Here is a 60,990-nt window from a genome sequence, read left to right as displayed (position 1 = left end):
ATATTTTTTTTTTTTTTCAGAAAAGAGTGTTAACTGACACATCTTTAAATAGTCAAAAGTTACAGCTACTGATTTATTAAAATGATCATATTTAGTTATTAACTCTACTTCTCTTTCTTTTAATTTTTCTAGTGACATCTTTTAATTAACATCATTTTAGTTTAAAATTATTTTCCTATAAGTTGTAGATGCAGATTACCATGTAAAAATCTATGCGCGTACTTAAACCTAGTAGCTTTTATTTAGATGATATATGTATATTAAACAAATTTACTAAATATCTCTAAATATTTGACCGTAGATCTAATTATTTAACTTGATATCATTATAAGAGCTCAAATTTTTTAAATCTTTAGTTCACTTATGATGATTTGTACTAGTAAAATTTACAAAACTTAACATGATAGCCACAAAAAATCCTTTTTAGGAAGATTTGAGCATGAGACTCAGATTTCAATTAGATAATGTTATTATTAGAAGATAAGCTCAATGGCCAAAATAATACACTTGGGCACAAAAATTTAGATAAAGTATTAAACTCCTAATTTTTAAATGAAATCACAGATTAAAAGTGATTTGACCTATTTGACTTCTGAAAAAATAACATATTTTATACAACAAAACTGAGGTCCACTTCACGTTACTCAATCTAAAAGGTAAAATAGAATAATTATTGTTTAAATAGTTAGTCCATTCATATGCCTTTCTTGATGTTATAAACATTAGAAATGATTAAAGAGAAGAATTAATTTCAAGTGGCAAAGAACTTGCTCTACGTTAATAGTGTAATTTTTTTATATATATATTATTAGATCAACTAAAAGACAATTACAAGCAATGCTTATAATAAGTAAATCAGTTACTTAGAAAATAAATGGAAGACAAATTAAACAAAAAGTTTAACTTCTGTCTACTAACACTTTTTAACTTTTTTACATCTTTAAATTAATTATATCGATTTATCTCTAACAATAGATAACTTTATGTAACCTAATTTGATATATTATATAAAAAATAATGTAAATGAACTACTTTAGCGGAGTATGCACTGATAACATAGAAATAAATTACTACAATATCAGTATAAACACGGTAAAAGCTTATTGAAATTTGATGTTTACACCAAATTAATCATACTAATTTACATGGTTATGTCACAAAATTAAGAACATGATCCTTAATAGGAGAAGGTGAAGGTCGAGAATTATGATAGAAGGTAATAAGTAGTCGAGTGTATCTCTTTTTTATTCATGTAGTATTAGTATTATTCTCGTATTTTCGTATAGTTAGATCTTTATAACTACCCAAGTTGTTTCTTTTGCTTCGATGTCTTTATCATTCTTATCTTGTTGCTGTCACAGCTTGTTGGTACTACTTCCTTTTACATATTTTCTTGAGCCGAGGGTCTTTTAGAAATAGTCTCTCCATTTTCACAAGTAGGTGTAAGGTATGCGTACACACTACTCTCCTCAGTGGCGTATGCATGATTTGTTAAGCAGTATCAACATTTGAAGAAATAATGAACGAATAAATAAATTACTATAATAATAAGTGGTGCCATCTATTATATTTATATTTAATATTTATTTTGTATACTATTTATATATACATATCTAATAAAAATTTAGACGAAGCGGTGTCATGTTACACCGCTTGCCGAAGGTGTATCCGCCCCTGTCTATCCCATACTCCACTTATAGGTTTACACTGGATTTGTTTGTTGTTGTTGTTCTTGTTGAGTCATAAATTAAGGTGAAAATATATACTATTAATTAACTATAATTTAGTAATAAGAATATGTGTGAAGATATATGTCGTGTATTTATTGAATTGGTGTAAAGCCATAAAATTTTAGTGTATAAACACAAAACAAAGTGCACATGCAACTATAACATATATATAAACACACACTAAGAAACTAGGGATATGAGACATTCTTTTTCTTCCTTAAAAGACAAATCTTCTTTCTTAACTAAATAATTTATATATCCTTAATGTCTTCTTCTTCAGAAATGAATTTCACAGTCCAAGATTGTCAAAGGACAATAATGGCTGCACCATTCTTGACAAAAACATACCAATTAGTAGATGATCAAAGTAGTAATCACATTGTTTCATGGGGTGAAAATGACACTACTTTTGTTGTTTGGAAACCACTTGAGTTTGCTAAAGAACATCTTCCCAACTATTTTAAACACAATAATTTCTCCAGCTTTGTTAGGCAGCTCAATACGTATGTGAGTACCACCTTCTCCCTCTCTTTTTCTTAAATGAAGCAATGAAGATTCATATAGTCGATCCCGACATGTTTGTGTTTGAGGCGTAGTTATTGTCGTTGTTGTATGTTTCAAAACTTATCAAGAAATGGGGCTTCTTCCCTGGATTTCTTCTGCATTATATTCCACTTTGCTACATTTCTTTTATTGAAAAATCTTTAAGATTTTAGTATTTTCTTTTCTTTTTTCATCTCTTTTATACTATTTAGTGATCACTTGGTGTAAAAATAGTGTTGTTTTTTGAAGCAGATAGATAGGAATTTTTGAGGGTGTATATTAGTTTATAGTGAGACTGTAAAGAGTGAAATCAAAGAATTAAAAAAATTATCCTTTGCTTTGTGTTGCTTGACTTTTAGACTAGCATTACTAATTTGTCCAAAGAATACGTAAAATTTAGAGCATATTAAAAAAATGTAGCTAAGGACCTAAATAAATAAATAAATAAAAGATAAAAAGTACAGCCACAATCAAGTCCATTATCCAAGATTTGATATCTCATCCACATTATATATCTTGTTTTTCTAGTTTTCCATTATTATGGGGCATATTTTCTAACAACATAATCATTTCTTGGGGTTATGGAAACTTTATGGTTTAAAATCAAATGATTTTCTCTTTTTGATGAGAAATTAAGTTATGTACATTAATAGTGGAACCATTTTTTTTTTTACTATCTATGTAATTTAACATCTGATAGCATATTAATTACCATTTTCATTTATGTTACCAATTAATATTTATCACCAAAATTTATTTGTAATTTTTTATATAATGATATGATTATATAGTTTTTATATCACTAATGTATAGAATTTATACTTAGTTGAATGGAGGAGAATCAAAGGTTTCGGGTATAAGTTTTGGGAAAGAAACTAATCCTGATCAAGAGCGCTTTCTCCTTTAATTAAAGAGTTATATACGGCGCGAACCTAAATTAGTCGAGACTCAAAAGCGGATATTAAATACCGGGTGAAAAACTAAAATTAAATCATAATTTTACAAAATGTTTTTTATATCTAAAAATGTTGTATCAGATTTCTAAGATTCATTTCTTGTTTTTGTTTTTAGGGATTTAAGAAGATAGTTCCAGACAAATGGGAGTTTTCCAATGAAAATTTCAAGAAAGGGCAAAAACACTTACTTTGTGAGATTCAAAGAAGAAAGAGTACACCTCAACAACTACACCATTTGAAACCCTACCATGAAAATATCACAAAAAACATATTCTATCAGCCAAAAACACAAAATAACCCTAGTACTGATGATTTCCTTTTATTAACACTCACACAAGACAATCAAAGGCTGAGGAAAAGAAACAATTTACTATTATCTGAACTCGCTCACATGAAAAATCTATACAACGACATTATTTATTTTATTCAGAATCACGCTAAACCCATTGACCAGAAATTCGGTTTGTTTTCACTTAATGAAGATCTGAATTTAAGAATCAACGATCATCGTCGTGATCGTCAAATAAATATTGAAGATGAAGAACCAAAGAGTAGTAGTGTAAAGTTGTTTGGAGTGAGTTTATGTGGGAAGAAGAGATTGCACCATCAAATGATTGATCAAGAAGTATTAGAATGTTGATTAGTGAACATTTCTTTATGGAGCAATAGTGTAGATAGAACTTAGCTTTTTAGATCAAATTAGCTGGTCGGTGCACAAAGTTTTCTGTGTTCATGTAGGATTTGGGGAACGACCGCACTCCAAAGGTGTGATATGGACAGCCTACCTAATGGCGACTTCCACAGGTCAAACCTATATGTAACACAAAAACAATTTATCGTTGCTCCAAGGCTCCGCTTCATCAAATCTTTTCAACTGTATGTTGATTTTCCTTTAATTAACTTATTAGTTAGTTTCTTTGATTTACTTCCACATCAACTGCTTAATACTCCTAATTATCTTGTCCCTTGCTTTATTGTTCTGTACTTCAAATTAAGTTCTAATTAATAATGCTGAATCTTCAACCGATAACTGATGTTTACACAAAATCATATTAGTTCACCACAGTTAAGTGATAAAGGGTATATTTAGCTCCCGCTATGTGCGAGGTCCGAGAAACAGTTAAGTGATAAATTGAGTAAAAATGTGCATTAATTAATCTTGGTTAAGTAATAAAAGTGCATATAAAAGACACGTGTCATGTGTTTGTCAGTTTTTTCCAAACACCAGATGTAACTAAGTTTTTTTATGTACACCAGATCATATTAGTTCATGATTAAGTGATATATGAATGGTAGTACAATTTTAAGTGTAGTTAAGACAGGGGCGTATCTGGGGGAGTTCCATGGGGCATGTGAACACATGCTCCCCTCCGTAAATTATGTATAGTAATGTTATATTTTTTCAAAAATATTTAAATATATGTATTTGCACCCATGCTCAAAGTATTATATGATATTATGGTTATTAGGTATACCTCTCTAGGTGAGGTTGTGAGTTCAAATCTTATGTCAATCTTGTTGTATTTTTCTTTTTCTTTTCTAGAATTAGACGCCCACGGGGAATGGGCGTGTCTGGTGCCCCTTTTTGGATACTCCCTCCGGTCCAAAATAAGTGATTTTTTAGCTGTTTTCACACTGATTAAGAAATTCACCTTTTAGCATTAATTAGCAATGAAATTGACCATATTAACATTTACTATCTCTTCACATAAACACTCCTAACACATACTCCAACACTATTTACTCCAAGGGCAATGTAGGGAAAAAATAATTAATTCATTTTTGAAATTTGGAAAAATTACTTATTTTGGACCACAAAAAAAACCCAAAAAATCACTTATTTTAGACCGGAGGGAGTAGTAATTGAGTACTTTTTCTTTTTATTTCTTTAATTGTTTGGTTTATTCTTTCAAAATTTTCACACATTAAAATTCCTATTCTTCTTTTGTCGTTGTAAAATCTTATATGATTAAACAAAATGTGTAATATAAAGTTAGTAACAATATATGATGTAGCACATGGTCAATGGGTTCAACTGATCCCAATATTCTCGACGTGGAAATAGACGTAGATGTAAGAAAATTACTCTTTTTAAAGAAAAAATTAATTTTAAACTTATATTCCAAAAGTGTAATGGGTGCGCAATAGTAAGAACTAAAGGTTGAACCCGTAAAATTTATATTTTGGTCCATTTCTTCTTAATAGTGTACCCATCCTATCAAAATCTTGGATCCGCCTCCGAGTTAAGATCGTGTACTTACAATATGTATTTTATCATTTGCACTACTTGCTATACTTCTATTGATTTACTCACAAAATATTCAACTGATCAATTTGTAGTACCAATAAGTGAAGTAGAATGTGTGTAGTACAACATAATATATAATTTGTACTTTATTATTTGACAAAGACATCACTAGTAAACAAATTTATTGTCCTAGAAGTACTAGTACAATTGTAGTACTGTGTTATACAATTCTACACCTTTAAAATCTCCCCCTTTATATGTTTTCAAGATCAACATAATTTGCCACAAAAGTTCAAGTGTTTTATATAAATAGGTGGAATTGTTCAATAGGAGTAACCTGAGATCATATGTACGATATTTTTTGTTTTTATAATTTAATGTGATACATATGTTCTCAGGTCGCCCCTGTAGAACTATTTTTCATCATTCGATTGGATAAGATTGTTGGTGTTGGCGATGTTGGATTTGAAGGATTGATCAAGGTGAGCTTAAGGATGAATGATTTCTCTCTATTAACCCCAGATTTCATGTTAGAAAAAATTGTTTCCTTATCAACAATTTGACGAGATTCGTATCAAAAATTATTCTTTGGGAAAACTACATAGTATAGTCGCTCTAAAAAATAATAGCATGTAAAAGTATATTTTTATATATATATATAATTTGCGAAGTAATTATTTTTAGCTGACTGGCCAAATGTATAATTTGCCGCTTTTTCTTTTATATCTTCTGGTTTCCCTTGGTAAATTTTCCTCCCAATATTGGGCTAATTGGGTGAAAGCAAGGGAGAAATTCAAAAATAGCCAGATTTACCACTGGTCGTTGAAAAATAGTCAAGTTTCAAAAGTCATCGAAATTTAGTCACTTTAAATCTGAGCGAAAACACTGTTCAAAATCCGGAAAAATACGCCCGCAAATTTTACGGGAGTTCCAGGATAACTATGCTGGAACTCCCGCAAATTTTACGGGAGTTCCAGCAAGTATAATTGTCCAGTATAATATACTGGAGTTTGGAGCACTGGTGCTCCATTCTCCGCAAATTTACAGGAGTTAGCAAAGTATACCGGTCCAGCATAATATGCTGGAGTTCGTACACAAATGCACCAGAACTCCCGTATATTATACTGGACCGGTCCCTCTTGCAGCAAAATAGTGGCTATTTTTTATTGATTTGATAAACGCTGGCTATTTTTCATTAACCAGTGTGAAAACTGACTATACCATGATATTTTAACCGAAAGTAAGTTTATGGCCCAATATAGGCTTATATTTGGGCTTAAGCCCAATTATTACCAGAGGCATGATAAAAAATTGATTACAGACTTGTTACTTTCTTCATTTTCCCTTTTAAAAATTAGAAAAGTAATCAAAACTTAAGCTGATTAGTTCATAAATCAGTTACACTGGGATTATAGTGCATAATTATATATGCAAGATTAATAATACTCAGTACGGCTAACATTAATATTAGATAGGGGTGTTCATGGTTCGGTTTGGATCGGTTTTTCCCTAAAAAGAAACCAAACCAAGTAAGTCGGTTTTTCAAATATTAGAACCAAACCAAACCAATTAAGTCGGTTTTTCTCGATTCGGTTTATGTCGGGTTTTGTCGGTTTTTCGGTTTTTTCGGTTATTTGTCGGTTTTTTCTTAAATATAAGACATACACTACCAAACACATATTCCGGCAACCACATTTTCAACGTAACACTATCAAATCAATTGCCCTTCGAGAAATCTATTATTTACTAAAATATATTGATGATAATTGAATCAAATAGTGATGAATAATTTAAGGACTCAATTAAACATATATTTTTTTAAACATGAAATGGATTCTTACACTTAACAAAAAAAAAAAAACTACCAATCAAGCTAGAATATAAAGGTAAAAAACTGTACTAAAAGTGCAAACGATTAACATTCACCATAAAATTTTTGAAACTTCGTATAAAAATATACATATATATAGGTGTAATAATAAATTTGAAATAGCTACTTCTATAGTCGGTTTGGTTCAGGTTTTTTTTCGGTTATTTTTTTTGATTAAAACGAAACCAAACCAAATTTGATCGGTTTTTTAAGTTCAAAACCAAAACCAAACCAAACCAAAAAGTATTGATTTTTTTGGTCGGTTTGGTTTGGTTTTCGGTTTGGAATTGTATGAAGTGTAAGATAATATTTAAATTGAATTATAAATCATACCGGTATTAGCTATAGCGAGAAAAAAATGACAATCAACAAATAATAAATGATCTCTCACGGTGTAAAATATTTTCGTATTAGCATTACTGTACTTTTACTATCTCTAACATGTCATTTTTACAATCTTTTGCAGGTTAATAATTACTAATATTTATAATACAATCTTACTTGCAATTAAATTTTAAAATATGTAATAGTGTTAAATTCTATATATACAAGTTAAATTTATAACCTATCATTCATTATCCTAAAAGTATTTTCTTATTTATTATTCCAAAAAGTTGGAAGATTTCAAATGCCCAGAATTTACTTTACAAAACTATCTGTAGTAGCGACACGTAAAACGGCATTTGATTTATAAAACACATTCGTTAAAGTAAGACATATAAAACACATTACTCAATGCGAATTGTAAGTCGTATTTATCAATTGCGATTTATATTTAAATTGTCAATGCGAACTGTACGTCCCATTATCAAAAGCTAAGTTCCGACTCTATAAACGGATTATAAGTCGCATTTATACAAGGCGCTTATATACTAGTAACATTTCTTAGTCAATGCGACTTACAAGCATGTTGTAATTGCGACGTACATATTTTTGCGATCTATAAATGCAAATCATACGTCGCAAGTTTCAATTGCGATTTACGAGTTAATTCATTACGGCTCTATAAGTTCAACATTTCCAGCTCTATAGGGAACTGCAAGTCAATGGAGTTTTGTCTCAGAGTTCAGTTATTCATCCCTTTGGTTTATGTGATTGCTCTTTTTTCCACAATTTTCGCTGTTGTTTCTGCATCCAACGAGGTATGTCAATGTTTCTGTATTTGATTTGACCTTTTTTCTTGTTATCTAATCCTAAGTCTACTAAGATTAACTTGTGTATTTGAGTTGATTGCTCGTCTTTCTTATGTTTTGAACTTAACGAACAGATGATTAAACTCTCCGTTTCTGAAAGGAACTCCGAAATTTGAAAATAATCAATAAGAGTCAGAGTAGCAAGTTTGTAATTTTACAATAATGACAATAACATACATAAGAATTTTGAGCTAATGAAACGGTCCCTTTTTTGGAATCTCAACTTTGAGGAGTTAAACTCCTCAAATCTCAAAACCTTATGATTTCATATTTGTAATAAAACACCCACAAAAATAAAATAAAATTGAGGAGTTGGAATGTTGGATTAATATTGGCATTATTATATATTGAGTGTTGAAATTGGTTATTCTAATTGAAATGTGACTATTTTATAGAGCTAAATTCTTATAAGTATGGTATTTTTAATTATGTGTAAATTATGCGCCTGTCCTTTAGTTCCTGCTTTTCGTTCAAGCTCCACAGACCTTGTTACTTTTTTGCGCTTTAATAACACTAAATTTTGGAAAGGAATGAATATTTTTAAGTTAGACAGAAAGCGACAGTCTGGTGTGGATTGTTAGTTGTTTCTTTGTCTTTTTGTATTCAATAAACTTAGGATTAGTTAGAAAAGGTTGGATCTTTGTGGTGGAATTCTTGTTTTGTGTACCTATGCAAAAAAATAGTACAACAACAATAAATCCAGTGTAATCCCACAAGTGGGGTCTAGAGAGGGTCTTATGAAAATAGAGAGGGTGTTTCCGGTAGACCCTCGGCTCAAGGAACAGTGAACTGAATCAACAAACAATAACAACAATAAGGTAATAGGGCAATGGAAGCGAATAGCACAACATGTACTAATAACGAACCAGGAATAAGCAAATACAACAATAGGACTAGTTTTACTGACAAGCCTAGGAGAGACTCACAACTAATCTGTCAACCTTCAACCCTAATACTCGTCCTCCACGCCTTCCTATCGAGGGTCATGTTCTCGGTAAGCTGAAGCAGTGACATGTTCTGCCTAATCACCTCACCCCAGTACTTCTTACCCGACCCTTACTCAGACCCGCCATGATCAACCTCTCACACCTCTTAACCGAGGCAGCTATTCTCGTCTCATCACGTGCCCGAACCATCTCAGCCTCGATTCTTGCAACTTGTCCTGCACAGGGGCCACTCCCATCATGTCCCTAATAACTTCGTTCCTAATCTTGTCTTTTTTGTTGTGTCCATCTCAACATCCTCATTTTCACTACTTTCATATATGAAAAAATAGTGGATGCCAAAAATGTTGGCACGAAGGGAAATGAGACAGGAGCTTTTCCTTTTGATAGAAATTGGAGAAAGTTTCAAAATTTGAATGCATTGGAAATGAAGAGTAGTTGAATCTTCTGGTGTGTTTCTAAGAAGCTGACTTATATCATTTTCCCTTCTGCTTTTGTACTCAATGAACGAGAAATTTCAAATTTGTGGAGGACCTCTCATTTGATTCATGATGGATGGTAAGAAATATGAACTGTCGTATGGACATAATTTTGTGGAGTAAAGAAAACAAATAGAATCATCGTATCAATGTCAAGCAGTTTCTTTTCTAAGATGGTCTAAGCGATTTTTTATGTTTTGCAGTTTTGTGATGCCGCATTTGTTTATGGAGATTCTGGGTGCAATGTTCCACCGTCAGTTTCATCAAAGATACTGATAAAAGGAGGAACAGTAGTGAATGCTCATCATAAGGAGGTCACAGATGTGTATCTAGAAGATGGAATAATCGTGGCAGTGCAGCCTAACATTAAGGTATCTGTTAAAGTTTCTCTTTTTAGTTTGATAATTGAGTGGGAAGTGAATAATAAATGTTCCATAGGACAGCTAGTAGGGCTGCTTGTCAATTGTGATTGGCCTCTATGAGCTGGTAGCTAATTCGATGCCAATTATTGTTTTTGAATCATTTCTGGCTATGTTTTGTTCTTATTATGCGGGAATAACTAAAGGGTCTTACAAAGAAATTTGTTATTCAGTTAACTATCTGAACAGCGGAAAAAACGGTTCTCATTTGTTTCAAGTTTGACCGATATGATTCTGAAGTAAATGGAATTTGTGTACTTGTAGCTTCTGTAGTAAACCTGGTCCCTGGCATACCAAGATCGGAAGAGTAGCAACTCCTGTGAGTTATTTAAGGAGAACAAATAATGTTTAGTGGAGTAAAATGTATCTTGTTTTGTTTTGCTATCTGGATGCTAAAGACCAATGAATCCAAATGTTCTATGATAACATGAGATTTGCCCAAACTGTGAGCTAGATTGTTCAGGTAATGGTAATTTTTGGAAATCCTGGGTTGTGCCTTAGCAATGGCTGTGATGCTTAACTTAGGAGGGAAGTAAAGTATGTTTTTTAGTAGTCTAGAGATGTATAAGATGAGGTTTTAGAGGATGGCTAAAAAACCACCTGGACACAATATGGTGGATATATGGACGTAGGATCCTACAAAGGCTTTTACGGTGGAAGGAATATCTTTTTGACTTTGCTATATTTTTGTTGAAATTTATTTCTGGATATAAAATGTCCCCATTACTTTATTTCGATAACAAAAATTTTTTGCCTTTAATTCTCATTTTATGATGCTGAAATTTATTTAGCGGGAAAATTGGCTTAGTCTTTTTAGTCCGTCACGCGGTGATGTAGGTTCTTTTTTGTCTTCATTTGTTGATTAGCAGGTTGCTCACATAGTTTACTACTTAAATATACCCACCTAATGTGCAACATCTGCCCAGTCAAGCTGGCTTTATATATTCCCCAAGCTCTTTGTATGTTTTCAGTAGTTGATTATCTATAGCCTTTTTGAGTATTTTCTTTGCTGCTCATCTGCATATGATGCACATCTCAGTTTACAAGACCATCTGCAGGTTGGTGATGATATCAAAGTCATTGATGCAACTGGAAAGTTTGTCATGCCAGGTAGATTTTCTTTCTTCAGGGTCATGGTGCTCAGTTGATTGCATATCTAGTCTCATAATCATAATTGTGTTGTGCTTTTCCTCCGCCAGAAAAAGACCTATATGGAATGTCTACTATAGGCAAACACGCTTTAGTGTCATATATGCAGCTCTGACATCAGTTTCAACTTATTGTGATTTTACATGAATAAGCAGAGAGTTTTGGTGAAGTGAGATTTGCTTAATACAAAATATTCACCTTTGAGTGGTAAAATATATATGAGAGCATTTCTCAGAGTTATATTTCCTAATAAGCCAGTCTCACTAGTGAACTTGGCTAACAGACAATTTATCGTCGTTTGCTTATTCTCATGATGGTGACAGGAGGAATTGATCCTCATACACACCTCGCTATGGAATTTATGGGTTCTGAGACAATTGATGACTTCTTCAGTGGACAGGCGGCTGCATTAGCTGGTGGAACAACAATGCATATTGACTTTGTTATTCCGGTAAATGGAAGCTTATCTGCAGGTTATGAAGCTTACGTAGAGAAAGCAAAGAGGTCATGCATGGATTATGGTTTTCACATGGCAATTACAAAATGGGATGAAACCGTTTCAGAGGATATGGAAATTATGGTCAAGGAGAAAGGTTTTTATTTCTAGAGTGTGGGTCATTTGTCTTTCCCACTGGACCTTTGTTTTTTTCTTTGAGTCACTCTTCTTGACTAGCTTTCTCTTACGCTAGGTATCAACTCTTTCAAGTTTTTCCTTGCCTACAAAGGCTCTTTTATGGTTAATGATGAGCTTCTGATGGAGGGATTGAAGAAATGCAAATCCCTTGGGGCCTTAGCTATGGTTCATGCAGAAAATGGGGATGCTGTATTTGAAGGTCAAAAAAGAATGATCAAACTTGGTATTACTGGTCCAGAGGGACATGCATTATCAAGGCCTCCAGTGGTAGGCCTTCAGCATTCATGCCTAGGGATAAAGCTGCTTTAGTTTTTTCTCTGTCTCCTAGCTTGTCAACATGCATGAATGCACTTTTGCTCCATTGCCACCAAGTAAATGGCACTTGGAGTTCCAGAAAGCACTAATTATTTGTTACGCATTTGTGCTATAGGATGTTCTCATTATTAGAACCAGCAAAGTGATAATAGTAGAGAATAATGTCTAGGACATTGAGATGTAGGAAGTATTTTTCATTTTCTAGCAAGGAATGTTTATTACAAGGCATAATATTTTGAGACTGAGATATTAAGGTATGCTGAACAACCTTACAAAATATAGATTCTATCTGTGATTCTGTGACAGCTCGACTGAGATAGTGAATTTAAATATTTTTACTTTAAGCTTTTATGTGCTTAAGGTTTCTTAGGAATTTTACCTCTTTCTTCTTAAATTTTTGTGCTGTTTCTCTTCTGGTATATAAAGTTTTAACAGTCTGCCAACTGCACCCCAAAAGGAAAAAGTATTCGTCATTGTAATAGCTTTCGTTGGTCAACCTCGCCAAATAATATCTTTGATTCTTTTTCTTTTATGATGTACGACGTGAAAGTGAGGTGTTACTGTTCTGCTGATTATGTTTCCTGAAACTAATTAAACAAAAGTAGGACGCGGGATATGCTGCACAGATACAAATGTGAGTGAATTGTTCGACATGGCGGAACTTGCTTTCTAGATGAATCGTAGGTGATTGTGATGAAGAAATGGAAGTACTTGTTTCGTTCCTATTAGTGGGTTAAGCTGAACATATGAGCTAATTCAATAAACTATATTCTAGGTAGACATGCAAATGGGTTACATATGAATAAGTAATAAACGTGTTTGGGTCTTCTGCATACGTTGACGACATAGGATAGATGTGTGACCATTGGTCAGATAATGAGAAAAATTTTAGACACAGCAAAAGGTGTGTAAAATGCTCGGTAAATATAGTTGTAAGTCATGGATAATCATGGACAGACATTTAAGAAGCGCCCATGCTACACAGGAGAAGATATTAGGAGATTTTAGGTACTCATAGTTGTATGAGTTAAATATTTGTAGATAATGGTGTTTCTTCAAGATTTTTGGTTTTTGGTCGTATTTCTGTTCTTTCTGGCCAATAATGTTCTCACTTTGATTGTGAAGTTTTGTGCTTTGATTTGACAAGGCTATTTTCAATTTTTGGAATAAATTTTCCTAATGCTGTTTCTTGCAATGTCATTAATAATTGCAGCTGGAGGGAGAGGCTACTGCTCGAGCTATTCGTTTGGCTGGCTTTGTGAACACTCCGCTGTATGTTGTTCATGTCATGAGCATTGACGCGATGGAAGAAATTGCCAGAGCTCGGAAGTCAGGTTTGGCATAAACTGTTTGAATAGTGTGTTTGATGACAATTTGAATGAGTGGCTTTGTAGTGCTTACTTTATGGGGAATATGCCTTGGTTCCTTTTCCCATCTAAGGAGTACTAGTAAATAGTAATCTTGAAGTTGTTGGTTTCAGCCCCATCAAATCATTCATGGAAAACCCATTCTGGAACTAAAATTTTTGTTCTGTCTTTTTTAATTGACCATGGAGCTCCTTTGGTTTGAACGTCCTCTTTTCTGCTTTCTAGCAGTAATGAAATTGTTTCCTCTACTTTGAAGTTACCGATCTTCTCTGGAACTTGTAATTAAAACTTTACGTAGTACCTGTAGTGTTTCTACCTCTAAATCATCTGTAATTAAAAATGCTTATTCGCATGTTTGTAGATTTGAACCTATGTCACTTCCATGTTAATGTTATTTATCAAATATTATGCCTCAGATGCCAGTTTCATGCCACTTGACTTACGCCTCTAGACTACATTTACCATCTCATTTCAGGTCAGAGAGTTGTCGGGGAGCCAGTAGTTTCAGGTTTAGTTCTTAATGATTCAGTACTTTGGGACCCTGATTTCCATTTCGCAGCCAGGTAAAAATCATTTTCTCCTCTGTGGTTTAGATTTTCTTTCTTTTTCTCCCTTCATAGATGGCATAAAATGTGCACGAACATTTTTACTATTTCAGTTATGTCATGAGCCCGCCAATCAGAGCAGCAGGTCATGGAACAGCTCTTCAAGGAGCTCTTGCAATGGGGCTTCTGCAGGTTTTGATCTTAATCACCTTTTGTGTGTCTGTATACATGTATGTGCTTTTCTCTGTGCTGTCACAAATTTGAAAGCTACTTAGGCGTTTCCATTGGCCATAGCCAAATATTCCACTTCCCTGTCTTATGATTTCGTCTGTCAGCTCATATGAGCAAGAGGGAATTTATTAGTGTTCCTTGTCTATACAACTGATCAGCATGGCTCATATATGCAGCTGGTAGGAACTGATCACTGTACCTTCAATTCAACTCAGAAAGCTCTAGGAATTGGTGATTTCCGCAAAATACCAAATGGTGTTAATGGTACACAAAAGTTTTTTCCCCTTTAATATATATATTACGTTGTCCTTTCTCTTCCTTTTACGGCATTTCTGAGTTCCACAATATAATTCATATCTGCATAGGTATGGAGGAGAGGATGCATTTGGTTTGGGATACAATGGTGGTAAGCTGTGACATCCTCTATTATTCTTAATATGGCATGATGCTCAAATACATTGTGTTATGCGAGTATTTGGTTTTACTTTCTTCCAACTGTTTTGTCAGGCATCTGGTCAAATATCTGTCACTGATTATGTCCGCATAACAAGCACTGAATGGTAAATTTTGGCCAAAAGTTTTGCAGATCTCTTGATATTCATTTCAATGTGAATCTATATCCACCAGTCTAATGCTTACTTCTTGTGTTCTCTTAGTGCTCGGATTTTCAATATCTATCCAAGGAAGGGAGCAATACTTGTGGGGTCTGATGCAGATATAATCATATTAAATCCAAATTCTAGCTTCGAGATTAGTTCAAAGTCTCACCATTATAGAACAGATACCAATGTCTACGAGGGTTGGAGAGGCAAGGTAAGAAGTGTTCACTTATTGAGTTTTATGTATCACATAATTTCTTGCCAAAAGTATGTTGTAGAACTTTGTTGCATGCAGTGATTTGATTGTTTTGATGTTCCTGTTAATTTACTTAATAAAAGTTGGAAAGAAAGTACTGTATCGGACCTTCATTTTATCTTTTCAAACCCAGTTTTCCACTCTTCAATTGCTCAAGATACATAATATGACTTGCTGAAATGTCCTTCATTTACATAGAGAAGAACTATCATCATTTTTCATCTTACTTAATACCTGTATGAATCTTTATTCTGATGTTGGTTCTCTCATTGACAATCACTTCATTTGGGAGAAGGGAACATCCTGAGAAATATATTTTCTATAATTTAGCCGTCCACTAAATTTCATTTGCCTAGCTATCAAGTCATCCAATTCCCACAGCCCCCTCTTTTTACTCTTTCTCAAACATTGCCACTGCTTTAAATTCGCAATTCCTTGTACAGGGAAAGGTTGAAGTTACAATTGCAGGAGGAAGGATTGTTTGGGAAAATGATGAGCTGAAAGTCGTTCCTGGTGCTGGCAAGTACATTGAAATGCCACCTTTCAGTTATCTCTTTGACGGGATAGACAAGGCAGATGCAAAGTACCTCGCTTCCTTGAGAGCTCCCGTAAAACGGTCAACAACTTGAGTTGGCAAATTCAATTTTCATTTTGAGGAACAGAAAGTTTGTCTCATTCAACTTGTAAATACAGAACAACAATCATAAGAACATCCACCCTCCTGCAGTTGTAGCTGGGCCCTTGGGCACATAATGTTATTTTTTATGTTTATTCCATAAAGGATATTATACAATGGTGTAAAGCTGGATTACTGAATGGAGATTCAGATTTTACCTCATTATGCAGAATATAAATAGATACCAAGAATTACATAGCTATTGACTGTAACACTGCTATATTTACTTGAGTTTTACTCCAAGCAAGAGGCTTGGATGCATACATATACCCTACTGAAAAATTGATAAAACTCTCTCATGCTTACTTTAAGAACACATGAGAGAAATAGTCAGGTCAAGACTGTTAAAAAGGAGGCTGCTCGCCCACACTAAAAAACCACGGCATCATACAGGAAGACAGCAACTAAGATACGTCAGGAACTTGTTCTTTTTCCTCTGCACAAAGGACATATCCAAAATGATTAGAGGTACGGTTGCAACTTGCATAACCACAATGTATATGGAAGCTATGTTGGTATATAATGTTTGGCATGTTCTGATCCTAGGGCGTTAAGCAAGTACGAATATGGGTCTGAACAAACCCCAATATGCACTTATGTTCAGTTACTTGAGGAAATTCTGTCTTGAGAATCTTATAATGCGTAGTATTGAAGATACGTTTTCCGTGTAACTCAATTTTTTTTGAGTTTAGGATGTCTTACCCTGGCAGCTTGCTCTCGCTCCCTGCAAAGAAGCTCCTGCTCAAAATCATAGCTACGATGGGTTAAATCACTTTTGTGATGCTTCCTGTTGGCGCGCGCTTGAGAGAACACCACAGAATAATTGGTCTCGCTCGGAGTCTTTTGATCCCACTCTCCAAATTGAGGTACAGACAACCAACCAGTTTTCTACAGATTTAGAAAACCATATGATAAGTTATTAATAGCTTGTGAGTATTTTCCGACTACAAAGCTCATAGTATTTTATGGATGATTAGTATGGAATTCATGACTAATACAACTTTGCAGTGCATGATTAAAAGTGTGAACATAATGAACACATTACTCATTAGCTAAATAAACAATTTGAGGGAGAGATTACTGTAAAGGTTATAGATTCCACATATGAAGTAAGACTTCTAGGTGCAGTAATGATCACTTGTTGTTTCTGGCAGTGGCTGGTGTTACTTTCAAAACAATTTTTCATTCTTAGCGGGCTATATTCATTCTATTGAAATTCTACAATCCACATTGACTACTGCAATTTCAGTTTAATGCAAGGATGTAAGAAAGGAAATGAAGTGTTGCTACTTGAGGAATATCGGAATAGTTTAATCTTAGGTATGGTTCAATTTCCTTTTTCTTACATCCATACCAATGACATATGGAACAGAAGAGAACACGTCAGATACAAATAACAGTTTCTATGAGCCCGTTTGGATTGGCTTATTTTAAATGCTTTTAAGCCATTTTGTAGTGTTTGGATAAAGTAAAAAAGTGCTTTTAAGCACATGATTTTAAGCTAAAATGACAAAAATAAGCCAAAAGCGAAAAGCTAGAATTCCTAACTTATGGCTTTTGGCTTAAAAGTTACTTACAACAAGCCCATCCAAACGGGCTCTATATGTGGCCATCACTGTAAAACTGTAAAAATAGGAAGGGAGGAAAATGACTATTTTAATGAGGGATGTTATATAATGCACTGATCCAAGATATTGTAGATCTTTGAGATAACTTCTAGTCATGTGATTTAAGGTATAGCTCATCTTCTTTTATCACTTTCAATGATCATATTGCCGTAACAACATACCAATGCGTATGGAGGTCTATGCCAAATTTAGAGGTAAGCCGACATCATATTGTCCTGTGTTCCAGTACACATAGAGGGTCTATGCAGGATATCACCAAACTATCCAGGTGACGTTATCTCATTTTATCTTCTATGTATGGTAGAGCATTCATGTTAATATTCACATTTTTATGATATTCATCTTGTGGATTTTATCATGCTTTTGCCAAACCAAAGAAAAGTCTGTATTATATGACTAAAGGAAAGTTTTCTCCAAAATATTATGTATCTGCATATGTAAATGAACTTTCATGCGTTTAGGAAACAAAGTTTTCCTTACCATCGGTGAGACATCCTGGCGCTTGCCAAGCTCTTGTTCATTTCCCAGGCTGTGGGGTTTATGCTGCTTCTTTTTAGCATGAGCTTGGGAGAACACCATGGGATAATTAGGATTGTCCCCTGTCTTTTGATCCTGTGCTCCATGTTGAGGCATGGCCACCGGACTATTTTTCTAAAAATTCAGAAAGAGAAGGAAAAAAAAAACTATCAGTGACACGATGACACTAGAGTTACCCACTCTGTGGAAGACTTGAATTATTATAAGTTTTGAATCATTAAATATATCATAAACTATGATGAATGATATTTGGAAAAAGGTCATGAATGATGTTCATGGGAAACATAGTTTGTCTTTTCTTGAAATTTATATTCTCGTGGTCAATGCACATTAACTAACAGAAAACATGATGAACATAGTGGTAAAAAGTGAAGTTAACTTATTGACCAGATAATATACATGTTGTCGCTACGACAAAATTGTACTCTAGAGATATTGCAACTGGAAATTTGTCATTCACCAATCATACCTTACTTTCTTTTTCCTTTTTTATAAAATTAATAAAAGAAGGAAATGTAACTTGATTAGGATTACCAGAGATATTGAATTAAAACTCGTGACAGTGCAATTTAAATTCTGATCTCTTCGTTGAACCTTTCTCAGATGCATTCAGTATTGGTATAAATATATGTATTTTTGTTATCTTTTCTTAAAATCTGTTCTTATCCTGGATGTATTGGTCACATTTCCCCTTGTCAGCACAAACTCACCCATTTCATTCCATACAGACTGGACATGTCTATGAATAGTTCTCTCCTAGTGACTGGTGACAACTGCTAATCTCAAATCACCAGTAGCATAATTGATGTAGTAAAATGGACAAGTAGCAACAACAACAACAGCAACATACCCGGTGCACTCCCACAAGCCCACAAGTGGGGTCTTGGGAGGGTAGTATGTACACAGACCTTACCCCTACCTTGTGAAGGTAGAGAGGTTGTTTATGGTAAATGGTACGCAATAAACAGTTCTATAACCTTTCTACTTTTCTCTTCCTCGCCATCTAACAAACACTTCTAGCCTAACTGGGGAAAATGGATTTACAAAGTCTCGATGGTCTGGGACAGCTGACCTGACCTATGATTCTCATGGACCTAACTAAAAAAATAGTTAAGGTACTTGAAATGGTGCCAAGCAGAAGCATTACTGTCACTTTCTCATTTTCCTAGTTAATTCCTAGGAAGCACGTCCTCACTGCCAGAAGATGCTGTCAACTTGTACTGGTAAAGCAGCTTCACATCCAACTGGTTGGTTGGGTGTTTTTGGGAGGTAAGTAGGAACACTGTTGAACCCCCTTAGGTGGTGAAGGAAAAAAAGATCTATCCATTCGCTCACCTAAGTAAAGGCCATACTACTTGTGGTCTAAAATTGTTGATTCACATGCAGAATAGGGGTGGTAATTATGTTCTTTTGGCATGAGATGGACAAGCTTCTATTGTATGACTTGTTGAAGACATAACTAAGTAAATAGAAGTGGTTCCTCTCTAATAGCTTAAATATTTGGATGAGATGGTCACACAGTTAAACATAACTAAAAGGAAGTGTGTCTCGAGTCTCATAAGAAACAAGTATTTCTTACCCTAGGTGAAGCCTCGTTGTGCTTGCGAAGCTCCTGTTCATTTCCCAACTTGCGGCGTGCTGAAGCATGTTTATGTTGCTTCTTTTCGGCACGAGCTTGAGGGGACACCTTTGCATAATCAGGACTACCCCCACTCTTTTGATCCCACACTCCAAATTGAGGCACAGACATTGGACGTTTCTACAGATTTAACAATAACACTTTGATCAGTTATCCATTCCTAGAAGACATGAAATGTTAAAGGAACTCCCGACAATATTGTTAGAGGAATGTTTTGATAGTTATATAATGCATTAAATGAAAATGCATCTGCATATGTAAATGAATTATTCAAGTATTAGAAACAAAGTAGTATTTCTTACCATGGATGAAACCTCTTGATGTTTGCCAAGTTCTTTCTCATTTCCCAGGCTTCGGTGTGTTAGATCATGTCTATGTGACTTCTTGTTGGCATGAGCTTTGGGGGACACCTTGGAATAATCAGGATTTCCCTCAGTCTTTTGATTCCTTTCTCCAAATTGAGGCACTGGCGTCGAGCTATCTTCCTACAGATTCAGAAAAACTATTAGTTAGACAATGACATTGTGAGTTACCTCCTCTCTGCAATACATATGAAAGGTTATCTGTGAATTAATTGTTAAATATATTGTATGTTAGAATAACTTGCATAAGGAGATCGATAAATGATCTTAATAAGGTGATGGTTCCTCTTAAATTTAACGTCAATCCTCACCTCATGAGTTATATTTTAGAGTCAAATTAGGACTAATGTCCGCATTTCTTAACAAAATAAGGAGCAGTATTCACATTGTTGCACTACCAAAGCTAAGTTCCCATTGTACTACTAAAGGAAGGTGTGTCTCTTGAGACTTATAATGCATTGAATGAAGATATTTGTGCATATATAAATGAATTTTCTTGATGTTAGAAAAAATTATTTCTTACTCTGGGTGAAACTTCTTGGAGCTTGGCAAGAATCTCTTGCTCATTTCCCAGGTTGTGTTGTGCTAGATTATGTCTATTCTGCTTCTTGTTTGCACGAGCTTGGGAAAATACCATGGAAAAATTAAGATTGTCCCCAGTTTTATGATCCCAAGCTCCAAACTGAGGCACATACGGCAATCCATATTTCTGTATATATAGAAGATAAAACTGTTTAAGTAGTTAAACAATGATACTACAGAGTTACCCGATATCTATGATATGAGACGATATACATAAGCGTTGGATAATTAAGTGTAGTGTAAACTATATTGACTTGTCCAAGGAGAAAGTTTATGAGTAATTTGGGGAATGTTCACAATAGTGAACTCTCTACAGGATACTGTGTATGCAAATAAGTTCCCTTTTCCAGATACAATTTTGGGAAGACCAAATACATAAAGTAGAATAAGTAACTAGGGAACCAGAGGTATTGGGTCGAGCCCTGTGAATGGACTTGCCTTTGGTATGGAGTGCTTTACCCAAGGGCACATTTAGGGGGACGAAAAGGGGTTCACCCGAACTCTCTTCGCCAAAAATTTACACTGTGTATATAAGGCAAAATCTGTGTTTTACCTGTATATATTATGTTTTGAATTTCCTTTACATAGGTCTAAAGCATAGCTCAACGGTCAAGGGGTTCAAAACTTTTATGTGGTCACTAGTTCAATTCCCACTAGCCACAGTCTCTTCTAATTGTTTAACTTTTTTTCTTTTTTGAACCGCCTTAATGAAAATTCTACCTTCGCCACTGGCTTTACCCCCAACGGAAGTCGGGCCCCAAAGCGGATATTGGACACCGAGTGTGAACCAAAGAAAACTTGGGAGAAAGAGTAGCTCTTCATCCTATGATATTGTTATGATTTCTCATATATTACTTACAAGCTAACTATAGTAAAACTTACAATTGAGCCAATAAAGAGATGAAAGTAATTCTTGTAATGTATGCAACTTCATTGCACAAATAATAAGACAAGACTAAAAGGGTTTTATTTTATGACTAAATATCTACATTAAGAATAAATGTATTAAAGAGAAGAGCTGAAATCTCTTATGATACAAGAGAATCATAAGGGTATCTCTAACAATTAAATCCACGCTAACAACCATATAAATTAATGTTTTAACATTAATGATGATGTAGAAAACAATATTTAATCTTAATTTTTTTAAAATCATATTTCAATATTATTATTGTTATTCGTTAGGAAATCGTGTAGGCCATAAACAGAAGACACAGCAGGAGAAACAAAATCAATAAAGAAATATCAAGAGAAAAGTACAATAATTTTTTTTTAATGGATCCTGAGAAACAAAATCTCCAACTCATAAAGATACATTAACTACTCTATCTTCGTGATCATATTCCATTAAAAAACTTAAAACAATCTTCAAAAGAAAAGAAAAGGAAAAACAAATATGTGAGAAATACATAATAAAATTTACAATCTTTCAAGATAACATAAAAACAAAATAAAAGACATACCTCCCTTTGTTTCGCCATATTGGAGCTGAAATTGGATAGGAAAAAGAAGAGAGAAAATGGTGGAATTTTTTTTGGGAAGAGGTTAATTATGTGTTTGTCTCGTGTATATATAAGCCTCTAATTTTTATGGAGTTTAAATTAACTTGCCACATATTCTAACTATTCAATTATATCCATTGCCTTAAGAAACTACAGGTAAAAATTAAAAGGTACTCCCTCCGGTTCACAATAAGTGACCAATTTGCTTTTTCATTTTGGTTCAAAATAAGTGTCCAGTTATGTAATCAAGAAAGAATTCAATTTGTTTTTACAAAATAACCCCTATGTACATATCCCTAAAAAATTTCTTACTCCTCACAAATGTTTAATTAGGGGTAGTTTAGTCATAGTAGGTATTTTTGTATAGAATTTAGTATTTTCTTAATTGGCGTGCTAAAAGCAAATTTATCACTTATTGTGAACCGGGGGTAGTATATATTAGACCAAAAAAGAAAAAGAAGGAAAAGCATAAAGAGCAATGGAATTGCTAAGATTAATTTGGTTAGTTTATAAAAATAGAGGAGAAGTATTAAAAAGATTTCTTTCTCTTTTTGGATGTCAAATGAAAAGTAAAAGAGGGCATACTTGTTTTGTTTTTAATTCTTTCCTTATTTTCCTTAAATCTTTGCTGAGGAAAATTCCCTTTTAAACAATAAGCCCTTATATAGAATCTCTTAAATAAATTAAGTTAATAGGGGATTTTCTTCTCGCCACTTTCCTTAAAAATTTCGGATCTTTGCGCAAATAGCCGATTATATTTATTATTTACTTTTTTTAAGCATATACATAGATTATACATTGCTTATACACATATAATACATAAATTATGCATATATTATACCTTCACCTGCTATTTTTAGTTTAAGTGGTTAGGTGAGCGGCTATTTGGGTTAATTCTTGATTTTTTTACACAAATAGTCGATCATATTTATTGTTTACTTTTTCTAGCCATATACATAGATTATGCATTAGTTATATACAATTGTACACATATAATACAAAAACTATAAATATATTATACCTCCACCGGCTATTTTTAATTTAAACAGTTGGATAGTCGACTATTTGGGTTAATTCTCCTAAAAGTTCACTATCTACTCCCCTCTCTTTCTCTTTTCTTCTTTTCTTTTTTCAATTTTATATAGACCCAAAAATCTTTTATTTCTTAGAACATCCATCTCAATCTTTGAGAATAGCTCTTTGACATTGAATCTATTATTTCAATTACTATTTTATTAAATTCATAGAGACCCAAATCTATTTTTCTTAGTACATCCATCTCAATCTTTGATTTTAATTACTATTTTATTAAATTATTAATGTTATTACACTGTATTTGTAAAATAAATTCTGGAAATATAAATGAATATAAACAGTAATGAATATAAACAGAAATGACATAAACTAATTCGAGCCCACTGAATTCACAGTGTTTCCTTAAGGAATTTAATCCCCTCCTAGTACCCAAGGTTATGGATTATTTCCTCCCAGGATAGAACGAATTACACACTGGTGTAGTGGTACTTCAAACCCCAGTGTTTCAGCGAACACAAAGTTCGGTAGCAAATCACACTTACTTTTTGCTTTGTTTTGATGCTAAAAGTATGCAGAAGAAGGAGAGGAAACTCAGAAAATTGTAGTTAAAATTCTGAGCAGAATAGTGTTGTATTTATAGCCAAAGTTGGGTCTCTTCAGAATGGCTGTTTATGCAAAACGCCCACAACATAAATGCCATTACATAAATGGCCATTTACTCAATAATAAAGAGGGAAAATAAAGAGGGAAAATTGAAGAGGGTATTTGGTCCAAAAAGTTAATCAATCAATCATTTGACCGAAGCCGAAGCCGAAGCCGAAGCCGAGCCGAGCGAGCGACGACGACGGCGCGAGGCTTGCCTTCTTCTCAACTCTTTAAGAGCTAGAAGAAGAGCAATTGCTTATATACCCATAAAAAACCTCTTCCTCTTCCAATATGGGACAATGCCCATTTGCCAAGGGAGGGGGAACTTAAAATTTCACTCAAAAAATTTCATTTCCCTCCATTTCCCATTCACCCTCTTTTAAGTATTTAATATATTAATTAAATACCTTAAAAACCCAACAATTGTTACTCGTATTTTCGAGGTAAACAATGTGAATGGAGGGTTGTGCAAAAGCTTCTTGTGTTTCTTTGCTGCTGCTCAAAAGAATTTTATTAGTTTGGGCAAACACCTCAAATTTTCAAAAATAGTAATTTTGACCAAAAGAGAATGCTTATGGGTTACTAGAAGCTTGACAAACATACTAACTATTGGAGTAATTAATTCAACAACTAACCTTCAATTTTTTTTGGTAGATAATTAGAATTAGTTTAATATAGTAGAAAGTTAATCAAAAGTCCTCGTGAAATGATACTTTACTGTATTTTTCTGTCCACTACGTATACTTGCATAAGTTAAAGATGCAGATCGCGACAATGCTGTATTTGGTGCAGCTCTAGTTTCCCAATTTCAACACTGCCCAAACTTAACATTATCAATTTCTACAAATAATAAGAAGTTATATCAATAGAGAAAAACAGAGGGTCGTCAATGTTACATAAATCAGATCTAAGTTTAGCAGCACATGGCAAGGTTTTTTCTTAAAACGTACAACTATTTCATTTTTCGGATGTATCTCATAGTACTTGAAAAAGAAACATAATTTTACTGGTCATGTACCAGGGCGGATGCACCTTGACTTAGTCAGATAATATTATGCAAATAAGCATACATATATAAAAAAGAAATGACATTGCTTGAAACAAGTAAGTTCCTCAGCTCGTTTGGTCGAGTGTGTTTTTTTGCTTCTCTTAGGTCGTGGGTACAAACCCCAGCATGTGCTGTGGTTTTAAAATTTTGTGCCTTATTTACTAAAACATTACTCTTAGAGGTCGTTTGGTATGAGGTATAAGAAGATATAAGAGTGGTATAAAAATTTAATACCACCTTAATACTCTGTTTGGTTAGCAAACCAAGTATAAGTTATCCCTATGTTAATTTTAACATTAGGATAACTTATACCTTATAGAAGGTAGGGTAATTAGCACCAGTGTAACTTAAAGCTTCTTCTTAGAAATTATGCAATTGTCATTCTTAATACAACATACCAAACAATGAATAAACAACTATCCCAGCATAACTAATCCCAACATAATTTATCCCAATATAACTTATACCAATATAAATCGTATTCCAACCAAACGACCCCTTAATATTAACTTCTAGGATAGGATGCTAGTCCTACTGTTAGTTATCACGTTTTTGAGCTTTTGAGTAATTATTTGATGCCTTTATAAAAAAAGAGGTATTTGGAAATTACTTTTGATGAGGATTCTAAATAAAAATAAAAAATAACAAATTCTACTTAAAAAATGAAAACTCATCGAGCGGAGTTGTAATAATAGTTTGAATGTTGTTTTTCTTAATATGATTTGAACTGTATTTTTTAATATGATATTGTTACATAGATATGTTTATTTATTTATTCACTTTTTTAAATATCAACATCGTTTAACAAAAATCATGCCTGTGCCCCTGTTCATGTATGTACTACTACTAACTAGCCAGAGATGAGTCCAGTTGAAGTTAATTTTGATTTTACTGTTCGACATCTACACAACTGTTGCAATATTTAAAATAATATTTTCATGTGATGTGATGTTTAAACATATCTGAAGACAAGTGGAGTGTATAAATACATATAATATTATTATAATATAATCTTTTAGGCCAGAGAGGTGTATATAATTTTCAAATTTGATTACAAAGACTAAGATAAAAATATAGAAAGACTTCAAAAAGTCATTGAATCGTTAATTAATCTTGGACTTATCAATCTGTATTTGATTCTTCTTTCTATTGGTAGTCTTTCAAGTTGTCTTCAGCCAATATTGCTTCAACTTCTCTCACATACTATATATTTTGCTGAATCCCAGCGCTTACTTTCTTCACCTATTAATTTCTCAAACAAGATAGGTTCTAATTAAACAGCTGTAATCTTGGTCGGTTTGCTGAAATTTATGTGGTGAAAAGGTATGATTATATGTTGAAAGTCTCTTATTTCTGGTGCTTTTGTCTTCCATTTATAACACAGCTAGATTATTGTATTCTCTTATTCTTTCTGGTGATCTAATTAGGGTTTTTTTTTCACCTGAAAATGAAAGGATATTGCCGCCGATATTTAGCTGAGTTCAAGACCGGTGCTCTCACTGCCTACAAAGCTGCTCAGGTTTGTTTCTTATTGGCCTCCTTGAGGTTATTCTTGATCTGTTTAATGTTTTGATTAGGATTTTACGGATCTGTTTGCTGCGCCTAGCTAATATTTGTTTTCCTGAATATTTATTAGGTGTTATACTTTATTCTTTATCTTAAACTCCTTTAAATATAAAACATTTTATGTTTGGCTGAGATTGACAATTCTGATGTTAGAGATTTGACTAATTGCATCTAAAATTACTATTTATCAAAATAATTGCTCATTATACACCACTGGATGTTTGACCTTGATCCATATTTCGAGAATCAGAAGCATAAGAACTACTACAACATGAAAAATGTTTTTGTGCTAAAATATTAGAAAAAATTAGCAAAAAAGTTCAATGCAACAACAAGAGCTACAAATGGTTTTACCGGCTAAAGTATAGTACTGTTATTTCTATTGTTTTCTTGTCTGTTCACAGATATCACCTAGATATGCACTGAGGGTACTATGGTCAATCAACTTTTTTTTCCTTTTTGTTTGAGATGTCTGGCTATATGTGTAGCAAATTGTTTTCTAGGTTTTCTACTTTTTGGTATACCTCGTGAATATGGGTTCTTTTATTTTGGTGCATTCATTCTAAGTTGTGCGGACTCTTCGATTTTGGTGTCGTCCCCGTCCCGATACGAGACGGGGACGGGGACGGGGATGGGATACGTCCCGGATTTGGTCAACTGACTTCAGACACTTTGGCCGGAGTCCATCGACAAATTTGGAAGAAAATTGAGATTTTGATTTCTCAAAATAAAAAATAAAACAAATTTAGGACAATGAAAGAATAATGTCCATTTTGGAAAATGAAAGATTGAATTCTATACTATTCATATTAGTTTTTCACAGAATATCTCTCAAAATTTACAATATTTTTATAGCTCTATTTTTTATTAGCCGAATCCCCGCACTCGTATCCATATCCGGATCTGCACCCCCGAATCTTAAAATTTAGATTTTGCCAAATCCTATACTCGGATCCGTCCTCGAATTGGATACCTGCACCCGAGTCCGGACAACTTAGCATTCTTTGTGAAAATTTATTTAAAAAAGAAAAAGAAAAATTGTTGCAAATTGTTTCCTGCTATATGCTTCTTCCTTCAGTTTCTTGTGTTCTGATTTCTACTTCTTTCTCTTCTTTCTCGTGATAAAGTTTTTTGTATTTTTTATACACCAGATCTTGAGAAGTTGAGAGGAAGAGAAGGAAAAGCTACTTTTGCTTGACTAGTGAGAATTCCATACATGGAAAGAGGAAAAGAAAATGAAGGAGAAAGAGAGAAAGGGGAAGCAAACAACTCATCGGTATGTCATACACTATTTATACATATAATACTGATGTTTTATACTTCAATACTACATAAGAGGGTTGATTTGTGTGGTGCCCAATTTTCGCGTGCACTGGATTATCGAAAGACCTGGTTCTTCTATGCATTCCTTAAACTATAGTTGCAGAATAAATAATGCAGAAAGTAAAGAACATAAGAATTTTTACGTGGAAAACACTCGGCTGAAAAAGTAAAAAAACCATGACCTACTACCCAATAGAATTTTTCCCGAACACTTTACTACAACTCTGAGCCAACAATAAAGTTTACAAACTCTTCCAATCCTAAGGATTAACTCTAACCCATGCAGCAACACGTTATAGGCTGTTGCAACTACTTCAAGTTAACTCTAACTTGAGTGATACAACTCTGAGCTAACAATAAAGTTTATGACCTCTTGCAAACCTAAGGATTAACTCTAACCCTTGTAGCAACATGCCGCAGGTTGTTGCGACTACTTCAAGTTAACTTAACTTGAGCAATACAACTCAAGTACCTAGTACAAATGCGTATAAGAAAAGCTGAAAGGTACAACTCAAAAGCTCATACTATACTTGAACTAGAATTAAAAACAGACACATGGAACTCTTTATGGAACTGGTTCTTCAATCTGGTTCGTGTAGCTTCAAGACCGCACTCTTGAATCTCACAGGAATTACTCACAAAATGCCTTGTTATTTTGCTCTCAATTCTCGCTTTTACTTCAGTATATGTGCGTCATCTGTAAAAGAGAACAACATTGACATTTATAGAGTTAGTAAATAAAGAGTAACTAGAAGTCTAATGCTTTATTCTTCCTTAGTGGAAGAGTTCTAATTAACTTCAACCTCTAACTCTTTCCTTTTCTTGGATAGAGTTCTCTTCAAGTAAGGAGTCATGCTCCTTATCAAATATGCAATCTTTTCGTTCAGGGATTATCAGAAATAACCACTTATACTTATTCCTTTCACGTACATGCCTTTTGCTTGATTCTAACTATGACCTGAGTACAGTGTCCATGGACCTGATTCATTTATGTGTTCCTTTATCAATCATTAAAACCGATACCGCTTAGGTCAACAAACACTAATATCGCCTTGATGATTATTCAAATAATCCTCAAGATAATATAATGCTATTCAAATACTTTAAGAATGGTTGTTCAAAAGTTCATAATTCGATCATGGAGTCTTTTTTGGTCGAATATTTATTTGCTAAGGGGCAATGGCAATTTTTTTTGGTAGAATATTTATTTGGTGTAATCAATCGGCTTGAGTTAGTTTTTACCATGCTAATACTATCTTCCCACTAGTTATGGCAATATGTCATAACTATGTTGTCAATAACATAACATATTATCATTGGAAATCATATGCAAATCATTGGCAATTCAATCTCAGTTCTATATCATCATGTATACTTTATTAAAGCATTCATGTCATACAATATATGGTCTCATCACAGAAATCTAATCATATATTTGAATGGACAAGTAATAGGAGTATCAAATAAGACTTTATCATGTCATGACACTTGTCCCAGTATGTTCATTTCATAGCATTAGGAAATATGTTTGTAAAACATTCTTCAACATACATTTTCATGGAAATAATCTAATAGAAAACAAGTTGGAGGAGGTTATTACCCATGTTAAGTCGCCCAGAAAGTCGTGAATGATCCGAAGACCCAATTATGGAAATAATCAAATATATATTTTGGGATATATATATAGGGGTTGTAGTATGAGATTTTATAGATTGTATTGTGCTTTTCTTCTCATTCAAAATGAAAAACTCTCTCTACTTCGGCCTCGAGGATTGACTTAGTTGAACCTTGTTAAATCCTTTTATTTTTTTTCTTCTCTATTTGCTTTATGTATGATTGTGTGCTAGTTAACTCACGATATTCCGCAACACCCCTTTTAGTAAATTTAGTCCTTGAATATTTAAGCATAATGCACGTAGACTCAAAGGGATGTGGAAATCTTGGTATAATGCATTCCTCAACTCTCCAAGTTGCTTCCTCACTTGTATGGTTATTCTAAATCAATTTCACAGATGCAATTTCTTTAGAATGCTACTTTCAACTATCAATCAACTACAGCCACATATTTGTCTCTATAGTTCATATTTTCATCCAGTTGCACTGACTAGTACTATGACATAAGATGGATCACGTTAGTCTTTTCTCTGCATAGACATAAGCTTTGGTGGAAGCGTTTGATTGATACTGTACCACTCTTCTCAATAATCTCATATGACTCGATATATTTCTTAACTTCCTTTCTCGACACACCTCATGATGCTCTTCGATAGTGACACTTTCAAGAGCATATGGTCCCTGACGATAACCTTTTACTCCCAAGGTCAGCGATCCACGTAAGGTCTGTATCTACACTAGGCTACTCATAGTCTTTCCTGATAGTTGGAACGTGACCAGCGAATCCTTTACCAAATCCACTTGCAAGAGTTTATCCTAGCGGGGTTCAAACCAACCAATCAGAGATCCTCTATGTATCCCTTATAATGCCTAGTACGACATCTTCTGAGTGCTTGTCTAATAACTGCAGTGATAAGAGAACTCAGCTGACAGCTCCAACTGCCCCTGCTGAAGTATCTAACCAATGTTCTCAGCTTGCGCTCTATGATTTTTATACAAACTCGCTCGATTTTTTCTTTAACTGTTGAATCCCTTATTTTGAGTAAATAACATATACTACATGCCAAACATTTAGCTTATCCAGTATGCTATCCTCTACACTTGTGTTAGCTGCCTGTTAATTTTGAGTAAAATTTGTCGTGGTAAATATGTGGCTCTGAAAGTTTGATACAGCATTTGGTCTTTTGGCAGGTTTCATCTGCTGTACTTCTCAAGGACATCGTCAATCTTCTGGATTTCATAGAGGTGTTAAAGAATGGACGAGTTCAAATTGCTCTTGATATGGATGAAATTGAAAAGCTGACATTAGAGCTGACATTTATATCAGCATTTTTTCAGCTTTATTATTTCATTTCGGATGGTTTTGATGCCGAATTTTCTTGCATATCATATGAGGTTCATGATGTGGTTCAGTCACTTTTTCATCGGAGTGGAGATGACATGCTCGTTAAATTAAAATATCACGTTGTTCCTCGCCTTTTGGAAAATATCGAAAGTTGTATCAGCTCACATCATCGTTCTCAATCAAGTGACATTGTGACTGAGTATCAGCTGGTTGATCTTTTCGACGCCCTCCTCATGAAACTCAATTATCTACCCAAGTGTTGTGCCGGGTTGATTTTCCCATTTATGACTCAATATGAGCTTCTTCAGAATTTATGCGACATTTTAAGAGATTTCCTTGTGTTGAAAGTCAATGGTTGCATTGAGCATGAGACAACTAAATATGTCTTACTTCAGTTTCAACTTATTGCTGAGCGAGTAGGACACTTCTGTTTTGTCCTTCTGTATTATCAACTTGATAAAATAGATGAAACAGATGAACTTGATGAAACACATGATTCTGACGAAACAAATGAAATGCTTGAAGTACCTCAAGTCAACTCCATGCTAGCTCATCTACTTGTGAAGATTATTCCGGTTGAATTGGAAGTTATGCACATATGTTCTACTAATTTGAAAGCTTTGAAGTCAGCAGAAGTTGGAAGATTCATTAAGCAGCTCCTGGAACACTCTCCGGTCATTTTTAGAGAATACCTGTGTCATCTACAAGATGTTATTACTGCTCGAAACATTCATGTCATGATAGAGTTCCTATTGATTATTCTTACTGATATACCCAAGGACTTTATATATCATGACAAATTGTTTGATCTCTTGGCACATGTTGGAGCACTTACGAGGGAGGTATCTATTCGTCTTCACAACTCGGCAAAGAACTCAAGGAATGAAGAGGATATAAATATGAATGAAAAGATTGGACTCTTGAAGGAAGATCTCAAATATGTTTACTTGAAAGCCCCAGATCCATATGATGTTCTCTTCCCCATGAGTGATGGACCTTTATGACTCTTCTACTCAAAAATTTAAATGACTTGCTCAATTCCGATGCTTATTCAGTTGCTTTAATATATGAAGAAATTGAGCTAGTGAAAAAAGACCTTGAATTCATAAGACCGTTCTTGTCAGAGATCATGGTCTCTTGCAGCTTATCTTCTTACTTCCTGATACTGTAAAAAAGATCAAGCTTATCAAAGAAGAGGTACAAGAGAAAATCTCGAAGAACAACGGTCTTATTGGTGCAAACTCTCCCAACAAGCCAGTTGAAAGCAAGTCATCAATAAAGCTAATTGGACAAATAATTGTAGGTTTTAAGGAAGAGACAAACCTGATTATTAGGCAGCTCACTAATGGACTAGCAAAGCTAGATGTCATTTCGATCATTGGTATGCCGGGTTCATGGAAAACCACTCTAGCGTATAAAGTATATAATGATAAGTCTGTTACTAGTCATTTCGACATTCGTGCATGGTGCACGGTGGACCAAGAGCATGACCGGAAAAAGATGTTGCAGAAAATTTATAATCAAGTCATTGGTTCGGATACAAAATTCAATGAGGGTTTTGATGTTTATGACGAGCTCCGGAAAAAGCTACATAGTAGGAGGTACCTTATAGTCTTGGATGACTTGTGGGACACTGAAGCATGGGATGAGCTAACAATGCCTTTTCAGGATTTTCAGAGAGGAAGTAGAATTATTTTAACAAGTCGAGAAAAGGGAGTGGCTTTGCATGGAAAATGCCACAGTGATCCTCTTAACCTTCGATTGCTTAGACCAGAAGAAAGTTTTGAGTTACTAGAGAAAAGGGTATTTGGAGAAGAACGTTGCCCTGATGATTTAAAGAATGTTGGAGAAAAAATAGCCCGAAAGTGTGCAGGGCTTCCCTTGGTACTTGATCTAATCGGTGGAGTCATTGCAAAGAAGGGAAAGGAAAAGGCTTTGTGGCTCGAAGTGCTACATAATTTGAAATCCTTTAAGAATGAAGGAGAAGTGATGAAGGCTATACAGTTAAGTTATGACCATTTATCAGATCACTTAAAACCGTGCTTGCTTTACCTTGCAAGCTATCCAAAGGACAAAGATATTGCAATAGCTAATTTGAAAATTTTATGGAGTGCTGAAGGACTTGTGGAACATGAAGAAGTAGTGAAGGTTTATTTGGATGAGTTAATTTCCAGTAGCTTGGTAAAAGTTTTCATTAAGCGAGGTGGTCGGGACCCGAGTTGCCAAATTCATGATCTCGTGCATGATTTTTGTACGATAAAAGCTAAAAACGAGAAGTTGTTTGACTTCATAAGTTCAAGTCCTCCGTCTTCTTCTTCAAATCTGATGCCACGTGCAATGACCAGTCATTATGATAATTCTGTCTTGTTCAATCCAAGAAAGGAAAATCCTTATGCTAGGCACCTCCTCTCGTTGAAGGTATGCAATCAGCTTTCCTACAACAGTCACCTAAGACACTTGAGGCTTCTTAAAAGGTTAGAGCTGCTGGAAACAAGTTTGACAGATTCTTGCTGAATGAAATAGGCATGCTTGTTCATTTGAGGTGCTTAATCATTCAGACGAATGCTAAAGCTCTCCCTCCGTCATTTTCAAAACTCTTGAATATAGAAACTCTGGTGGTGCAAAATCGGGAATCAAACTGCATGGTACTATCACCTAGTATTTGGAATCTGGCAAAGCTACGACATGTGAGCATCGACAATTGTTCTGTCTTTGATTCGGATTTTGACGAATCAACAGTGGTAAAAGGGGACACGAAGTTAGAGAATTTGAGGATATTATATCGGCTCAACCTTTTCTGTTCGGAAGATACAGAGGATATTTTCAAAAGGTTTCCCAATATTCAAAGCCTTACATTCAGCATTAACGAGCCAAGAGATAATGAACTTGAACAAGTTTCCGCATATTTCTATTGCTCTTGGCCCAAAAAACATACACATCAGTGTGATTTTCACTTACCTTCGAGCTTGAAAAAATTGGAGTTGACGAGGTTTGATCTGACATCCGATTCGCTGTCAAGAATTGCGAGATCACTACCCAACCTTCAAAACCTGCATCTATCATACGCGATCATCCAGGGGAACGAATGGAACATGGAAGAAGTTACCTTCGAGAATCTCAAATTTCTAAGATTGGATGAGGTGTCTTTTTCTGAATGGCAGGTTGGAGATGATTCCTTTCCTGTGCTTGAGGAATTGCATATACTATACTGTGATGAGCTTATGGAGATCCCAGACAGCTTTGGGGATATTCTTTCACTAAAGTCTATCTCACTGTTCGGCAGCCGTCACCTTAAAGATTCAGCCCTACAGATTAAGAAATGTGTTGCAGATACCACTGGAGAGGACAAGCTTGAGGTAATCTACTAGTGAGTTCGTGTGCGGAATGGGGCAACTCTTATGTGAGTTTTGTTCGAATATATTAACTTCTTTTGTACATTAAGCTCCTTTTGTATTTTTTCCCCAATTAATTTAACCAGTATAATCTTTTTTGCAGAGTGTATATAAAGGGAAGTTGGCATACGATTTACTTTGGCCATCACATCAACCTGTTGAGGTTTCATGATGAATGGACCGTTCCTTCCAGCTGTTTTTTTTCCATTTCCTTTATTCCATTGTGGTTAGAGCACTGTTTTTCCAATTGGACTTCTGCTCAATTTTTTCTCTCTCCTTGTTGGTGAGTAAGGGTGCTTATAGACAGCAGAGTTATATGTTCCAAATTTGTTCTATTTACCTTCTTACTGTGACTATTACCAGCTCTTTTGTCACTTATTCTAGCTGTTTCTTTTCCATTTCTTTTATTCTATTGTAGTTAACAATTGATTATCAAGTGTCGCAAGGACTTCTGTTCAATCTTCATTTTTGGGTGGGCAAATACCTAGATAGCCACTTAAACTTGGCACATTTTGTAAGATAGCCACTTAAACTTAGTTCATGACTAGATAGACACTTGAACATGGTAGAAGTTCTAATTTAAGCTATTCAAGCGCTCATGGGTGCATGCAAAACATCCAATTTGCCACATCGGTCGAAGCAGAGGCGGAGCTAGGATTTGAAGCTAATGGGTTTAATATTTTATTCCTTCTAAGTTACCGGGTTCTAAGTTAATAATCTACATATATTCAATGAATTTTTAAAGACAAATATAGAGTTTGGACTTAAGTTATTGGATTCGATCGAACCCGCCTTAGAAGCTCTAGCTCCGCCCCTGAGTCAAAGATGTTCATGAGATACATTTCTGCCAAGTTCAAATATCTATCTAGGCACTCTCACGACCCAAAATCCCAGCCACGGGGCCGTGATGGTGCCTAACGTCCACTTACTAGGCAAGCCAACATTAGCTAAACAATTAAACAATTTAATAATTTCAAAAACACAATAAATAGAAATTAGGACTAAAATATCCTAAAATATATAATAAACCCATAACATCGCTATCTAGACTAATCCCAGAACTGGTGTTACAAGTACATGAACTGCTAGAATACTACAAATAAAGTCTGAGATGAAATACAAACTGTCTGATACAAAATAAACAGTAATATAGATAGGAAGGGGACTTAGGGTCTGCGAACGCCGTGCAGCTTTACCTCAACACTCTGAAAAGGAAGGGTCCGAGCAATCACCATTGAACACCGCTGAGACCAACACTAAGATCTGCACAAGAAGTGCAGAAGTGTAATATGAGTACAACCGACCCCATGTACTCTGTAAATGCCGAGCCTAACTTCGACGAAGTAGTGATACTATGACAAGACACGCACTATAAACTTGGACGAATAATAAGCAGAAAATCAATAAGGATAAAGAGAAACAACTAATTACATGATATCCGGAATAAAAAATATATGACAGAGTGCCCCAGAATATCACTACTTCATAGTATTACAACATAACACGGTAGCGGAACTAACAACCAAGAATAACCACAACACAGCCTCTCTGTTGCGGCGCACAACTCGATCCACATATAATAATAATAATAATAATAATAATAATAATAATAATAATAATAATAATAATAATAATAATAATAATAATAATAATAATAATACTTGCGGCGTGCAACCTGATCCACACATATATAATAATACTGTTGCGACGTGTAACCCGGTCCACACATATATATAATAATATTGTTGCCTTGTGAAACCTGAGCCACATATATAATAACAACCAACTATGGCGAATCTCGCAACGTAACATAAAAGGGAACTAAAACATATAAATTCTCTAAGACAATCCAATATAACATAGTTAAGTGAAATATAAAGCAAGTAAGACGAATAAACAAGTAAAGGCATGAGATACGTAAAAGCATCTATCTAATAACATGCAAGAGCAAAGAACAAGTAAAGACGGACAATAAATCAAGGCATGAATATGCGGAAACATGTAGCAAATAAAGGCATGTAACAAGTGAAGACATCTATTTAGCAAGTAAAGACATGTAACAAGTAAAAATATGGAATAAATAAAGATATGGTATATTTGAAGGCATGCAATTAAGTAGTCCACACCGCATGCTTGGACCCATGACAACGCATATACACTTGTCACCTTGCATATACACCGTTTCCACGCATAAATCAAGTAATGGACCAATCAAGTCATAATTCTTTCAATTCAAGGTTAACCACGATACTTACCATATTCCGGAACAAAGTCAACAATCCAACACGTCTTTCCCTTTGGAACAAGCCTCCAAAACCACCCGAGTCTAGTAAATTGTTATTCAAACCCATAGAAACAAACTTTATAAACTATCCCCGTACGATAAAAATTCATTTTTAACATAATTGAATAAGTCAACAGAAGTCAACCTAGGCTCACGCGGTAATTTAAAATTAAAACTAATTCCCAATTATTCATTCATCCCCAAGACCGGATATGTGAATTGTTTCGAGATCCGACCTTACTTTGAGGTCTAAATCTCAAGTTTATAAAATTCCTAAATTCTACCCAAAATTCCCAATTCTACTTTGAAATTCATAGATTTGATGATGAAATTTATGAAAAAGTAATTGAAATTGATTGAAAACAAGTTAAGATTACGAATCTAAGATGTTGGGAAGTAATTGCTCTCCAAAAATCGCCTCAATTAGGGTTAAAATGGTATAAAGTAAGCTAAGTTACGAAATTCCCATAATTTACCCAACTGCATCGCTACTGCGATCAATGCCTTTCCCTTCCAGTTATCATGATTGTCACAAACACTTCACAGTTGCGAAGGTCCCCCTCTTCGCAAATGGAGACCAGACTTCGCAAAAGCGAAGCTGTGCCCAACCTTCCTGTGTCACAAATGCGATACCCAGATTGCAAATGCGACTTCCCTCTAGTTCGCAAATGCGATACTTTCTTCTCAAAAGCGATATCCCAACCCCCAAGCCCATCTTCGCAATTGCGAGCCTGATATCACAATTGCGAGCTCGCATTTGCGAACAGGTCTTCGCAAATGCGTGACCTGCAGTTTCACACACCAGTTTTTTCTCAGGAGTGCCAAAACTTCCTGTGCATCCAAAACTCATGAATATTCACACGATCGTAATAATATCATACAAACTTTCCCACAAACTCAAATCACCAAAATAACATCTAAAATCTAGAATCAATCATCAAAATTAACTTATTTAACTTTTCACATAATGCGCCGAAACGGCCTCGAGTTACCTAGGACCCTAACCAAACATCCTTACAAATCCAAAATCATCATGCGGACCTATTAGAATTGTCAAAATACCGATCCGAGATTGTTTACCAAAAACGTTGATCGTGGTCAACTCTAGCCACATTAAGGTAAAAAAAATCATATTTTTTTTAAAATTTCACATATAATCTTTCCGAAAAAATGATACGGACTACGCACACAAGTCATAAATCATCAAATCGAGCTATAAGAAGTCTCAGGACAAATAAAAGGAAGCTACCGCTCAAAATGGCATGTCAGGTCGTTATATTCTCCACCTCTAAAAGAAACGTTCGTCCTCGAACGGACATAGAGATGTACCTGGACTGGTAAAAGGATGTGGGTATCTACTCCTCATATCGCACTCGGGCTGCCAAGTGGCCTCCTCAATCGGCTGACTTCTCCAATGCACTTTCACAGAAGGACAACTCTTAGATCTCAACTTTCGAACCAATTGGTCTAGAATAGCCACCAACTCTTCCTTATAGGTCAAATTCTCATCAATATACACCTTGATGAAGTCCAAAATATGTGACATATCCTCATGATACTTCCGAAGCATGAAAATGTTCGGATGTACCCTTGTTAGATTAAGAGACAATTTGGCTCCACATGAGATCAAATCCGTCTTGTTAAAAGAATTTGGCGAAACCCTAACAAAAGGGGCTTTAACATGGTATTCACTTTTACATGAACACTCAGTTGATTCTTTTGAAATGCTTGCTGATTCTTTCATCAAAGCTCATGCTGGAGCGATGACAGTTCAAGCTAGAAAAATGAACATTTTCATAATCGCTCAAGGAGACTCGGAGTTGCCGCATGAGTTCGTGATTAGATTTCAGAAGGAGAGAATGCTGCTGTTTGTAGTACCGGAAGAATGGGCAACAGAGGCTTTCATCAGCGGTCTAAATTGTCACGACCCAAAATCCAACTAGTCGTGATGGCACCTAAGCCAAACCGCTAGGTAAGCCAATAACAATAATCCAATTCAAATTAGATTTACTGAGAAAATAAATGACTTTTATACAACTTTCCATGGACTGGTAGTACAAATCATGAGCTTCAAAGATTTAGAGTTTACAAAGCTGGTATAAAATAAATACATTATCCGTTTGAAATATACATAAACAGATTTATAAATCTAAAGCTACCAAGAACAAGAGGAAGCTATAACCGGAGCGCAGCTACATCGTCAATGCCAGCTCCCGCCACATGCAACAACATCAGCTCTAAAATCTGCACGCAAGGTGCATACGTGTAGTATGATTACAACTAACCTCATGTACTCAATAAGTAACAAGCCTAACCTTAGGTTGAAAGTAGTGACGATCTTGGACAACGGTCAGAGTCCAACACCAATAGACAAGAACAACTCGTAAAAATATAATAAAAGCAATACAAGTAATAACACAAATATATGATGCTCAACTCATTCACAGTTACTAAAAATATGCATGTTTTTCAGGTATAACAGTAAAATCCAAAATTTTCACCGAAAGCACCAAATACGAGTATATCAGAAAACTGTAATCTTTCCCAAAAACTTTCCACGACAGATAAGATTTTTCATTCTCGGATAACATGTGGAAAGTACATCTCTATGCCTACATGTCAATGTGCATGTAAAGTCATAAATGTCAAATACCGTTTGGCATGAGGAAATGCATCTCTACACCTACTTGCCAAGTATGCATGTCAAATGTAATGCATCACAGTGATAAACTCATGTACTCACACTCTCATACTACTCAATATCATTGTCTCACTCTCAATCACTCGACACTCGGTACCTGCGCTCACTGCTGGTATGTCAGACTCCGGAAGGGCGGATCTTGCCCAAGCGCCAATATAAGCCAACATGGCCTGCTGTCGCGTGTAGTCTGATCACATAATGAATCAATAAAACCTATTGTGGCGTGCAGCCCGATCCCATAATGAATCACTAAAACTCGTTGTGGCGTGCAGCCGGATCCCATAATGAATCAATAAAACTTGTTGCGGCGTGCAATCCGATCCCATAAATATCACTCACAATCCGGCCCTTAGACCCCAACTCAGTCATCAATCTCTCCAGTCTCTCGGGCTCACAAATTTCATGCCAATCAGCCTAAATAATAATAACATGATGTGAAAACAATTGATAACAGAGAATGAGATATGATATGCAAATAAATGAATATGACTGAGTATGTGATTACAGTTAGAGCAGATAACTCAAAACAACAGAAATAGCCTTATTAGTTCTTATCTGGTTAACCACATAGCCTAAACATAATTTCTAACACGGTTCACGGCTCATACAATCATATCAAGTAGGGAGAACATGGATGTAACTAGATATAACAACAAAACAAGTATGATGATAGTCTAATAGTCGACTAAAATCATGATTTCCTCGATGCACTCCCACACGCTCGTCACCTAGCATGTGCGTCACCTCAATACATCTCTTATAACACAGTTCCTACGGTTAAATACCCCAAAATCAAAGTTTAGATAAGTTACTTACCTCGAACAAGCCGAAGCTAATACCGAGCAAGCCAAACAATACTCTAGAAATACCATCACGTGCGTACCGACCTCCGAACGGCTAAAAACTAGCCAAAAGCAACTCAAGAGCATCAAATAATGCCAAAGGAAACAAAACCAATCGATAAAGGTTGAATCTTTAATTAAAATCCAAAAGTCAACTAAAAAGTCAACCCGAGCCCGCACCTCAAAACCCGACAAAACTCATAAAATCCGACGATCCATTCAATTATGAGTCAAACCATACTAATTTCGCTCAAATCCGACTCCGAACCAGTGTTCAAAACTCAAAAAATCACTTTAGGAAAGTTTAGACAAAACCCCACAAATTTCTCTTTTTAAATCATCAATCAAATGCCAAAAATGAAAATGGAATCACCGAATAAAATCAATACCGAGTAGAAAACACTTACCTCATTTCATGTGGTAAAAATCGCCTCAATCCGAGCTCCTAGCTCAAAAAATGTTTAAAATCCCTAAACCTCCGTAAAATAGAGTACTTATAATCACTAAACGAATTTATGAATCGCGATCGTGGAATACGATCGCGAAGAAGAAAAGTACACTGCCCAGAAATATTATAGCATTCGTGAGCCTTCTCATGCGAAAGCGATGCCCACTGATGCCAAGTGTCTGCGAACGCGGACTGACCTAGGTGAACGCGGAAGAGAAATCACCAGCTCCCCGTCTCAACACTACGCGACTCCGGTTCTTTCTTCGCGAACGCGATGCTCCAGTTCCCTTAACTACGAGAACGCGGTCAATACCTCGCGAATGCAAAGCAGAAAAATCCCAGCTCCAAACTTTACGTTACGCGATCATGTCTTCATCTGCGCGACCACGAAGAACAATTGAGGCAGCAGACACTAGCAGAAACCAACAATGAAAATATGAAGAAAAATGGTCCGAATTAATCCAAAACATGCCCGAGCCCCTCGGGACCCTATCTGAACATACCAACAAGTTCCATAACATAATACGGACCTACTCAAGGCCTCAAATCACACATAACAACATCGAAATGACGAATCGCACCTTAAATCAAACTTAATGACCTTTAAACTTTCAACTTCCAAAACTCGTGCCGAACCATATCAAACCAACTCGAAATAAACTCAAATTTTGCACACAAGTCCCAAATGACATAACAAAACTATTCCAATTTCCGGAACCACAATACAAATCTGATATCATCAAATCCGGCCATATGACCAAGTCCAAAATCACCAATCGAACCTAACAGAACCATCAAAACTCTGATCCGCGGCCAAATACTAAAAAGTCAAACTTGGTCAACTCTTCCAACTTAAAGCTTCAAGCATGAAATTCACTCTTCCAAACCAATTCTGAATCACCGAAAAACCGAAACCAACGATACACACAAGTCATTATACATCATAAGGAGCTACTCATGTCCTCAAACTACTGAGAGAAGTGCAAATGCTCAAAACGACCGGTCGGGTCGTTACATTCTCCCACATGTAAGCGTACTGTCATCCTCGAATGTGCAAAGAGTCGTTCCGAAGCTATCAAATGGCCCTATAACCTTACCATGCACATACCCGGGAGTGATCCCATGCCACCCCAATCCATGTAATCCTAAAAATACAACATAATTGAAGATCATTAGTTCAACCTTAATCCGTAAGCCTTAGAACCCAATTTCAACATTCGAAATTCCTTACAAGACCTGAATCTCGCATCTACACACTGTATAAGTCCGAACAAGCTGTATCAAGCTATAACCGTACCCAAGATGAAGTCACATGATATAACACATTACTCGCATACTCGTAGCAATAATTTCCAATCACCGTAGCTACTTAAAAACAAACTCGGTGTCGGTAATGAACCTATTATCAAATAAAAATCTTGTTCTAAATCTTTGTACAGTGTCAATGATGAATGAAACACGCAGAACTCATAACCACTCATCAAATCAACAAGTCATGGAGCTCTCCCGCTTAACCAGAACCATAGCCCAAATTCTAAGATGGCTTCCGATATTACTCTTCCAAACATACCGTAATAAAATTCCATAGCAATCACTTCAGGCCCAAAGACTTTATCTCATCAAATACAAGCTATTCTACGCACATGCCACACCCATACTACCTAGAGCCACAAACTGTGCAACCCATGCACCAATAAGCAACAATTCAAATGTATTCAAACATGGAAAATGACTCAAATGATATCCGTCCCGTAAGTTCAACATATACCACCACAAGCGCAATGCTATGAACCCATCATACATAGTAGACCCAAGACGCACAAATATATCACAATGGATCTTATCCTAATATAACCCTGTCGCAATACGTGACCGCATTCGAACACCGATCCATTAGAAATATCTCAAGCCACAATGATCAAAATCAGCAACCACATGCAATCTGACATCCAGTACATGAAGTGCATGACCATAACCATGGAGAAGAGAATACCACAATATACTACAGTCTTAAAAGACCATAACCATCTCGCTTGAATTTTCGCTACAAGGCCCAAGCATAACCACGTCATGTGTGCATATAACCAACAAATCGCAACCCTTCGTAGTATAGAAGAGTAATACATACAACATGTCGGAACACAAACAAGCTCAACACTAACCGAATGTCGCACCCCTCAACACTAATTCTGAGTCAACAAATCCGACCCAATAAAGAATACACATCCTTATTGGACCTACCAATGGGCCCCCAAATCAACTCCGGCCATCCCCAAATAGACAAATAGCCCCACAAAAGTCAACAATGACATAAACATAACATGTACCACCCTCTAGCTATCTCTGGACACATCTGCACTATCCGTAACCCCGAAACAATTTGCTTCTGAGAACTCCCAGTCTCCAAATCCATAGAACACATGAATCACCATAGCCGATCCCAACTCCACCACTCGAATGACGAACAAATCTCTCATACACAATCACCTCCACGAGAAATACTTTCATAATTCTTCCATGCCACACAACAAAAATCTGAACATAAGTAGTCGATCAACCAAGCGAGTACCGCAATACCAATGAAGCATCCATAAGTCAAAACACAATGCACCTTCTGAATTGCGCACCCTTCTAAGGCAATACCAAGTAGTAATAACATTCATCTAATCACCTCAAACCGCCCATGCTGTCTAAGAATTCATGACCATCCCTTCAAAACTGAACTTCTACCTTGTACATGCAAATCTCGATCCTGTTGATATCTAATTTTTCCCATAATATTTTCAAAACTATGCTTTGGCATCAACTAGTATTTTTTATACAATTTTTGCATTTTAAAAATATTTTAACTAATTTCTCCCAGCATTTTATCTATAAAACAATCACTAATTGCATCACAAATAGTTTTATAATAATTTTTGTGGTTTAATTTTATCATTTTCATTTGTACTAAGTTTCAATTATTGCACATTTTTTGTATTTTTAGGCTGCAATTGTAATTACTTTGCAACTATAGCCCACAGACGCATTACTACATTATTTTACCAGAAATCGCCTTTAATATATTTTTAAAATATTAAGTAATTATTTTAAAATATTTTCAGGCATGAAAATTATTTTTACAGCCTATTAGTTATTTTAAAAAAATTGTTTTATCAATTAAATAAGGTATTTAACAAATGACCCTCTTATTTTCGGATTTGGCTTAATTACCTAGCCCAATTTTAACCCCAATTCAATTAAACCAGCCCAAATCTACCCAGCCTAAACCTATAATATCCAACCCGGGCCCAAATCCTTTCAATCTTGGCCGTTGATCACAGAGATCAACGGCCACAATTACCCCTTTGCTTTTTTAGTTCCAAACGACCCCCCAAACTTGGCCATTCTCACCAAACAGCCGCCCTGAACCCTCTCCTCTCCGTTCTCTCTGAGACCTAAACCTAACCCTAGTCGTCGCCACCCAAAACCAACCCTAATCCTTTTAATCCATGTCCGATCTATGGCTTCCCATGGCTGTACGAGGACTCTACTTGTCTCCTATCTTCCTTGGTCACTTGATTGTGTGATTTCGTGAAAGGATTTCGAAGAGATCTGGTCCAGATCTCGTTTTAAACTCTACAAAAGTCCGTCTATGGTCCATGAATGATTTTTATCAAAGTCTCACGGTTCAAATCCTTGATTCAAAAGTCAAATTCTCTTGCCCTTTCTCTTTTATTCATGAAACCTAAGGTTTGGACTTGAATCGGTTCAGATCTCCGTAGATCTGGAGCGATCCTGAGTTCATCGTTGATTTTCCTAAAAAAGTTCCATTACTTCTTTACTGGTTAATCGATGTCTGAACATTTTTGTTATATTAGGGTTTGTTTTCTTGTTGTTTGTTGGTTGAACCTCTGGGTATCTGAATCATTTTCAAACTTCCATGGCTATTCTTTTGGGTTCTTTTACTTCTGTACTACTAACCGATTTTTAAACACTACAATAATTCAGGTTTTGACTTCTATGATTTTTGTTTGTTAAAATCTCTGTGTGTTGACATGCCTTCAGGTTTTTCTTCTTTAAGTGTTTTCAAGTTAGGGTTTCGAATTATCTCCCGTCTGATTTCTCTGTGTTCCTAAAAGTTTTACGCGACCTATTTGTTTATGGGAATTGATACGTTCTTTCCAGAATTGTTGAGTGATTAGCTCCGTTAAAAGTTCGTATGCACGATTCTTGGTTATTTCCATGTTTATAAACTTAACTAGTCGTTCTTTCCTTATGTGACTATTGTATATTTACTGATTCTTTACATGATTCTTTTCTTAATTAAACCCTTGACTATTTTATTCTGAAGTTCTTTATCTTAGTTTGATTTGAACTCCTTTCCTTAATAAGGCTTTTGACTCTTACTTCTTTACTCGGTCTGATTGAACCTCTTGCCTTAATTAGTTCCTGTCATTACCGTTGGCTAATTTTCCTTAATTAAAGGAGAAGACTATGCTGAATCTTTGTGTGATTGATTCTGAAATTTAATTCCTGATTATTGATTACTTTATCTTATTTGCTCTACTCTTGAACTACTATATAAACTCTCTTTATGTTTAACTTCTTGGAGATGCACATTAGTTCATCAATACTCGTACACTTTCAAAGCTCTCTATTCTCTTCTGTTACTTGTAATTCTCACTAACCTAGCCGGCTGTAAGCCAAGGCTGGCTATTTGCATCATCTCTGCTCTATACTATGTATTCTCTCCTTAGATGGTATGTCCTGATTCAATTCAAATTCCAAAACTATGTGTTTCTTTGTTGTTTTAGTTCATTAGTTGTGACCTCCAATCCTATTTATTATTTTACTATCATGTTGCTCAATGTGTAACTAGCATGCCTAGACCATACTGCCTAACTACTGTCTCACATAACATGTTGGAGTTTGTTCTGTTAGAAGCTATGACTAGTTTATTTACCCACAAGTATCTGTTTACTGTTTAGCATGCCCAATCCTGCCTTGTGATAATTTCATGCATCTTGTTTGCTCACTAGCATGTCCAAGCTACATTGCTTGTTTACTGTCTCCCTTGTATGTCTAAATTCTGCTTGTTCTATCTGTGCTTAGTATTTCTAAAGTATGAATATTTTATGAAGTGCTTGCCTAGTTTGTTCATCTAAATCTTATTTACTCTTCTTTACTAATGAGATCCTGCTAAGTCATCTATCCCTACAAAGTATTCTGATTATGTGTCTAAGATCTATGTGTTTTCAACATGTCTTTGCTGTAAATCTTTGTAATTAACTTACAATTTCTTGAGAAGTTTGTGCATCTGTTTGCTTATACACTAGGGTGTATTCTATGTGTCCCCAACCCCTCTCTCCATGTCTGGAATCTGTTTGCCCCAAAATGTTCCCGAAAGCTGTTTGTTTTTGTGACTTGCATTCTGATTTCAAAAAATGTTTTTCATGCTTTTCTCAAACTATTTTACCACCCTAACTAGTACTGGTTTCAGAAAATCTCTTCACTCCTAAGGCCCTTCTTTATACTATTTACCAAAACACTTTCAAATCATGTCAAGCACTCTCACTTATTCTTAGCTTATTAAGTTCTACCCCTCTGGTATATGTACTGCTTAGTGGTCCATGAGATCTCTCTGAAGTCTAGTATATCAGGGCTGGCACTTCCACACTGCACATAATCAGTCTTTATTTGAGGAAAGTCTGGGTGTGACCACTATCCGAGATCCTTGAGGTCTTTAGGGAACTCTGACATACCTAGACATGAATTGGGCTATGAAATCTTGGGCATTTGAGACTAGTAAAGGCTTGGTACACCAGGATTTTCTTTGGGCCTACTTCAGGCTCCCTATAGCTTAATTTCTATTCTATTTATGTAATTTTTATTCAATCATTGATTTATAATAATTAATTATAAACAAATATTGGGGTGACTAGTGAAAAGGGAGGGTAGTTTTATACGATAAAGTCGGGTAGATAACATGCCTATAGGGTTCATTTTGGTTCAAAATATGTCTTTGTTAGATAACATGCCTATAGGTTTTACTTTGGTTCAAACGTATTTTGTTAGATAGTATGCCTATAGGGTTCATTTTGGTTCAAATGAGATTTGTTAGATAATATGCCTATAGGGTTTTGCTTTGGTTCAAATAAATTCTGCCTGTTTAACTTTACATGATTAGACAACATGCCTATAGGATCTAAAATCAGTTTTAATTAGAAATCGTGCCTATAGGATCTAAAATTAGTTTTAATTAGAAATCATGCCTATAAGATCTAAAATCAGCTTTAATTATAGAAAACATGCCTATATGATCTAAAATCAGCTTTAATTATAGAAATCGTGTCTATAGGATCTAAAAATCAATTTTAATCAGAAATCATGCGTATAGGATCTAAAATCAGTTTAGTTTTAACTCACGCCTGTAAGTCCTGAATCAGTCTTATTAGTTATCCTACTCGTTTCTTTAATAGCCTTCAAATTAATATCAATAGAAAGCATGCCTATAGGATAAATGACTTAAAAATGTCGCTTCAGAAATGTGACTGCATATACGCACTTAGGCAAGCCTTAGGGCGTTAAATAATTGTGAAACCAGTTCTGTTTATATGTGAAATTATCCGGGTTTAACAAGCTGTAAAACTAGTAGGCAAACTGGTTAGGATCCTGCCACTTCCCTAAAAAACAAACGTTGCATGTTCTGTTTTGTGATGTTCATCTAGATATCATGTTCTTAGGATTTCTGAACTTTTTTTAAAAATTGTGTATTAGACGTGCTGTTTGTTTGCCTATATACATGCAGAGGTAAATCTGAACCTTCTAACTGCCTGTCCTTATTTGGTTGTCCTATATGTTATTTGCCTGCCGCCTAGATTTTTACCTTTTAAAAACCTTAGATTGTCTAGACTGTCCAGATTTAGTGGTCCTAAATTCCTCCGGGACCATAAGGAAGGGACGGGTAGCAGCACGCTTAGAGGTCGTTAAATTAAACTCGCTTATATAACCACTAAGGGGGGGGGGGGGGGTAATGGGTAGTAAAAGAATATGATGACTGCACGCTAATGTCACGTGTAGCCCCTAATTGAGGAGTGATTACGGGGCATTGCATGGGTATGATCCTGTAGGCTAATCAACCTAGGAATTCCCTTTCCCAATTCCATATGTGTTTAAATTTATAAACTTTCTTTTCTTTACATATACATGTGCAAGTTGTTCAAACCTCTCTCTTGCTTCCATTACCTAAATCGTACATGTACTTAGAATGTGAAAACATACCTTTATTTGCAAATATATGTCGAAACTGTTTACTTGTTAAAATGACTAATTCACATAGTTTAAGTTCGGCCGGGACCCACCGTTGTGGACCACGAGGGATGCCTAACACCTTCCACTCAAGGTTATTTCGAGTCCTTACCCTAATCTCTGGTAATACAAACTATTTACACGAGTTAATTATTCTAGGTGCCCTAACACACCATAATCCGTTAGGTGGCGACTCTTCAAATACCCAATTCCCAAAAGGAAACGAGTTGTTCCCCCATGAATGTCGAAACCCGGACTTCCCTGTCAAAAGGGGGAAAAAAGGGGGCGCAACAGATTCCACAAGGGGCACCACATCTATCATGACATCATATGTAAAACACGAAAATCTCTTAATCAACTCTGAGTCACAAGTAGATTACATACCCGATCAGTTAGAAACCTTCTACTTGATCCCATCCAGGAGAAAATCACAGTACGCCACATACCTGTCATACCTGTAGATAATATCCATCTCAAGTTGTGGCAAAAATCATCGAGAATACTTTGAAACCCATTTGCACATAACCAAGTCATTAAAACTGAATCTCTCTAACTCAACCAAGTCACGCAGGTCGCCAATCCAATAGTATTGCCACGAAACACCTGTAGAGACTCTCACCACATCATAAGTACCCAAAGAACCAATCATATCCATTACCGTGTTGATCCGACCTACTACCAAGTTATCCTATTTCTCCGAGTTCCTTCTGAATTATCCTCAAATTGACACTTCTCCTTACCAGAACACCACGATCTTTTCCCAAAGCTCACCACAAGATATCCTAGCATAAAACCACATTGCCCTAAGGTTCATAAGCCGCTATATTCCCTCTTAAGCACCTTAAAAGTACCACAATCAAGACACCCACTTTGAAGATACCTTCTTTGAATTTAAAGTTGTTCCTTTTACATTTTTGAAACTGAAATATAGAATCCATAGTGATATAGAATTACCGCAAGTCCCGACATCATCCAATGCGAATCTTAGATTCTAGCCATATACAAGTCCGAAAAATTCTCAAAATGCCACATGAATCTTGAACTCTGTAGAACCTTCTCGAGAGTTATCCACCCTATTTAAATCTCAAATGCACCGCCCCAAAACGAGTCGAACGACCTGTGCCCCATTAGCACACCAATGGCTAAAGGAGTAATCCACACCTCTAATCAACTAAGTGAATCCCTTTTTCTTAGTACGTTACATCCACCACGAACGACAACCTTAATTCAATCCCAAGACTTCCATATATCCATAAGGTGTAATACACCATGCATCCAGAAATTTCCTTGCTTAGGTCATCCTCAAAACCAACATCTACAAGTCATAACTGATCCACAAGTATGATTCAGACCGAAACCAATACAACACGTAATTATGAAATATAAATCACCTATGGTAGACTCCCCCTCTCGGCTCAAGGCCATAGAATAAAACATCCGATAGCTCACAATACCCATACTCTATTACCTCCATAATCCCGTAGTGATATTCAACTAAATTCTTCACAAGCTCATGCAATACAAACCATAAAATACCTCAAATCATTTGCTAAGCTCGCAGTCATCCCCATGAGAGTTAGGTCAACTTCCTCAACCAATACAAACTCAAATCGCAACACATATAACCCACTGGTAGAAAAGAAACCCTCCACATAACATCATAAGGATCATACATTCGTAGACCATTCCGTAGGAGATAACCCCCCTGCTTAGCCTCAAATTGGAATTTCACTACGCCCTACCATGGCCATAACCATCATGTAATCACTTAACCTTCCCGAGTCTAAACTCGTCAACAAGATATTAGAATCTACTTCATCCCATAACTGGACAACATGAAAGATCCCTCAACACGTTCACAACTAGAGATTGTGCAACATAGTAAGATAGAAATGAAGCATCTAATAGTCCTTTCCAGATCTCAAGAAAACTCTTCTCGTCACATTCAAACTATCTAAACACATCCAACAATCACAAAACAATCATCATATAGCCATCCAACCACTCACTGAGCCATCAATCCCGTTCCTAGGGCATAACTGGGCATATGATTCCAAAGCACATACTTATACAACTAAAACCACTGAGCCCAAGCTACGGTCAAAACCCGGCCTCGGGTCCTCCAGCTGGCCCAACTCCAAAACATAGCAACACATCTTGGATATCATCCACGGAATCCACAAGCCGTCGATGCACAGATGATACCGTGCGCTCACATATGCATACGAATGAGTGGAAGGAATTCAAAGAGATACGCTTCAAGCTGAGTCAATGCCGGACGATAAGGAAAGGAAGATGGGAAGTTTATCCTAGATGCCATGTAGCCTCTGAAGATAGGTATAGACGTCATCATACTGATCCGCATGACTCTGCTAGACACTTGCTCATGACTCGTAGAACCTATGAATCTAGAGATCTAATACCAACTTGTCACGATCCAAAATCTAACTAGTCGTAATGACACCTAACCCAAACCGCTAGGTAAGCCAATTAGAAACAATCCAATTCAAATGAGATTTGGTGAGAAAATAAATGATAAAATAACTGAACTTTTATACAACTTCCCAAGGACTGGTAGTCCAAATCATGAGCTTCAAAGATATAGAGTTTACAAAGCTGGTATAAAATACATACATTATCTGTTTGAAATATACATAAACAGATTTATAAATCTAAAGCTACCAAGAACAAGAGGCAGCTATAACTGGAGCACAACTACATCTTCAATGCCATCTTCGGCCACATGCAACAACATCAACTCCAAAATCTGCACGCAAGATGCATAACTTTATTATGATTACAACTGACCTCATGTACTCAATAAGTAACAAGCCTAACCATAGGTTGAAAGTAGTGATGATCTTGGACAACGGTCAGAGTTCAACACCAATAGACAAGAACAACTCGTAACAATATAATAAAAGCAATACACGTAATAACTCAAAGATATGATGCCCAGCTCGTTCACAGTTATGGAAAATAGGCATGCTTTTAAGGTATAACAGTAAAACCCAAAATTTTCACCGAAAGCACAAAAATATGAGTATATCAGAAAACTGCGATCTTTCCCAAAAACTTTCCATAATATATAAGATATTTCATTCTCAGATAGCTTGAGGAAAGTACATATCTATGCCTACATGTCAATGTGCATGTGAAGTCATGATTGTGACAACACCGTTTAGCATAAAGAGATGCAACTCTATGCCTACATGCCAAGTATGCATGTCAATGTAATGCATCACAATGATAAACTCATGTACTCGCACTCTCAGAGTACTCAATCTCACTGTCTCACCCTAAATCACTCGGTATACTCAATCACTCGGCACTCAATACCCGCGCACACTACTAGTATGTCAGACTCCGAATGGGCGGATCCTGTCCAAACGCTAATATAAGCCAACATGGCCTGCTGCGGCGTACAACCCGATCCCATAATGAATCAATAAAACCTTTTGTGGCATGCAACCTGATCTCATAATGAATTAGTAAAACTTGTTATGTTGTCCAGCCCGATCCAAAAATATTACTCACAATTCGGCCCTTAGGCCCCAACTCAATTTTCAATCTCCCCAGTCTCTCGAGCTCACAAATCTCATGCTAATCGGCTCAAATAATGATAACATGATTTGATAACAAATGATAACAGAGACTTAGTATGATATGAAAATGAATGAATATGATTGAGTATGTGATTACAGTTAGAGTAGATAACTCAAAACAACAGAAATAGCCTCGTTAGGTCTCATCTGATTAAGCACACATAGCCTAAACATGATTTCTAACACGATTCATGGCTCATACAATCAAACAAGTAGGGAGAACATGGATGTAACGAGATATAAAAACAATACAAGTCTGGTCATAGTCTAATAGTCAAAATCATGATTTCCTCGATGCACGCCCACATGCTCGTCATCTAGCATGTGTGTCACCTCAATACATTCCTTATAACACAGTTCTCAGGGTTAAATACCTTCAATTCCAAGTTTAGATAAGTTACTTACCTTGAACAAGCCGAATCCAATATCGAGCAAGCCAAACAATAGTCTAGACACACCATCCCGTGCGTACCGACCTCGAGAGGCTCGAAACTAACCAAAAGAAACTCAAGAGAATCAAATAATGCCAAAGGAAACAAACCCAATCGATAAAGGCTGGATCTTTAAGCAAAAGCCCAAAGTCAACCAAAAAGTCAAACCCGAGATTGCATTTCGGAACCCGACAAAACTCATAAAATATGACAACCCATTTAATTACTAGTCCAGCCATACTTATTTCACTCAAATCCGACTCCGAATCGGTGTTCAAAACTCAAAAATTTACTTTAGGAAAGTTAAGACAAAACCCCACAAATTTCTCTTTTTAAATCATCAATCAAATGCCAAAAAATAAAGACGTAATCACGGAATAAAATCAATACCGAGTAGAAAATATTTACCTCAATCCATGTGGTAAAAATCACCTCAATCTGAGCTCCCTAGCTCAAAATATGCTAAAATCCCTAACACATCCGAAAATAGAGTACTTATAATCACTGGACGAATATATGAATCGCGATCGCGATGGTATTTACCATTACGATCACGAAGAAGAAAAGTACACTACCCTAAAATACTCTAGCGTTCGCGAGCCTTCTCATGCGAACGCGATGCCCACAGATGTCAACTCTCTGCAAACGCGGACTGGCCCACGCGAACGCGGAAGCGAAATCACCAGCTCCTAGCTCCCCGTCTCACCACTACGCGACCGCGGTTCTTCCTTCGCGAACGCGGTGCTCCAGTTCCCTTAACTACGCGGTCAATACCTCAGGAACGCGAAGTAGAAAAATCCCAACTCTAGACTTTATCCTACGCGATCACAAGAACAATTGAGGCATCAGACACCAGCAAAAATCAACAATTAAAATATGAAGAAAAATGGTCGACATCAACCCGAAATACGCCCGAGCCCCTCGGACCCCGTTTGGACATAACAACAGCTTCCATAATATAACACGGACCTACTCGAGGCCTCAAATCCCACATAACAATATCAAAATCACGAATCACACCTCAATTCGAACTTAATAAACTTTTGAACTTTCAACTTCCAAAACTCGTGCCAAACCATATCAAACCAACTTGGAATGAACTCAAATTTTGCACAAAAGTCCCAATGACATAACGAAGCTATTCCAATTCTCAGAACCACAATCCGAACCCGATATCATCAAATTCAACTCCCAGTCAAACTTATGAATATTCCAAACCTTCAAATTGCCAACTTTCTCCAAATAGTGCCGAAACCTTCTAGAAACATCCAAATGCAAATCGGGCATACGTCCAAGTCTAGAATCACCACCCGAGCCTAACAAAACCATCAAAACTTCGATCCAAGGTCAAATACTCAAAATTCAAACTTGGTGAACTCTTTCAACTTAAAGCTTTAAACATGAAATTCATTCTTCCAAACTAATTCAGAATCACCCGAAAAACGAAACTGACGATACACACAAGTATGGGCATTCCCGTAGCGTTGCTAGAAAATAACTTCGATAAATGACAGGAATGTCTACGAACGCTAGGGATTGTTGCATCAAAACAAACGAAAACCGCAACAATAAATACCATAAGCATATGAAGATGGCTCCGAACAGTGATAAAAAAAGCATTGTACCCAAAGGCATCATGTCCGTATAAGATTCCGGAGATAGGACGAACTGGATCAGAAATAAAAAAAGGATTGTGGACTGTCAGACTAGCACCGAAAAACGAAATAGAAGGAATCAGAATCAAGAATCGGCTAGACCCAATAAGTGTCAGCCCCCCTCCCCTCCCGCAATTCTCTTGTAATGTATTTTTGTTTATTTCTTGTAAAATGTCGTTTATGTAAAGTTGTAAACACTTGTGTACGTTCGAGGAACGGAATGAAGGAAAACTTGCACTTTCTAAAACATTCTCGTATATATATGAATGAACAAAATCATTCTTAAAATTTGCTCACACTTAAAAGCAATAAGAATTATGAATTCGAATGATTGTGTCCAGATAAACAAGAGATGTCCTCTTCATAAGCACGAGCTCGCTCTTATAAAGTCATCCAATCAAATGGATAAAGGTCAAATGCCTTATTTTCCGATCATAAAGTTAACCGGATGCATTAAATTTTTGGACCTTATCAAAATCAGAAGTACAAAATTACTGTCATTAACATCTCCGGCCTCTAAGGCTGTGAGGTTATAAAAGTTTCGGGTACAACTAAAAATCCAAGAGTAAAAACTCAAAGAAAAGTTTCGGGTATAACAAAAAATCCAAAAGTCAAAACTTAAAGATTAAAACTTCCAGGTGAACACTAAAAATTCGAGATCAAGCTTTCTGTGGTGGTGGTACTTTTTTAACACCAACTGATCATTGACGAAAGAAAAATAAGTGACGAAATTGTCATTTGAATCTTTAAGTTCTGCACTCTTTTTCCCTTTGCCTAGTTTTTATTCCATTTGGATTATTTTTGGCAAAGTTTTTAATGAGGTAGTGGGGAGGGTGAAACCTTCCATTTTCCGGCTGCATCACAGTGAGTAACCGAAAAATGGGGGGACTATCTGGACACGATAAAAAATGATCTCAAAAGTTGGGTGAATTAGAAAGCGACACGTGTCAATGATGACCAGTTAGTGGTGACTCAACCATGGTGACACCGGATACAAACCTGTGGCCGAATAAGAAGCAATTCAGGATATGACTGTTAAAGAAATGTTACAGAAGATCCCATGATTTCTACGGCCCTTATTAGCCTTTATTAGGCTATATTAGCCTTTATTATTCTTTATCATATTTTTTTTATTTTTTTTTTGTTGCAGCTTTAATATTGGTAATTAAGGGAGCATGATTTGTGTATCATACACCCTGTAGCTCTAATATAAATAGATGTTTTCATACTATTATAAGGGAGGAGGAAATCATACAGCAAAACATCATACTTATTTTGTTCTCTATATTCTTTTGTTCCGGATTCGAAGTGTTCTTAAAGGCTAATATTCTTTCTATCATACTTCTAAGCTTTATACTAGTGTTGTCGAGATTTTCTAATTATCCTTTATTTCGGTGGGATAATCTTAAGCCCAGACTTGTTCTTTCTTTAATTGTCTTTATTTTATTTCCTTTGTATTGTGCTATTTTTTTTATAAAAGAAAAGGCAGCCCGGTGCACTAAGCTTCCGCAACGCGCGGGGTCGGGTAAGGCCGAACCACAAGTGTCTATTGTATGTAGCATTACTCTGCATTTCAGCAAGAGTCTGTTTTTATGGCTCGAACCCGTGGCCTCCTGATCACATGGCAACAACTTTACCAGTTATGCTAAGGCTCCCCTAAATTGTGCTATTTTATTAATCAGATCAATTTAGTCAAAGTGTCTATAAACCACGTTATAAATTCAACGTACCTTGTGTTTGCGGGAAAATAGGGAGGGAAGGGATTATTCAGCAATGCAAACACCTGAGCGTTATTTCCTAAGGAGTTAATGTGGCTTTAGCCTTCAGTATATCTATCGATAGCTTTATATACATAGGGGTACAAATGTAAACATTGATACTAATTCTTAACGGGTTAACAGTTTATCCGATAAGAAAATTAGTAATCCGCTCACACATCAATAAGTCGTTTACTAGCTATAAAATTTCACTCGTACACCAATCATCAATCTGAAAACTCTATATCACAAGTCAATAAATCAATTTTGCAGTTGGGTTATCGACTAATAGCCTGTTTGGCCAAGCTTCTCCAAAGCCAAAAGTACTTTTTCTTTTCTTCCAAAAAGTGCTGTTTTTTAAAGCTGAAGTGTTTGGTCAAGCTTTTTGAAGAAAAAAAAGTGCTTGTGCGTAGAAGCAGAAGCAGTTTTGGAGAAGCAGAAAAAGTAGCTTCTCCCCAAAAATACTTTTTTTGAAAAGCATTTTTGAGAAAAATACACTTTGAAGTAGTTTTTATAAGTTTGGCCAGACATTAATTGCTCCTCAGAAGTGTTTTTCAAATTACTTATAGCCCGTTTGGTCAATCTGCAAAAATCAGCTTATTTTGAGAAGTGCTTTTTTTAAAAGTATTTTTCTCAAAAGTACTTTTGGTGAGAAGCAGTTTGTGTTTGGCAATTAGTTTGAAAAGCATTTCTGAGCAGCAATTAGTGTTTGGCCAAGCTTTAAAAAACTGTTTCTAAGTGTATTTTTCTCAAAAGTGCTTCTCAAAAAAGTACTTTTGGAGAGAAGCTACTTTTTTCTGCTTCTCCTCAAAAACACTTTTTTTCCTTTCAAAAGCTTGGCCAAACACCTTAATTTTCGGCCAAAAGTGTTTTTAAAAAAAAAAACACTTTTGGCCAAAAAAAAACTTGGCCAAACAGGCTATTAGTCAAAAACAAATTGCTTCTCGCCCAAAAGTACTTTTTGAGTAAATAAAGTGAAAAGTGATTTTATCAAACAGGCTATAAGGTTCGATTTTGAACTGCCTAACAAGTGGAGCATATATAATATTATAGGCCAGAGACGTGTATATAATTTTCAGAATTGAATACAAAGATTAAGATGATATTGGGTATTAGAAAGACTTGGGAAGTCAATGAACTGTATTCTTTTAAAGAAAGTTAAAAAAAAACAATCATGGAATTGTCAATCTGTATTCGATTCTTCTTTCTACTGGTGGCCTTTCAACTTGTCCTCAGCCACAGTGCCACTTACTTCAACTTCTCTCACAAATATATCTGAATCCCAGCGCTTACTTCTTCACCCAGAGGTATACTTTTATCTTGGTAGGTTTGCTGAAATAAGTGATAAAAGTTACTACTACTACTACTACTACAGGATTTTGTCTTCTATTGGAAATCTATGGGGGTTTGCTGAACTTTAAATGGTCAAAAGGTATGATGTTGTTGAAGTCTCTTATTATTTCTGGTGTTTTCTGTCTTCTATTTCCAGCACAGCTAGATTTTATTCTACTCTCGTATTCCCGATCTGTTTAATGATTACTGATTAGGACCTTATTACAAATCTGTTCGTCTTGCAATTTGAGCATCCTAATTTGTATAGGTCTCAGCAGATCTTCGTATCATGAATTCATGATTATTATTAGCATAATAATTTATACTAGTACTATTTGATTTGCAAGATCAGATTTTTTTGGGTACATTTTAGCGAATATATAAAAAATTAATTACTCAAAAGATACTGAACTTCAATTGCAAATTACGACTAAGTTTTGTCAATTAAAGACATAACATCTATCCTAAGTACGTTTTAATGTTCAATCTTTTCAACTGGGTTTACTATATCTGAGTAAATTCTATCCTGATATGCAATTGAGTTTACGGTTATTGATTAAATTCTTTCGATGTTATTTTTATTTTCGGATACTATTTTTCAATTGGATTTACTGTTACTAACAAAAAGTTATTTCTTCTGAAGAGAAAAAGAGAGATCAATAAAATTGAATAAGACAAGAACAAAGAACAAATAAGAAAAAAATAATCATTTTACGTTTTAATGTTCAATGTTTTGTTTCTACTTTTTGAGGGTACTGTTATTTTTGGGTTATTATGTCTTTTAACTGAGTTTACCATTATTGATAAAATTCTATCGTGAATTTGCAACTGAGTTTATTATTATTTGATTATTTTATTTTTGGTGTTACTGTTATATTAAGATTATAATTTGAATCGTGATTTGCAACTGAGTTTATTATTATTTGATTATTTTATTTTTGGTGTTACTGTTAACAACAACAACAACAACAACTACCCAAAATAGTCCCACAAAGTGGGGTCTGGGGAGGATAATACGTACACATGCCTTACCCCTACCCGAAAGGGCAGAGAGGCTGTTTCCAATCGACCCTCGGCTCAGGAGAGAAAGAAAAAAAAAGGGAAAAAGAAAAACAAAAGAGCATTAGTGACTCCAACAGAAATCGCATAAATAATTATCTAAACATAAAACCATAAATTAAATGGCATGCAATAATATCGACCAGTAACTACCATAAGGGGGCACAATACAATACGCAAATCATCTATGGAGAGCCCTACCAAACCCCACCTAGCCCCGGGAATGAAGTACGAAAAGTTCTAGAAGCCCCTATCCTACAATCCTGATACTAGACCTCCAGACTTTCCTATCAAGGGCCATGTCCTCGGAAATCCACATTCTTGCCATGTCCTGCCTAATCACCTCTCCCCAATACTTCTTAGGCCTCCCTCTGCCTCGACTCGAGCCAACCACCGCCAGCCGCTCACAACACCTCACCGGGGCATCAGGGCTTCTCCTCCTCACATGCCCGAACCACCCGAGCCTCGCTTCCCGCATCTTCTCATCCACTGGGGCCACCCCCACCTGCTCCCGAATAACTTCATTCTTAATCTTATCTAAGCTGGTGTGCCGCACATCCACCTGAGCATCCTCATCTCCGCAACCTTCACTCTCTGAACATGAGAGTTCTTAACCGGCCAGCACTCCGCCCCATACAACATGACAGGTCTAACCACAGCTCTATAAAACTTCCCCTTGAGTTTCTGTGGCACTTTCTTGTCACACAAGACTCCTGATGCAAGCCTCCATTTCGTCCACCCCGCCCCTATACTGTGAGTGACATCCTCGTCGGTCTATCCGTCCCCCTGAATCACCGATCCAAGATATTTTGGTGTTACTGTTATATTAAGATTATAATTTCAACAGTTCAACTGGATTACTTTACCAGTAAAAGATGTAGAATTTTAAAGGAGAACTAGTAGAATAAGAAAAGAAGGAAAAAAAGAAAAGAGAACGAATAAGAATAATTAATTAAATTAAATGAAAAATGACACATGGCTCCTTTTGGCTCAATTTTTAGCTTTTACATACCACTCCATAAGGGTTTAAATGAGGAACAGTAAGGGGTCGTTAGGTACGAGGTATAAGTAAATATGGTGCTGGTATAAAGAATTAATACCATTTTAATATTTTGTTTGGTTAGCAAACCTGGTATGAGTTATTCCGGGATTAAAATTAGTACCGGGATAATTTATACCTTGTAGGAGGTGTGGTATTTAGTGCCGGGATAACTTAAACCTTTTTCTTAGAAATTATGCAATAGTAATTTTTAATACAACATACTAAATAATGGATAAAAAACAATATCAGGATAACTAATTCCAGCATAACTTATCCCAGCATAACCCTTATTCAAACCAAACGACCCCTTAGTTCATAGGATAATAGCATTACCTCATAGTTTAGGTACGAAAGTTGCAAAATATGAATAGTTTAGGGGAGTTCTTATGTGTTAACACCAAGAAATATATGATGGGTTTTCTTTTCGTGACTATTTGGGTGTTCTTATTCTTCTTTATCTTATAATCTCCTTCTTAAAAAATTAACAGTTCTGGGATATTATGTGCATTTCTTCAAAATAATTGCTCATGACACACTATTTGATGTTTGACCTTGATCAATATTTCGATGATTAAAAAATTAAGATGGTTTATTTAGTTTCTTGATACATAACAACTACTATAAGATGAAAATCATTTTTTGTATTAAAATAGTAGAAAACTTAGAAACAATTTAATGCAATCAACTACACCAGGTTTTACAAATTGTTTTACAGTGGGCAATATTTTAAAAATACAACTGGAGACTCAGGCTGAAATACAATACTGCTATTCCTATTTTGCGCTTTGCGTGTGAACCCTATATTAATGAATATATAACTTTTTAAATCATTTATCTACAATTAAACAGTATATTTGAGTTTTAAAGTAAATAGTGAAGAAAAAAGAAAGTAGCCTATGGTTATTTTGTGTGTAAATTATAAGTTAGTGATCTTTTTTCTCACCCGTTTGACTTTTTTTATGGACAATCAACCACAATTTTAATCTAAGAGATGTTTGCCAACTTCATTATTCTATAAACTAGTTTTAAGATTACGCGCGATGCGTGTGTACCCTATAACAATGTGTATAATTTTTTTAAAAATATAAGCTCTTGAAAATAAATAATAACAACAACAAATAACACACAGTATATTCTCACAAGTGGGGTCTGGGGAGGGTAGTGCGTACACAGACCTTACCCCTACCTAGTGAAGGTAGAAAGGTTGTTTCCAATAGACCCTCGGCTCAAAAAGAGTGAGAAGAGGAAGAAGGGGAAGAAGACGAGGGAAAAAATAAAATATAATAATAATAATAATAATATAAAAATAAAAAATATAAAGTGTAAAAAGAAGGGGGGTGGGGTGAATTAGTAGTACTAAACATTAACAACAGGGAATACGATAGTAGAGACAAATTAAATCACATGACGAAGTAACGATCTACTAAAGCATATACAGGAACCTGAGTGCTGCTAAAGAAACTAGTAGGAAAAGGAGAAACTTACAACTACCTACTACCCTTCTACCGTAATCCTCGACCTCCATACCTTCCTATCAAGGGTCATGTCCTTAGTAAGCTGAAGCCGTTTCATATCATGTCTAATCACTTCACCCCAATACTTTCTTGGCCTACCTCAACCTCTTCTCAAACCCGCCATGGTCATCCTCTCACACCTCTTGACAGGAGCATCAATGCTTCTCCTCTTTACATGCCCGAACCATCTCAGCCTCAGCTCTCGCATCTTGTCCTTCACGGAGGCCACTCCCTCTTTGTCCCGAATAGCTTTATTCCTAATCTTATATCTCCTGGTATACCCATTCATCCATCTCAACATCCCATTTCTGCTACTTTTATCTTCTACACATGTGAGTTCTTAATTGGCCAATACTTCGCCCCATAAAGCATAGTTGGTCGAACTACCACTCCGTAGAATTTATCTTTTAAGTCTTGGCGGCACATTCTTATCACATAAGATGCCGGACGCAAGCCTCCATTTCATCCATCCCGCTCCAATACAATGTGCGACATTCTCATCAATCTCCCTGTTACCCTGGATAATAGACTCGAGATACTTGAAACTACCTTTCTTGGGGATGAGTATCAAGCTTCACATCCACGTGTGACTCATGAGCCCCGTCATTGAATTTGCACTCTAAGTATTCTATCTTAGTCCTGCTCAACTTGAAACCTT

At 35.7% G+C, this 60,990-nt stretch overlaps 3 protein-coding genes and 1 pseudogene across 5 annotated transcripts; 3 read left to right on the top strand and 1 right to left on the bottom strand.

The window, feature by feature from the left end:
* On the top strand, nt 1,943–4,144 carry LOC109233845 (heat stress transcription factor B-4b-like). The gene is made up of 2 exons (XM_019399699.1): nt 1,943–2,237; nt 3,345–4,144. Exons 1-2 carry the CDS (start codon nt 1,995–1,997, stop codon nt 3,867–3,869), a joined length of 768 nt encoding a protein of 255 aa, XP_019255244.1. The 5' UTR covers nt 1,943–1,994; the 3' UTR covers nt 3,870–4,144.
* On the top strand, nt 5,771–16,316 carry LOC109233033 (dihydropyrimidinase). Of its 3 annotated transcripts, XM_019398769.1 has the most exons (14): nt 5,771–5,959; nt 8,372–8,489; nt 10,167–10,334; nt 11,441–11,492; nt 11,855–12,124; nt 12,221–12,432; nt 13,694–13,814; nt 14,323–14,410; nt 14,506–14,584; nt 14,800–14,887; nt 14,989–15,029; nt 15,131–15,183; nt 15,280–15,436; nt 15,922–16,316. In XM_019398769.1, the coding sequence occupies exons 2-14, from the start codon at nt 8,394–8,396 to the stop codon at nt 16,105–16,107; spliced, it is 1,611 nt and encodes a 536-aa protein (XP_019254314.1). In that variant the 5' UTR covers nt 5,771–5,959; nt 8,372–8,393; the 3' UTR covers nt 16,108–16,316. The 3 variants fall into 3 exon arrangements, with proteins under 3 accessions (XP_019254314.1, XP_019254313.1, XP_019254315.1); XM_019398768.1 differs by lacking the exon at nt 5,771–5,959 and having other exon boundaries at nt 7,582–8,489; XM_019398770.1 differs by lacking the exon at nt 5,771–5,959 and having other exon boundaries at nt 8,398–10,042.
* LOC109233034 lies at nt 16,329–22,447 on the bottom strand. The gene is made up of 7 exons (XM_019398771.1): nt 22,366–22,447; nt 20,844–21,029; nt 20,261–20,443; nt 19,899–20,078; nt 18,263–18,433; nt 16,857–17,042; nt 16,329–16,590 (listed from the first exon to the last, which is right to left on the bottom strand). The coding sequence occupies exons 1-7, from the start codon at nt 22,381–22,383 to the stop codon at nt 16,540–16,542; spliced, it is 975 nt and encodes a 324-aa protein (XP_019254316.1). The 5' UTR covers nt 22,384–22,447; the 3' UTR covers nt 16,329–16,539.
* On the top strand, nt 26,206–34,835 carry LOC109233032 (annotated as a pseudogene).

This window comes from Nicotiana attenuata, chromosome 10 (assembly GCF_001879085.1).
Source record: "Nicotiana attenuata strain UT chromosome 10, NIATTr2, whole genome shotgun sequence".
In the NCBI taxonomy this organism is placed as follows: domain Eukaryota; kingdom Viridiplantae; phylum Streptophyta; class Magnoliopsida; order Solanales; family Solanaceae; genus Nicotiana; species Nicotiana attenuata.
The sequence above is the reverse complement of the archived record's forward strand: the minus strand, read 5'-3'. Positions and strand labels throughout refer to the sequence as shown.

Coding starts and splice junctions, on each gene's coding strand:
- LOC109233033 (XM_019398769.1), top strand. CDS start 8,394: ATGGAGTTTTGTCTCAGAGTTCAGTTATTCATCCCTTTGGTTTATGTG. Junction 11,493..11,854: donor TGGAAAGTTTGTCATGCCAG/GTAGATTTTCTT, acceptor TGATGGTGACAG/GAGGAATTGATCCTCATACA. Junction 13,815..14,322: donor TGCCAGAGCTCGGAAGTCAG/GTTTGGCATAAA, acceptor ATCTCATTTCAG/GTCAGAGAGTTGTCGGGGAG.
- LOC109233034 (XM_019398771.1), bottom strand. Junction 17,043..18,262: donor GCCAGGATGTCTCACCGATG/GTAAGGAAAACT, acceptor CTAAATCTGTAG/AAAACTGGTTGGTTGTCTGT. Junction 16,591..16,856: donor AGCGAGAGCAAGCTGCCAGG/GTAAGACATCCT, acceptor TCCTTTGTGCAG/AGGAAAAAGAACAAGTTCCT.
- LOC109233845 (XM_019399699.1), top strand. CDS start 1,995: ATGTCTTCTTCTTCAGAAATGAATTTCACAGTCCAAGATTGTCAAAGG. Junction 2,238..3,344: donor TTAGGCAGCTCAATACGTAT/GTGAGTACCACC, acceptor TTTTGTTTTTAG/GGATTTAAGAAGATAGTTCC.